General features: G+C 39.8%; 1 protein-coding gene and 1 long non-coding RNA gene across 7 annotated transcripts; both read left to right on the top strand.

The window, feature by feature from the left end:
* Window positions 1-14,758: 14,758 nt before the first annotated feature.
* LOC122205590 lies at window positions 14,759-44,187 on the top strand. 5 transcript variants are annotated; one of them, XR_006196152.1, is made up of 8 exons: window positions 14,759-14,868; window positions 14,972-15,037; window positions 15,329-15,481; window positions 17,278-17,367; window positions 19,942-20,004; window positions 23,436-23,567; window positions 24,591-24,714; window positions 26,131-27,061. It is a non-coding gene; the product is annotated as an uncharacterized LOC122205590 (long non-coding RNA). The 5 variants fall into 5 exon arrangements; XR_006196156.1 differs by lacking the exons at window positions 24,591-24,714; window positions 26,131-27,061 and adding an exon at window positions 44,010-44,187; XR_006196162.1 differs by lacking the exon at window positions 19,942-20,004.
* Window positions 44,188-56,535: 12,348 nt separating this feature from the next.
* SEC61G (SEC61 translocon subunit gamma) lies at window positions 56,536-64,099 on the top strand. 2 transcript variants are annotated; one of them, XM_042914091.1, is made up of 4 exons: window positions 56,536-56,623; window positions 58,253-58,351; window positions 59,873-59,975; window positions 64,005-64,099. In XM_042914091.1, the coding sequence occupies exons 2-4, from the start codon at window positions 58,258-58,260 to the stop codon at window positions 64,012-64,014; spliced, it is 207 nt and encodes a 68-aa protein (XP_042770025.1). In that variant the 5' UTR covers window positions 56,536-56,623; window positions 58,253-58,257; the 3' UTR covers window positions 64,015-64,099. The 2 variants fall into 2 exon arrangements, with proteins under 2 accessions (XP_042770025.1, XP_042770032.1); XM_042914098.1 differs by lacking the exon at window positions 56,536-56,623 and adding an exon at window positions 56,678-56,910.
* Window positions 64,100-72,089: the final 7,990 nt, after the last annotated feature.

Raw genomic sequence — 72,089 nt, 5'->3', positions numbered from 1 at the left:
GCAGGGATGGGCTTGACACGGAGAGAAAATTTGGACACAAGAGCACACAAGAGTTGCCCCACTTAGCTCACACATTTTTCTGGTCAGACAGACCTCAATTTCAAAGCCAACACTCAGAGGAAAGTTGCAGCCAATACAAGTGAGTGAATAAAATGGATTTACAGACTTTATGATATCAAGAAGGACCCAGGGCCTGAAGACCCAGAAGGTGTAGAATAATTATCTGAACAAGAGAGGTGCACAGGTTAGACTGAGTGAAGGGCATAGAAGCACCGAGTTATAATCCAGAGCCAATTGCAAGAAAAATTAGGTTAATTATTTAGGTCATTTTATTTCCGGTAGAAATCTTTACATACTGAGTAAGGTCTGATACGATGGTTCAAGTTTATTCTGGGGGTGGGGGTGGGGGAGGGGAAGGAGTTTTGTTTAGGTAGCAAGGAAAGATGTGGTAAGGGACTGAAGCAGAAAAGAACCAACCCAGGTGTAAAAGAGATGGTCACAAAAGCCTTTGCCTCGGCACATCCTCCTGTGTTGGAGAATAATTCAACAAATTATTGTGGAGCACCTGTTTTTGTGACACTCTACCAGATGCTAGAGTTACGTAAATCAAAGAAACACATTTATTCTTCACAAAGGATTTAGACACTGCATCGGGAGACACTTAAAAGGATTATTACAATATGATCTGTATTATTACAGTACAGCTTAGTGAGTGCAATGATAAGGTGTGCACACAATGACAGAGTACAAGGCACATTTACATAATATGCATTGTTTTCACATACAGGAAGGGTATCTTAGGCAACTGTAAAGTAGTCTAGTAGCCAGGTAATTAGACATGGAGAAAATTAATTATTTAGCTACTATAGATGTATAGATTTAGAAGGAAAATAATAAGAGGAGGGGCTTTAAGAAATTTATATGCCTATAAGTGAAATCATATGCAATCTGTCTTTCTCTGACTGACTTATTTCACTTAGCATAATACCCTCCAGTTCCATCCACACTGTTGCAAATGGCAAGATATATGTGGAATTCGAAAAACTTAACAGAAGACCATAGGGGGAGGAAAGGAAAAAAGGATACAAACAGGGAGGGAGGCAAACCATAAGAGAATCTTAAATACAGAGAACAAACTGAGGGTTGATGGGGGTGGGGGGTCTGGAGGTGGGGAAACTGGGTGATGGGCATTGAGGAGGGCACTTGTTGGGATGAGCACAGGTTATTGTATGTAAGTGATGAATCATGGGAATCTACTCCTGAAGCCAAGACTTCACTGTATGTTAAGTAACTTGACAAAAAAAAAAAAAAAAAAAAAAGAAATTTATATACAAAAAGCATCACTGGAATATAAAGGGGGACCTCCCACAGTCTGTAGGACTGGGGAGAATGTTCTGTGGGGAGGGATATTTTTGTTGAATCTTAAAGTAGGAGTTGGCCAGAGAAGTGAGAAGGGATAGTCAGAGTGGCAAGATTAAAAAAAAAAAAAAAAAAAAAGTGAAAAGTGGTTAGAAGTGGCCTGGCAAGTTGGGGACCACAAACAGTTCTGTTTTGCTGGATCATAAAATGCAGGGCAGAGGGGCTCATGACAGGCTGGAGAGGAGCAGCCTTGTGAGCCCTGGATGGTCTGGTGATGTTTGGATTTTCTTCTGCAGCAAGGCATTAGAGGTTTTAAGTCTGTGACATTTTCATTTTAAGGTGAATGCTCAGACACCAATGTGAAGGGCAGACTTCAAAAGGCAGACTTGAGATCCAGAATTATTTGGGAGGCTGTTGAATTGTCTAGGTAACATTTAATAAAGGTCTGGATCAGCATAGTGGGAGTAGATACGGAAAAGAGGAGCAGGTTGGAGAAATACTTATAAAGTAAAATTGTAAGACTTATTATAGTGAACTGATGTGGCTATAAAAAAAGATGGGAAAGATAGAGCTTCTTGGTTTTGAGCTCTGATAATTGGTGTTAGGTAGCACTGTCCACCCCCTCCCTGGGCTGCATAGGATACACAGGTGACATGGGTTAAAGAGGTAGAAGATGATTTCATTTTTGACACCAAATAAACAAGCAGTGATGATGTTCAGAACACACACACACAATTAGGTATTTATCACTGAAGCCTGGGGACAGGTCGAACTAGAGATGAAGAAGATGTGACAGTCTTCATAAATAGGTGGTATTGGATCCAAGAAGTGTTCATGACATCAGTTAGGTGTGCAGAGGTGAGCAGAGGGCCAAGAACTTAGGGTCTGAGACACAACAAGAACCCATCTTTAAATGAGAGAAGCAAGAGTAAAGAATATCCGGAAGAGAGAGTAAACCACAGGATGAGAAGTTGACTGGGAAAGAAGGTCCTACAGATAATATGGGGAGGGAAATAGCTAAGGGCAGGCTTTACTGATCTCAAAGACAATGTGAAAATATGCAGAGGTGTAGATCCAGTTAAAGTTAGAGCCAGGTATGCCAGATGTTGTCAATTTCCTTTAAGAAGTAGGATGCAAGGGGGGCACCTGGGTGGCTCAGTCAGTTAAGCATCTGACCCTTGATCTGGGCTCAGGTTATGATCTCACAGTTCATGAGTTTGAGCATGCCCCCGCCCCATTTGGAACATGCCTGGCTTTCTATCTCTCCCTCTTTCTCTGCCCCTCCCCATGCTTGCACGTGTGTGCACACACATTATCTCTCTCAAAATAAAATTAATAAGCTTCAAAAAATAAGTGGGATGCAAGGTAACCTGCTAAAAATGATGAGGGGTGTTGAGCAGAAGGCTTAAGGAGAATTTTTTAAAAACCTAACCAAAGACAAGAAGAATTAAATGAAATGTGAGGCCAGCTGGATTTTGAGATTATGGATTTTTAGTGGCATTGTTCTACAATGCTACGTAATTATTGTTTCCCACATCAGTACTCACCTACTCAGATTTGGAATAGAGTTGGCAGATTTGAGCATGGATATGTGATTGAATTCTATTGGACATGTGTGTCCAAGGAGTGACAGGAAACCAAGAATGCTGTTGGGTCCAGTGTGAAAAAGAAGAAAAAGAGACCAGGCCAGGCCTAATAGACTCTTGGAAAATAGAGATTTAAGGCACAAGACATCTCTATGATGTTGGATCCCTGGAAAGTGAAAAGATAACAACTAGTATTTTAGAGGTTGAGTAGTTCTGGGTGATAAATTCAAGTATATGGCCACGAAAGTAAAGAAAAAAGGAGACAATGGTTACTGGAGTTGAGAACTGTTTAGAAGAAAATGCTTATTTTCTTCATCCTTTTGCTCACTTAAAACGAGAGGACTTTTGCTTTACTCCCCAGTAGGGAACACAATTAAGAGGAACATTCTGGTCACTTTCCTCTTTTTCCTTACTTGCTCTTCTCTTTGGGAGGAGGAGGGTCTTATTTGATCTCTGAGATCAATGGAAGCCAAGTTCATTGGTCGTTTCCAGTAGTAGCCTTGCTGCCTTGAAATGTGGGCAACACTGGTTCATATTCTCTGCTCTCTCATGGTACCTGCTCTCTGGCATCACACATGACAGCGTCTGTGTTTGGGTGACTATGTCAGGATCATGCTATTCCAAGATCTTCACTTGTGTTGGAAATCAGAAACCAAAGTATAACTTTAGTCTACTAAAGTAATGGAGTCAAGATAGTTTAGATCCTTATTGTTTAGAAACCATGCAGAGAAGGGATGAATGCTTTGTCTTCTTGGAGTGTCAATAGGGAGTTCAAGGCACTCTGAGGCTAGGATTCAGATGGTGATCCATCTGAGGAGTGATGGATCTTGTCACCCAGAATGATGGAAGGAAAAAAAAAAAAAAGACTTTGAGCCAGATACCAAATTTTCTATAAATGCAACCGAATTACAAGGAATTTGATAAGTGATAAAAAATGAGAAGCAAATGATTTGCTTATGATGGTCAACATCCTCAAAGGAGCAGAAGTGTCCATGAGAATGGGCAATAAGTGACCTTATGGTGACATTGGGTATAACAGAGAATGCTGACCTCACCTTTTGGCTCTGAGTGTGGGAGAATGAGTAGCCTCTACTGAAATTGGCTGCCAGGGACTCGTCACCTTCAGGACAGAGGCAGGTTTGAATTAAAGCCAGAGGGTGTCAGTTCCACAAAGAGTTTCTTGATGCAGAGGAGTTTGTTGACCACAATTGTGGTTCCAGAAGGCACACTGAAAATTTCTAATTGCCTGTTTAACAAACTTTCTCTCCATCTTTATACTCTTAAGAGTAGAGGGCCTGAATTTTTATTTTATCCTAGTGCTGAAAAAATACCAGACACATAGTAGGCACTGAATGAGTATCTGCAGGATGAATGAATGAATCTATGAACAAAAAGCACTAAGGAGAGTACAGGATAGAAGAGGTGAACACAGGCTTACATTAATAAGGAGACCAGAAATGTGAAGTGTGGACCCAATATTTTAAACAGAATTGATTTAGAACCGCTTTGGTGTGAAAAGTGGGGAGGCCCATGGAAGGAGACTTTCTCTACAAGTGATGAGGCACAAGCAGGAACTCTTCGAGGCTGAAGGTCCTTACGCTTCCTTGAAAGCAAGAATCCCAGGGCTCCAGATTCAACTATTCAACACTCGGGGTGGAAAAGGGCTAGCCAGTAAATAGCCAGACAACGGAAGGCTGAGGATCTATAAACACAATGTAGAGCATCAAGTCCAAACAAAAATTCCTGAAAAAGGAATTTTAAGCAAAGAAAAGCAAAATTGGAATCAGTGATTTGGGGGTCCAGGAGAGTTTCTCTTGACCAGTACCCCTTTTAGAGAGGCCTATGGCCATGCCCACAGATAAGGAGGGAGTTACTGGGCAAGTTCAGACACAGGTCAAGAGGAACTGGGGCTGTTCGTATCAGACCATTCTTTTCCAGTAGATTGGGTTCTAGATCTGGTGTGACCTCATCAGAGGCCACAATCTCCAGAATACAATACTCTACTCTCCATTCAATGCCACTACAGTAAAAATGTATTGCAAGAAAAGAGGAAGCCTACTAGAATTAGACAAGCCCCTGAAACTTGTGATTCTCATTGCCTTGAAGAATCCCTGGAAATTAACGTCCAGCTTTGAACATGAGCAGGCATTACATCAATTGCTCAAGAAGAGCCAGATGGCATATCTGAGAACCCGAGACCAGTCAGCACGATGCCTGTTTTGCTCCTTTCCCAAGAGGAACCTACACGGGAAGCCATGCTAGGAAGCCCTAGAACTTAGGGCTTCTGTTTGAATAGGAGAGCTGTGGCCAGAGCTGGCAAGGAATGAAGTGTTCTGGGTAGGGGAGTCAGAGCGTTGCATTTAAACTAGGATGTGGCAAGATAGATGGAGAAATGGCAACACAGGTACTCTTTAGGGGCCCAAGTGATAAACTCCACTGGAATTAGGGCAGAGAGACAATAAGTGACCGTCGCCCAAGAAAAAAAATGAGGGTACTGATTAGGAAACAGGTGTCCAGGGGAAGAAGTTCTTATCAGTAACCAGTTCAGAAAAGACTGAAGAAGTAGATAAGAAGTAGGTAAAATGGTTCAGCCAAGCGCTCACCTTGGTAAAGAATTCCTCCACTACTATCAGAAAAGGGTCATGGTCGTACAAGGTGAGCAGACTGAAGGTTAGAGTAGTTATTTCACAGGAAAGTACAGAAAACAGCAAAATCCAGGGCACAAACCAGTACTTTGAAATGGGCTAATGGGGTTCTAAATAGAAACTTTCCCTTTGGATAATGGAAAAGAATGTATGGAAACAAAATTATTTTAAAAAGCAGTGCAAACACCGAAAATGGTTTGGAGGTTAAGATCTGCCTTATATCTTCAGTTACTTCAGAGTATTTGGTTGGCAGTGTTTATGTATTAGGCGGAAGGAGGCAGACACGTGATAGGGTGTGGAAGGATTAGAATCAAGAGGCTCTTGCCTTATTCCTTTCAATGGTATTCTTTTTAATGGGCTGAGTTTACTGGAAATGTTTCCTTCATTCATATTTGACTTCAAGACTCAACCTATGCACTTTTCCCACAGTTGATTCATAGCTGAAAAAGTTGCTAATAGTTATTTCATTACTTTTATCTATGATTATTTTTCTTTTATCTGGGTTATCTCCCAAACATCAAGTTGCCTGATACATAAAAACAATTCCATTCTATCTTACCCACCAAAAATGTTCTGAAGAAGTGATGAAGTGTTCTACCTGACAGAACATAATTTATCCTATATTATTGTAATCTAATTCAAGCCATTTCATGTTGTACCGGCTATGATTACACAAAACGTAACAGTCTACTTGGCTTAACTCCTCCTATGAAAGAAATTGAAGACACTGTCCTTGAGGTCAGCAATTCCTCTTGTGTCTCATTCCTAAATCAAAGTCTGAGGAAAGTTCAGAAGAGAAGTCACGAGGGAAGAGGGCAAAGCAAGTTCAAAGCTCAAAGAGTGACTGAGAAAACATTCTGGTTTCTAGAGACTTCAGATTCCAGACATAAATGAACAGTTTTTCAAAAGGGAGGGAGAAAAGAGAGAGCAAGGGGGGCAAACCGAGAAACAGACTCTTAAGTCTAGAGAATGAACTCATGGTCACCAGAGGGGAGGTCCCGGGGCCGGGGGGTGGGGGGTGGGGGGGGGGAGTGGGGGAAACAGGTGATGGGGATTAAGGAGAACACTTGTTATGATGAGCACCGGCTGTTGTGTGGAACTGTTGAATTACTATATGGTACACCTGAAACTAACATTACACTGTGTAACTGGAATTTAAATAAAACTTAAAAGATGAAGTTTTCACCATCAAATGGACAAACAAAATGAATAGCTTTTCAGACTCCGTTCTATGGTGCGGGTCTCTGCCCTGGCATGTGAGAAGAGGCACGGGCCTGGCAAATGTTCTCCCCCGAATATACCCCCTCGACTCCTCACACTAATTCAGGAATCCACGAAAGGGTGGCCGCTTTCTCAATGTGAGTATCTTGTCAGTGAGTTTAAACCTGCCGGTTATTTCTACTTCAGTGTGAATGAATCAGTTAGAAATGTCAGCTTTCTTTCTTCCTAGCAAGTGGTTGATCCATGAGCTCTGAGAGGATGTGATACCGGGTAGAAAAGTAGCCTTTTCTCGGTGACACACCAAGGGGCCGGACTTGGCTGAGGTGGGGCTGAGGTCCTGGAAAGGAACCATCCCTTCCGTGGGGGCAGGGAGGTGACGGAGAAGTGGGAGAAGGGTGCAGAGAGCAGGTGGGGGTAAATTCTATAATTTGCAACGCTGCCTTCAGGGCCCGGTTGGCACACGTCATAAAGCATGTGTAACTTAATGTGGGACTGTATCATTTTTCTGTCAGCATAGGCCCACGATCTGTTGGTTTTTAAAAGTGATCTTGGACCTAGGAGAGAACAAAACTGAATTGTCAGAAGCTAAAATGGCATTGAGCTTGTTAGTGCCCAATGGCCTCAGTGGCCTGCCCAGCTTGTGAAGTGTTCCCAAACTCTCTGCCATGAGTCCCTAACTTCACACGGGACAAAGAACTCTGCACATCAGGCTTCATCCTACTGGCAACAAGACTGGGCAAAAATGTAAAATACTGTGTCACTGCCCTTAATGCTTCTATATTCCTAATACTTTCTTCCCTTCCCACTTGGGCAACCTTACCGAGCTTTTGGCTTAGTACTTGTGTCTTGACTCAGATTTCAGTGGTTAGTATCACCCTGGAGCAGGTCGTGCCTTGCTGCCATGATGTGCAGCCAGGGCTGGCTGTTTTTTCTGTTAGCAGCCTTTAGATTGGCTTTCCCCAAAGTATGGTGCTCGCCCTGGCCACCTTGGCAGAGACACACAAACCTAGATGAGGTGAATTATCTAGATCCTGTCCTGGAAAATATCTCATTCATTCATTCATTCATTCATTCATTTTGAAAACATTAACTGAATGCCAGCCTTGTGCCAAGCACCATGCAAGGCCTGAGGGATGAGAAGATACACAGGCAATGGTCCTGCTTTGGAAGCCATCAGTCTTTTAGGAAGCAAAGATAGTAGTGACAATTGATCCCTATCTGCATTTGAGAATGCAGTCTGGTAATTCCGGAGGAGGGAGGAGGGAGCTGATATCTTTACTAATGCTCCAGCACAGATGCTTGGTGGGTGGGGGCGAGGGGTGTAAGTGCAGTGACCGAGGCAAGGAAGTTTGTAAGTAGAAAAGGGGGAAGTCTAACATAGTCCAACGCTGTTGTAAACTCTACTTCCTCGGCGCTCAAGATACTGAGTAGAAATGGTAAGAGGCAGGCATCTGCTCTGTTGGGGTATAGGGAGTTCAATAGCAGCTTTTTTTTTTTTTTTTTTTTTTTTTTTAATATAATACAGTGATGAAAAATGGGAAAATAAAGGTTTTGGAATGCCCCTGACTCTGGCTTGCATAATTCTGGAAAAAAAAAAAACAACTTTCTTAAACAGTGTTCTGGCATGTTTCCTTAATAACACAACCTTGTTTATGAAGACTATTTGAGGTATGGCTTTACACCCTTGAGCAAATGAATGTAATTTATTTGCAAGTCTACTAAAATTATTTGGTATGATGCCATTGGCCAAATAAATACCTTAATATTACAGCACTTCTTTGGTAGGAAAATTTACTTCAAACGCAAGACTTTTCCAGAGACATAAATGTAAGGTGTCACACTCAGGCTCAGTGTAGCCTCGTAGAGACGGAACCCTGCAGAGGACACAGCTTCCTCAGTTCTGCCCTCTCTGGACACTGGGGAGCACCTCACCCACACAACACTGACAATGAAACAGACACTGTGCTCAGCACATGTCTAACATGGGGCACACTGAGAATCTGGAGTTCCTTGAAATGAGTATTGTCTTTGTCCAGTGCTCTTCTAGGGGAGGAGGCTAAGTGCTACTTGGGGAAGAATGGGCACGGGTTGAACCCCATCCCCTCCCTGCCTCCCCCGGGGGACCAAACCTGCCTCTCCAGAGGCAGATTAGTGACCTCCTGGTACTCGAGCATGTCCCTCATTAAGATTCCGAGTCCTTCCAAACACATGAGAACTATCCTAAAAGGTTTCTGATAATCACACTAAACAAACATTTTGCCTGCTTTCCAATGATGTGTTATTTCTCACTAATGGTTTAGTGTCCCAAAGGGATGGCACCATAAGCTACTTAATCCAATACTGGTATGAAAAGTAATTTTCTGCTTGGAGACAGAGCTGAAAATACACCCTCTGCTTTCTCAGTGCCCTGGGGAGCTTTGAGTTACACCAGTAAGTAACCTCCCATCTCTGGTAAAGAGCTCCACAGAAGTAGCCCTGGGCATTATTTTTAACCTTGTCTTTCCCAAGATCATCCAAGCATTGACCTTAAACAGTGGATTTTTACATCGCAACTTTTTCACTATTCTCAAACATTTTTCAATATTTTGTTATTTCAAAAACATGAAGCCTTGTATATAGCAGAATCTCCAAACACATTTGCAGATCGATTAATAAAACCAACTTACATTTTCAAAAGAAACATCCAAGAATTAGGTGTGCTACTGCTTTAAAGATATAAATCAATGTTTCCACGAATGTGGAAAATGATAATTACAGTATTAGAAAGTACACTATAACGTTTGTGAAGGGCATGTGCAGGGGACATGTCCTTCACAGTAAAAATCTCAGAAATATGAATGCAAGGTGGAGTTGGGTTGGCTAAACGAGTCTGAAGAATAGGCATAGAGGCCAGAGTCAGTCACACCCTGACCTCTTGTGTGCACTGCTGTTGGGAAACATGATTTACCCCTATGACAGAGTGTTGACAAGATGATTATTGTTGCTACTCTAGTCTTTATCCACAAAACACACACAAGAGTCCATTGACAAATGGACAAATACGTTTCTCAGAGAAATCCTAATCAATATTCCTCAGCGTTTAGAGAAAACTGAAGCAGAACAAGTGGCTTCAAATACAACAGAAAATGTTTCATTTAATAAAAGCATCTGAAGAAATATAGGAGCCTTGCCTTCTTGGCTTAGAATATCTTCAAGACGAAAATGCACATGTTCCTGCCATGGTTTGGAGAAGGGGAGAGTCGGCCTGAGGAGGAAAAGAAGCCAGAGGAGTTAATCTCTTGGGTTCCTCTGGTATTAAAGTGCCCTTAATCCTTTTTTAATTGGGTTTTTATTAATGTAGCTTTCAGTGGTAACAAACACCTTCCCAAGTTGTGAAGAAGCTACTCACAGAGTAAAGCATCTTCATCAGCAAAGCACCAACTCTGGTTCCTTGAATGCAGAGGCGAGGCATCACTAGGTGCCCAACAGGTGGCCTGTGAATACAAACATAGGTGCTTAAGATGGGGTCTTTTCAAAGGTCTTGAAATCCAGACGTAGTTTACAAAATGTAGCGTCTTCGTACGTGCGGGGGCGGGGGGAGGATCAGTCTCAAAGAGGACTCTGAAGCCACTGCCTCTGGGAATTTTGTTGACAGTGCTCTAAGTGTTGGATTCCCTCCCGCCAACATCATTACCTCTTAAATCTATATCTTCTTTGCTGAGGTTGGAAGGATCTCCCACAACCGTGAGTGCGACTTTTCCCAGGAAACGCACCCCAGGGCCACCAGACACACGAAGAGCTCTCCTTCCTCTCTGCTCACAGAGCACTTCTGTGCCCCTGCAGGTGTCATGGCATTTAAATGCCTTGTGGTGGGATGTCTGTGTGCTGGGCTCCAGAAGGAGTCCCTAAGCTCCCCGGCAGGCCTAGCCTCTTAACTTCTCAACTGTGTCCCGGAATTCCGCATCATTTCTGTAATTGTGGCCAGATAATACTTATAAAACTGAATTAATCCAGCACCTCTCCTCTGCCCTCACTTCTTCCCTACACAATGTGTGATTTGACTTGTCACATTCAGGACAAATTCTAGAATTTCCTGTCTCTTCCAGTTCCTTACCACAGGAACCTTTTCTCAGGCTCCCTAATCTACCATTTAGGGTGATTCAAGAAAATACAGGAATGGTGCTGGATTAAAATGGCCAATGATCCCATTTTAACACAAAGGCCAGCATTGTGTTTACAGTCTGCTCCTCTCTCTTGATTATTTTGGCAACAGACTGCACAAATAAAGGATTTTGGAGTGTGGGATGATGTAATAATGTTTTAACATAAAACCGGAGAGTAACACTGTAATGCATTCATGTTAACGGGATGTAAGTCAGAAGATAGCGACTGCCAGCATTTGATACTTTATTAGTATGTAGAACCTAATTAAACTTATCGTACTATAAGCATGGCCTCTTATGTCTATGGACTTCACTCTGCCAGACGGTGTCAAATGTGAAGTCTGATCTAAACTGGGGGCTTGCAATGACATTTACTTTCCCGACCTGCACAGCCAAATTAAAGTTTATATAGTTCTCCCGTAAAGCCAAAAGAAATATAAGTTTGAGTCAAAATTGCTTTTACGACTCTCATACAAGGAGCCCAGGCAGGGTTCATAGAGTTGAGGCATGTCCCGAGGGCGCTGCTCTTAAATATGGAAATGGAAAACCATTTCCTTATCCAGAGCCCAATGTCGGCCACAATGAGATTATACTGGGCATCAGAAAATGAAGACTGGGCACCGGCATCTTCAAATGAGAACATTCATCCCCAGGACTTTCGGGTCTTTTTTTTTTTTTTTTTTTTTTAGTGCTTGGATGTTTATTTCTATAAACATAATAGAGAAAGAGAGAGGGAGGCAATAAACTAAGACAAGTTTAAGAATGTTAGTTAGGGAGGGGCTCCTGGGTGGCTCAGTTGGTTGAGCATCTGACTCGTGATTTCAGCTCAGGTCATGATCTCAGGGTGGTGAGATCGAATCCTTTATCGGGCTCTGGGCTGGGCATGCAGCCTGCTCAAGTTTCTCTCTCTCCCCCTCTCTCTTTCTCTCTATACCTCCATCCCCACTGCTCATGCACTCTCTAAAATAAAAAAATTTAAATATATGCATTAAAAAAAAGAATATCAATTAGGAAAAATACCACATAACTTGGGTCTCTGAAAATGAAGAAAGATTCAGGCATAAAATTAAGGCCCTGAGCAACTTAGTCTCTAAAAAGAACTGGGAATCTTTGTCAGGAGTTATAACCACTGGGCCCCAGGCCAAGAGTCAACTTGGCACCAAAGTCAACTTGAAGAAGTGACTCACTTGGCCATGAGAGCACTGCTGTGTGAGACCTTTGGCCTCCTAAGTGAAAGTACCTGGGTTCTCTTATCACTTAATAAAAAGCACTGAAGGCCACCCAAGGGTGCTGCTTCAGATGAAAGCCATAGGAAGAGGTTTGAACCAAGGTTGAAAGGGCACAGACAATGCACTGAAGAGCAAAACAGGTAAGCACCAGAGAAAAGCAATGTCTGCCTTCTCACAGGTAAGATAGTAACCCATGGGATAGTGGATGTTCTTGTTTAAGGGTTTTAAAACATCAATTTAAAAAAAAAAATTAACTTCAATCACTTTCAAGGCTATCTTGTAACATTTGGGATATAGAATATACAGGTTATTGGACTCCATTTCAAGATTGTTTCAGAAAGTGTCTGGTCAGAAGATTTCTTGATTAACTAGTTTTGGAATAAATTTCATGTGAGGTATAGTTAAGGATTTATCAGGGATGGGATACTTTGAGACTAGATTGTCAGGTGGCCACTCTCCTTGCTCCTTGATGGTAAGAGCTAGGGGAGGTCTACAATAAAATGGGTGGGAATACTCAGCATTCTCTCAAACCCTGGAACCCATCCCAATGCTAACTTTACCCTTTGCTCCTAGGTCTATTTCTCTTGGTCCTACACAACAAGATTACCCACTCTTCCCTATGACTGCCTTTGGCATTACTGAGGATGCTTGTCAGCGTCTCTGAGTTCTCTCTTGTTCAGTGAAAATATCCTCAGTACCCTCAGTGTTTCCTCAAAGGACTTTGAATCCTTCAATTGTCTTCACTGCTTTTTCCCTGAATGTGCTAGTTTATCAAGAAATATTGGGCTCAGGATTTAACACATTCATTCCTTGATAAACAATGATGGAAAGCATCAAATAGCAGGGCTGAATTCTGTAGAGAAGAGCAGAACCTCTGTGTGCAGGCATGTCTACTGGTAGTCTATGATGGGCTAGCACTTACAGAGCTGTATTAACAGCCATGTGATTGATCCTCACGCGTTTTTTATTAACCAAAAATAAACCTAATTCTTAACGGTCCCAAATTGGAAGGAACCAAGATGCCCTTCAGTAGGTAAATGGATAAACAAATGGTAGTACTTTCAATACAATGGAAATTTATTCAGTAATAATAATAATAATAATAATAATAATAAAAGAGCTATCAAGCTACAAAAAAATATGGAGAAATCTTAAGTGCACATTATTATATAAAAGAAGCCAATTTGGGTGGTTACCAGAAGCAGGGGCTGGGGAATAGGCAAAAATGGGTGAATGTAGCCAAAAAGAACAGTAGTCCTGGGGATGTCATGTACAGCATGCTGACTATATAGTTAACAACACTGTGTTGTATACTTGAAAGTTGCTGAGAGATATTAAAGTTCTCATCACAAGAAAAAAAAAAGTGTAACTATAAGTGATGATGGATGTTAACTAAACTTATTTTGGTGATCATTTCACATATATCAAATAACTGTATTGTACATATAAAACAAATACAAGGTTATATGTCACTTATGTCTCAATTAAGAGGAAAAGCCACCGATTTGAAAAGACTCCATACTATATGATTCTAACTACATGCCATTTTGGAAAAAACTATAGAAACAGTAAAAAGATCAGTGGTTGCCAGGAGCTGGGGGGAGGGAGGAGGGTAGAATAGGTGAAGCACAGGGAGTTTTCAGGGCAGTGAAACTATTCTGTATGATACTATGATGGTGGGCACATGCATTGTGCGTTGTCAAAACCGAAAAAAACTGTGCAACACAGAGTGAACCCTAATGTAAAGTACAGATGTCAATTAATAATAATGTATTGGGGCACCTGGGTGGCTTAGTCGGTTAAGCAGCTGACTTTTGATCTCAACTTAGGTCATGATCTCACAGTTCATGGGTTCGAACCACCCATCGGGCTCTGTGCTCACAGCATGGAACCTGCTTGGGATCACCTGTCTCCCCCTCTCTCTTCCCCTCCTCCACTAGTACTATCTCTCTTTCTCTCTTTCAAAATAAACAAAGATTAAAAATAAAAAAATAATAATGTATCAACACTGTGTTCATTGATTTTTAACAAATGTACCACACCAAAGCTGGATGTTAACAAACACAAAATAGGAACAGCGACAACAGCAACCTTCAAACAAATCCTATTTTTCATAATCCCTTCTATCATGTCATTTCACCTTATAATCTTGATTTCCCCCTACTTTTTGCACCCAAAGGCAGGCTTTTTATTCAATCCTTATTAAACTGCACTGCTTATTAGTCTGATAGCTGCTGACCTTGATTCTATCACCCAACATATGCCCGTTCTCTTGTAGGTACGTGGATACGTGGTGTCCAGAAATCTAGTGGCTAGGTACTTTATTCATGTAAATGCCACACATAAAAGTGGATGAAACAATTTATTCAACAGCAATGTGTTAAGTGGTATGTACCAGACATTGCTTTGGGTACCAGCCAATGAAATGGGTGTTAGCCTCTGCTCAGTGGAGCTATTATATTCTAGATTAGGGAGAGAGACAATTAGCAATGATGTCATAAATGAGTTCTAAAATAGGTGAGAAGACGCTAAGTACCTGGGGAAAACCAAAACGGGGTGGGGGTGGGGGTGGGGGGTTGGTCTTTAATTATTCAAATGCCCTGAATCTGAGGCTGGAAGGAATAGGGCAGATTTGAGGTAGTGTGAAAAGGCCGTCTGTGATGGACATGTGTGCAGAGCCAGGAACGTGAGAGATGGGGCTGCAGGGACGGTGAGGGGCCAGATCATGCTGGGATGTGTAGGCCGTGGAAGGATTTTTAACTTTATGCCATCTTTTCCCTCTCAAATAGAAAGCCATTCCGTTATTTTAAACAGCAGATAAAATGAGCTTTTTGAAGAGAACGGACAGGAGGAAGGTAAGAGGAGAGATGGAGAGTCCAGATGGCCATGATGGCAGCAGCGGGGCCCCTGGGAGGAAGAACTGAGGTCCAGGATCCTAACATTTGGGTGGATGGTGGAACATTCACTGAGAGAGCAGACCCTGGACCAGAAGGAGAAGTCCGGGGCACGTCTATAAAGTTTGAGGTGCCTATATGACACTCACAGGCTGGTGGGGGTGGTAGGTAGGTAGATTCATGGGTTTGGACATCAGGCACGAGGAACTGGAACCAGCAGACATTCATTCAACAAGATCTAAATTTCCACAGCTACAGGCTGCACAGATCTGGGCTGGGATCCCGCTTCCACCACTGGTAACATTCTCTTGAGTTTGTTTAACTTCTCTGAGCTGTAGCTCCCTCTTCTGCAAGTTCAGGTCATTGCTTCTGTGAAGGATTTCTGCCAAGCTTGAAAAAGAAAATGTAAGAACTCTAGCAGATTGGTTTCTTTGGGGGGGGGGGGGGGGGATAAGAATCCTCAAGTCTCTCTCTCTCTCTTTCTGTCTCTGCCCCAGTCTTTCTCCCTCCCCCTCTCTCTTTTTCCTTCTGTAGTTTCCTGTTTCCCATGTTAACTAATTTTACTTTCAAAAAGCAAATTTGTTCTTACATGCCCTGTTCCCAAGGCCTGCAATTTCCTAGTTGGTGACTGACATGCCTCTGATAATTGGATCTAGAATTTTTAACACTGACTAAAAGAAAGTTGTAGATGTGAGAATGCATCATATTTTCTTTGTCAAAGCTTCACCTACATCTGCCAACTCCAATCTGCTATCACCCCTACACAAATCCCAAACACTCAACACCAATTTGTCATGTCAATCAGCAGTCACTTGATTTCAACCTAGCTGCAGCAGGCAGCAGAGGAGGAGAAACTGAGGACAGACTGGTTCCACTAGAGTTGAGTTGGCAGCACGGGCGTTAGTGGAAAGACAAGCGAGTAAGAAAAACGAAAAGTTGATGGTACTATTATAAAATGACCAATCATTTTGCGCAGCCAAGATGACTGAGAAACTAGGATAAGTACTCCCAATGATACAAAGATCAGTGCTACTTGGAATAAAAAAAGAGGGTAAAGAGAAAGAATGGGATTTGCGTTTATTTCAGTGGTGGGATAATCACAGTGCTGGTCTTGTTTAGGGTGTGATGAAAAGAAATTGCCTAAGTGGCATGGGAGTGAATATTTCACAAAAAAATATAACGAGAAATAAGCACCTATGCCAGATATCAAAACATACTATAACATTTCATGTTTAACGCAAGGAAATATGGATGAGAAAAGGAAAACTTAGGAGTGGAAAAGTATAGAAAGCCTAGAAATTTAGCTGGGTTAGTGTGGGATTAAAACCATGTTGGATAATGAGTGGGAAATAGCAAAAAACTCAGTAATATTAGGTTAAAATTAGACAGTGTTTTGGAAGAAAAACCCTAAAATATAACCATGTTTAAATAATCTCTGGATACATCAAAGAACAAAATATTAGGGAACACATAGATGAGTTACCAAAGAGGCAGAACTTGTTAGAGCTTGAAGTGATGATATATATGAAGCATTGAGAGAAAAAAGTAACAGATTCAATTAAATAAAAATGTAAGATTTTTTAAAGCAAAAGTAAGATTAAAATAGACATGCAATAGAAGATTTGGTAACATATACAAGTAGAATGCATACGTATAATAAAGCAAATGGTATAAATTGGCACCTAGTGGAAAGTTAAGTGGCTGTGAGCACATTCATATAATTTAGACCAGTATTCTAGTGTCTAGAAATTTATCCTTAGGAAATCGTAGAAAGGAGAAAAATCTAGGTCCATGTAAGTATTAATTGCAAGACTATCCGCTACTGTAAAATAATGAAAACAAACCAAATATCCAACAATAGGGAGATGGTTAAGGAAATTGGGGCATAGTAGCACAATGTCATACTTAGTTATTAAAATGATAATTTGCAAGACAATGTAATACCATGAAAAATATTTGAGATAATATTGGAAGCCTATGGCTACAATTGTTTATATGATTGCGGACAAATACTAAAAAATCTTAGTGTCTGTCCATAAAAAGTTAAGGACCCTGAAAAGTTAACACAGTTCTTTTAGTGAGCTAAGATTACAGGTGACTTTTCTTTTCTTTTTTCTTTTCTTTTCTTTTCTTTTCTTTTCTTTTCTTTTCTTTTCTTTTCTTTTCTTTTCTTTTCTTTTCTTTTTTAAATTTCATTTAAGAGTTAAAATATTGTATGGAAAATTCAAACAGAAGACAGGTACAAGAAAGAGACCGTGAGCAAGGATCCAGGTGTTGCTGAAACTAGAATGGTAAGTCACCCAAGCGAAGGGCACAGACTGCAAAAGTTGTAGGTTGGGTCTGAGGCTCTAAGACCATTTCCTTATCACCTTAATTCCCGACCCAACACTAGTTAATTTGTGTTACTCACAGGAAGTACGTTTGCTTGGATGACTTACTTAATGACACCAGCTGTGCCTCCTCCCTTATCCATTGCCCCTCCTAGTAACTACACACCACCGACATTTTCTAGGCAATAATAATTCAGGACACTCAACTTGAAGCTTCTTCAATGCATAAAAACAGACATTTTAGAAGTTTTGACTTTTAAGAAAGCTTCCTGAATCTTCTCAAAGCAACAGGGACCCATAAGGACCGACTCTGTTGGTATGTCCCTTTCTGTGAAACCAGACAGAGCATGATTTCTGTGCATGTGTGTGTTCTTCATTGTAATACAGTGCCTCTATCACACAACTTGTGAATCTTTTTTGATGATGAATGGCCAAAAAAAGGGAGAAATGAGGAGAAAGTAGACCTGAGACAAAGGGGGAACTAAGAGGGGGGAGGGGCACTACAAAATAAGGCCATGGAATGAGAAGAGAAAGTAGGGGGTTTGAGGGGCTTCAGGGGCTGGTGGAGTTTGTCACAGGAGAGCAGCTCTAGGGCACAAAGACATTGGGGATTGGATGAAGGGACTTTAGAGAAGTAGTGGTCTGAGTTTTGAGCCTATCATTTAATCTCCTTTGCAAGATGCATTGGAATGCCTTTTCAATCAGTTTGGTGGCAAACCGTGCTTTTTATACACAAGCTGTTAATATCAGAAAAGGAGCCACACAGGAACTAAGAATTTATAAGCCTCTTCCTCCTCTTTCATTGGATAAATACCAAGACATTCTAGATCTTTTTTTAAAATTATTTTTTATGTTTGTTTTTATATTAGAGAGAGAGAGAGAGAGAGAGAGAGAGAACACACAGGCAAGGGAGGGACAGAGAGAGAGAGAGAGAGAGAGAGAGAGAGACCAAGACAGAACCCGAAGCAGGCTCCAAGATGTCAGCACAGAACCCGACTAGAGGCTCGAACCCAGAGCCATGAGATCATGACCTGAGCCGAAGTCTGATGCTTAACCAACTAAGCCACCCAGCCACCCACTCCTGGGACATTGTAATGCCACTCTGGAGAAGAGGTCTTGGGCTCTTCAGTGCTTCTCATCCTGAGAGGATGAAGTTCCTAAAGAGAAAGCCCTGTTGAATGGCTAAGGGGAATTTGCATTGACAGTTCTCTCTGTTGGGTGTTTCGGCCAAGGAGGGAAAGAGAAAGCAGAATCTTCAGTATCAGACCTAAATGATAAAAGATACCAAAACAGTATTTCCATAGAGAGAGAGATAGTGCCTCATGGAAATTCTTCTCTGGAGTAAAACAGTGAAACATAGATCTGTACTTATGCCACATTTTCACTATTAGTTCTTTTAAGGGCTAATATTTAAAAAATTTATCCACTGCCTAGGGTATAGATACAAATCATTAAAACCAAATAGACATTCGGGTGCCTGGGTGGCTCAGTGAGTTGAGTGTCTGATTCTTGATTTTGGCTCGTCATGATCCTTGAGTCTTGAGATTGAGCCCCGCGGTGGGCTCTGGGCTGAGTTTGGAGCCTGCTTAAGATTCTCTCTCCCTCTCTCCCTCTGCCCCCTTCTTTTTCCCCTACTCACACACACACTCTCTCTCTCTAAAAATACAAAACAAAAAAAAAAACCACACACACACACACACACAAAACAAAGAAAACCCTAAACAGACATTAACTTTCTTTTGCTGGAAAGAGGAGGTGGTGGGATTGACGGGGGCGTTGTGAAGGGGCTGGGCTTGAAGCAGTGACCGTTTGCCAACCAGTTGGAAATATTTCAACATTTTAAGAAAAAGTATGACCATGTTGGTACTGATTATCAGCCTTGGTCCTTCCTCTACTCTCTTCCCCTTGGTAGCTGTAGCCTTTTTTGTCCTTTCCTTGCCTTCGCTAACGTGGGGTGATCCCCCCTCACTCTGTAAGGTACTCCTTGTGCTTCATGTCCTGAGTGAATCTGTGTGTGAGTGACCAGGATCGTAAAGGTAGACTTACTCATGGGATGAGAAGGAAGCTACGTGGCATCCCTGTGATACCTCCATCGCCATGGGAGCCAAGGTGGGTTATTGGCAGGAAGACAGAGAGTGCCCATGGTGGAAGAACAGTGTTCATGTGGAGAAGCGATTCTACGACAGATGCATGAGTTCAGGTGATCAGTAGGAACACCCTTGTAACCACCATGAACTTGGATCGTCAGCACTCGGTCTTCATCAATTCCAGCCCAGCAGCGCTGACAAAGGAAGCCCATTGCTTACATTTCTCAACATGGTACATGCCAGGCAGGCAGCCCAAGTGTCAGCCCAAACCTATCTCTGATTTCACACCCGGCCTGGCATGGTTGGTAATGATCCAGACGTGGGCTCTGAGCACAAGGTCTGGGACAGTGTATTGCGTCTTCCACTGACTGCCTGAGTGCTTCTTGCTTACGTCACCACTCTAAACCATCAATCTAAAATGGGGACATTAACTGTTGTTAATTCACAGGGCTGTTGTGGAAATTAAAGGAGTTAGTGTTTGCGAAGAAGCCAGCATGGTGCCTGGTGCATAGTAAGTGCTCAGTTTTTAAAAGTACTGTTGTTGTCATTTTCCTTCCTTTCCTCTATGCAGCTGCTGAGACTAGCTTGACTCCCTAACACCAATCCTATTTCTCATTTATACTCATATCCAAATTTTGAAAATAGCTTAGTTTGTGCTAAGACACTGCTTCTCAACTCTTTTTTTTTTTAATTCATGAACTTTTGATAAACATAAAAATATTATGCCCAACTCTCCAAGGAGATTTTTAGTGGGACTTGCCTCTACTACCCTAACTCCCTATTATTCCTCTTGATGATAATCAGTGAACTATAGCATAGTTTTTTAACGACACAATTGTTACTTATCCAATTTGACTGTGTCCAGTAAATTCCCAAGCAGTTAAACAATCTGTCCAATGTAGGCTGTTACTCCCCCGGAGGCAAAGCATTAGGAAACGCCTCAGCAAATGTGTGGGGATTCACAGAGCTGGACTGAGAAGAAGGAATGCGTGGTGAAGGCTATGATGGTGAATTTGGACTCCAAATTCAGAGGACTGAACAGAGTTGAAAGTTAAGAAGGAGGTCAAGTTTAACAAACCAAAGAGAGACAATGGAGTACTGAGCCAAAACGATGGGAAGCCTGGGACTTCAGATACAGATTTACTCTAGTAATAAAGGTTGGATTCTAGAATCAAAAGAGGAAGAGAAGGAAAAACAAACAAGCAAACCAACAAACAGAAGATCAGAGATAAGCAGGGAGTGACTACCTGGACTACTAGGTACTGTGTCCAGTGACTGGCTTTCATACGACAGCCAGGGAGTGATCTATAGTGGGCAAAGCATCCAACACCACCTAAGGGTTTAATGGCTTGAGGAGAATTAACTCCTTGACTTGCTCAAGTCCCACTGCAGATTGCGTACCCATATGGCACTTGTAAAGTTAAAAACAAAAATGACCCTTTGACAAATACACGGTGGTAATTGCTTTAGGCCAAAGTCATCAGTAAGGGCTAAAATCGGGGGGGGGGGGGGGAGGTGAATGTGATGAGAAAGAGGATATTTGCAGGGGTCAGTTTATCTCCCCAGAAGATACTTAATAATTGCAGAGGGAAAATAGTGACTTTATATGGAGACATTTGGGAGACTACCTTAGCCAAAAGATCAAAGTTAAATATAGATTATCATATGTCTTCTGATGCCGTGCATTTAGAAAGCACAAAAGTGACGTTGGAGGAGACTGAGGGAACATGACAACCAAATGCATTGTGCAGTCTGGGCTGGATCCTGAACCAAGAGGAACCTCAGTGGGAATCTGACATTTGAATATGGTGTATAGAGATATTAATAGTATTCTGCCAATTTGAGTTCTTGATTTGAATCATTATACTATGGTTATGCGTGACATCGACATTTTAGGAAGCTGGGAGAAAAGAATATGCGAACTCTTTGTAATATTTTTACCAACTTTTTTGAAGTCTAAAATTACTTAAACATTAAAAGCTAAAAAATAATTTTTTAAAAGATCAAAACCTATAATAGCATTCGGAAAAATAGTAGGCAACTGCTAAGCCCACAATAGTTACTTAATGAAGGTGGTAGTGATAGAAATTTCCATAGTGCCATAGAGCAAGGCTGAGAAGTCCAATAAGAAGCACACAGAAACTGCTCCAAAATCCAAGAACTTGACTGACCTGGGGAGAAACAGGAAGAAGCATTGGCCCTTGTGGAAGGGACTGTCAGTTGCTCCGCTCACAGTTACACAAGAAAGCGGACGTGACGGCTCTAGCTTCGGTAGCCACAGTATGGAAACCACATGTTGGAAGGGGCGCTTCAGAAGCAAAGGAGGTAGATGACATCGCAGAGCTGCCACACCAGCCCTAGACCACCCCTAAGCAGACTACTGCCACAGGAGAGGAAAATACACTTCTATTGTGCTTCACCTATTGTTACTTGCAATCTATTTCCATTAGCTGAAGCTAGTCCTACCTAGGTTTCCAACTTGCTCTAGCTCTAAGGTACAGGACATGACTCAGTCGCAAGCTATGTCCCTCCACTCAATGACTTCTGAGTGGCCAGGTACATACCCCGTCCTCTGACCTCACCTGCACTATTCCTTTTATATTGTTTCCACAAATCCCAAAGATTAGGCCAGGCTTATGGGGATAAGTGGTGTCACACTGCTCTTCCAGAGGTGCAATTGTCACAGGCAAAGTCCTGGGGCAAAGACGGGAAGAGCCACCGCATGGCTTTCAAGGTCCTTCAAACGACTCCTCTATATTCTCACACCTCCCCCTTCACTGGTCCTACCCTTGTTCATTTGTGCCCCAGACCCAGTGTTCACCTGTGCTTCCCTGTGTTCTGTGATGCTTCAGAATCTTTCCACATACAATTTCCTCTTCCAAGAGCATCCTCTGTTCTACTTTTCACCTGTACAACCTCTTTTATTCTTTAGATTTGTGCTTAAATATCACATCGTCCAAAAACCCTTCATGACCGTGGAAGATGGGGGTAGGCCACTCTGGTGTGTCAACAGCTGAACTTCATCTTACCCCTATCACATTGCATTATAATTACTTGTTCACTTGTCTCTATAGACATAATGGTACTGATTATCACCCTTCGTCCTTTCTCCTGTCTTTTCCCTTCCACTAGGTAGCTGCAGCCTTTTGTGTTCTTTCTTTGCCCTCTCTCAAAAGGTGTGATTCCATCAAAGCACATCTCCAGAACCAAACAGAATATCTGGCATATAGTATGGCTTCAATAAATAATGGATGGATGAATGGGAGACTTTTTTAAAGGTTTATGTTGGTCATGACTTATGCCGGTGTGTAATATTGGATGGCACAGAACATCTCTAACCTTCTCAAAGTCCAGATACGGTTAGCTTTTATGAGACCATCCAGACCCCCCACAGAGCCCAGCTGCAGCACTGTTTCATAGCAACTCATTCCCCAAACAAGTCCCCTGGAAGAATTCCCACAGGAGGGGTTGGGGTGGAGATGGGCAGGACTTTCCTGTGGGCTACATTGATTTCATTAATCTCGTTCTCACTACTCAGCCAGTAGAACAAGTAAGTCAAGTTATATGTACTGCTGCCTCCAATTCGGGCTGGAAAGAAAAAAAAGAAGCCAGTGTTCCACATCATAAAGAGAAGCAAAGGAAAAATAATGAGGCTTTAAAAGAGGTTGATGATTTTAACACCTCTAGATCTACACTCATTTGCTCAATACAGCAAACCTTAGTTAGCAAAGTAAGACAAAAAAAATGTCCCATTAAAGAAGCACACAGAACATTTGCATTTGAATGAGTGAGATTCCAAAACCTCAATACTGTAAAGCAGCAGCTGTGGGGCGGTGGAAAAAGAGTTTTGGACTAGGATCTGGGCTCCAGGCCTGGCTCTGCCACTCCATAGCTGCGTGACTGTCCAACTCAGCCGGTCTCAGCTTGGGTTTTTTTCTCCAGTAAATGGAACACTGCGCTAAATGATCCCAACAACCGCAAACCAAGTGAAAACCTCTCTTGTCGTTGTGTGTAGCAGACACTAATGGCCGTTTCCAATCATCTTCACCCTCTGGTCACCTAGCCCACAGCTGGGTAAGTCTGTTGGTCCAAGAAAGGCATCTGGAGAGAAGGTTTATTCTTCTATAGTTCCCCCAATGCCTCTGTTAAATAATTGATAGCGGCTGGAAAATGCTTTCAAATTTGGACGTTGCTAGGCAGAGGTGAGAAGTGAGTCTAGCCTGATTTTATTTAAAGACCATAAAAATCTATAAGCATTTTCTTGCTCTGTGCAGCAAAATCTTTTTTCAGAAGCTAAGGAGTCAAACAACATTTTGTGTGCGATCCTGCTCTGTCTAAGGTAAGGGTTACCTGCCTATTATCTCTGTCCATTCTAGATATCCTGGGGCCTTCAAGAATGGCTGCCAGAGGGGCGCCTGGGTGGCTCAGTCAGTTGAAACTCGGTCAGTTGAACCTCTGACTTTTGATTTGGGCTCAGGTCATGATCTCATGGTTAGTGGGTTTGAGCCCTGGTTTGGGTGCTGTACTGAAAGCATGGAGCCTGCTTGGGATTCTCTCTCTCCCTGTCTCTCTGCCCCTCCTCCACTTATGCGCACATATATCCTCTCTCAATGTGAATAAATAAACTTTTTAAAAAAAGAATGGCTGTCAGCACTATTCTTTGGCAGCTACTGTGTGTTTCTTTATGAAGCCAGTGTTTTTTATAATGTTTGTTTATTTATTTTTGAGAGAGAGAGAGAAAGAGAGGAGAGAGAAAGAGAGAGATCATGAACAGGGGAGGCCACACAGAGAGAGGGAGACAGAGAAGCCCAAGCAGGCTCTACATGGTCAGCACATAGCCTAATGTGGGGAGACTCTGACCTGAGCAGAAATCAAGAGCCGGATGCTTAACCGACTGAGCCGGTGCCCCAATAATATTTCTATTGTTATCTCCTTAAACTGTTAAAGTATGTAAGTCCTACACTCCTAAGTATTAACAGTATTTGATTTGGTAAGAATGTACCGTGTGTAAATTTCCAAATGGAAACTTCACATAAAACATTATTTAACTGTCAAAAAGCCCCTTTGAATGAGAAATGAGATATCTCCATTTTACAGGTAAGGAAACCGAAGCTAAAATCATATAAGTATCTTGCCCACAGTTAAACCAAGGGTGGAGTTGAAATCTGAACCCAGGGCACTTCAACTTTGCTTTTCTACTCATTCCCCTGTCCTTCTGAAGGTGAGGTGCATATCTTTCACTTCTGTAGTTTTTATTTCCAAAGACTCACACATTCTTTATATATAAGAAATAATTTACTAGCATCATTTGAGTGCATCCCACATACTCCCTATAATTTCAGTATAATCAATTTAGAGCCTTATTAATAGTGAAGAGGTCACATTTCGTACAAGACGCTCAGGGTGGCCTTGAGGTAAATCCTAAAGAGGCCTGATGGTTCAGGACTGCTTCTTCCCAGGCTGCTGTGAATGTGGGGTGACTGATAAGCTTCAGAGAGGCCACCCATGAAGTTATAGTTATTCTGCTCTGAATGAAGATGCAGAGAAATGAAAAGATAGGGAAGACTTTAGGGAAAGACGTAGTACTAGACTCAGTGACTGAATATGGAAAGCAGTGGAAATGAATGGACTCCTCTGCTCACAGATTGGAAGGTGGATGATGTTCATCCTAACACTGGGATCAGGAAAACACAAAGTGCTTGGTGGTGGGGACAGAATGGATTGTGAGGAATGTGTAGGGCAATTAAATGGACACGTCCAACTTTACATGTGGCCGCAACGTTTATTCAAAGTTTGGATTGAAGCCTACAGTTAAGTGAAAGCTGAAGCTATGTGACTAGACAAGGTGGAAACAAACCGTGAAGCATGAGAAGTGGAGGGATTGACAGGAGTTGCACTGATGGTTAGGAGGTGATCAAAGGGAGGAAAAAACATCACTAAATGGCCCAAGAAGAAACAGGGAGAAAGTAGAACGAAAAAGGGGGAAAATGTTGAAGGACATTTTTAGGAAAAAGTAACCACAGGTATAAAATTTCAGAGAGCTTAAGATTGTCTTAAACTAATCATGAAAGAAATTGCCTTAAAATTATTGCAACAGATGACTTGACTTGTAGAAATTCAGAGTGAACTAATTTGTGTAATTTCTCCATTATGTGTCATTCTTCAGTCCCTAAGAGCCTTGAAAAACAGATATTACACTGGTAGAGAAAAATGATTCCAGGATGGGTCATGGAAGAGAGTGCTAAAAAAATTTTGTTTTGCCTACTTTATAGTTTTGATTGAGATTACAGAAATAAATCTTATTAATTTTACAAGTCAATAATATCCACCCCAAGGATTTATATTTATGAAATAAGTAAAACTCAAATACTGACTTAAATCCCAGGGTGGGGGGGGGGTGGTTCTTATAATGAGAAATCCTCAAGAGATGAATTTGATTGAGTGCCTGCTGAGAATTTTACATTGTAGTATTAGTCAGACTTCTCAGGATTTAGCTCATCATATACTTTTCCTTTATTAAATTTTTTTTTCTTACTTTGGTAAGCATTCCAAAAATCGATTGGGATGCAGTTAGCATTACTAATGTTGACCTTATTATAGTGGAAATGACCTCATTATCACTCTTGATGCCAAACAGAATCCAGGACAGATTGTGATCTTGGTCTGAGATGAACAAAACAATATGAGAATGAAAAAAAGAAAGACACTTGGAACCAGTCTCCCACAGAATCCTAATCTGATACTCTTAAAAAAAAATCATGAAATTTTGGTTCCGATGCCAGGGTACACCACCGATTTAAGAGACAGCACGTGTCATGTTGATAGAACTCCTTAAATGAAGTTGTCACGGGTATGTATGTAAAACAATGGAAAAACCCCTATCTGGACTCATTTGACCAGCGGCTTCTACTGTCCCTTATGCTGCAATAAATTTAGACACCTGTCTACCCAGCAGTACCCCGTCCACCACCAAGACACAACTTCAAGTATGGCCTTTCCTGCTATATTTCAGTTCCCTTTCATCATTTACTCCATTGCTATTCATGCCATTTTTCTTTCATTTGCTCCACAAATATTGGGACCACCTTTCTATGTTTCTGGTACTATTTTAGTGGCAAACAAGACAGACAACCACCTCCATGATGGTTGTATTTTAATGAGGAGATGGGAGCCAACGGCCCTGGATGCTCATGTCCTCCCCACTTTTGGCAGCACAGCAGAGAGCTTGGAAAGGAGATCTGAGTTAGTTGAACAGGCTAATTACTAGTTTATCAGGCTAATGACAAGTCGCCATGTTCTGGAGTATCCCTTCCAAGGACACCTCCCCGACCAGGGAACTTGTGTCGTCTCATGGATGCTTTCCGACCTTGCCCCTCTTCTCAAAAGGCACACCACAAATACACAGAACATCCCCAGCGAATGTCCTCCTTTATTGGAACCTTGGCCATGGGACATGCAGACCACCTGCACCTGGTATAAGACCTAACAAGTAACAAGAGTTAGAGACAATGCATATGTTCTATTACTTCTCTGAATGTTTTTCTCCAATAAACTCTGTATCTGAATTGGATGGTGTTGCAATAGATAAACAGATAAAATCCATTTCTTTTTAAGACCAATTTTTTTAAGTTTATTTATTTATTTATTTATTTATTTATTTATTTAGAGCATAAGTGGGGAAGGGGCAGGGAGAGAGACAGAGAGAGAGGATCCCAAGCAGGCTGTGTTAAGCCAGATATGGGGCTCACACTCAAGAACTGTGAGATCATGACCTGAGTCGAAGTCGGAGGCTTAACAGACTGAGCCACCCAGGTGCCCATTTTTAAGACGAGTTTTGACAGTGATAAGTGCTATGAAGGAAACAAAACCGTGCAATGGGACAGGGGGGTCTGATTCTAGGTAAGGCCTACTATAGTTAGGACGGCCAGGAAGGCCTTTTTAAGGAGACAGTAATAGAAGCAAAGCAGTAATAATAAAAGGCAGGTAGCCAAGCAAAGAAAGAAAGTTCAAGCACAGGAAACAACAATCACAGCAGATTGGATGAGCATCAGTTTGAAACGTTTGTGGGACAGAAAGCCAGGACCACAGTGACTGAAGTGATGAGTATTAAAAGTGATATCAGAAAGGGGTGCCTGGGTGGTTCAGTTGGTTAAGTGTCCGAGTTTGGCTCAGGTCATGATCTCATGGTTCACAAGTTTGAGCCCCGTGTCGGGCCCTGTGCTGACAGCTCGGAGCCTGGAGCCTGCTTCGGATTCTGTGTGTGTCTCTCTCTGCCCCTTCCCCATTCGTACTCTGTCTCTCTCTCAAAAATAAGTAAAACATTTAAAAAAATTTTTAACGTTTATGTATTTTTGAGACAGAGAGAGACAGCATGAATGGGGGAGGGTCAGAGAGAGAGAGGGAGACACAGAATCTGAAACAGGCTGAGGGTTCTGAGCTGTCAGCACAGAGCCCGACACGGGGCTTGAACTCACGAACCGTGAGATCATGACCTGAGCCGAAGTCGGACGCTTAACCGACTGAGCCACCCAGGCGCCCCTAAAAAAAATTTTAAAGTGACATCAGACAAGTAATCAGAGGACCTGTAAGGAGATTAGATTTTTTTCCCTCTAACTACAATAAGAAGCCATAGGAGAATTTAAAGAGAAAGATTATAATATAAATTGATAAATGTATTTAAAGGTTTAACTCCTGGGTTTGAAGGAGAATGGCGTAGAGGGCACATGAACGGAAGCCAGGAAACCAGGTAGAAGGCTAGCGCATGATCCAGGTGAGAGGTAAGGGCAAATGAGCACATTCCAGTTAGTCTGCAGGACCCACACATGAGCACTGACTGGATGGTGGACGTAGGAAAGAAGAACCATAGAAGACTGACGCCATGGCAGTGAGAGACGGTAGGCCTTTCCATAACTGGTGCACATGGTCACTCAAAATCATGTACATGTAACCACTGAGAAAAAAAATAGGAGGCGGTGGGAAATGAGGATTAATAAAGACTAGAGATCTAGTGTAAATAGCAGGTCAGAAAGGCCAATGTTTGAGATTGAGCCAGTGGTGCTGAAATATGCTCGGGAAGTTGACCGCTCAGTTTGTCAGGGGGCAGCGGCCACCTGGGGCTTCTTTTGGGGAGCCTAGCAAGCCAGTGCTCACTGCAAAAATGTGACAGCTTATTCTTCAAACCTGGATTTCAAAAGGGGGACAGATGCCAAAGGCTTGTGAGAAGTGAGCTCACGGTCTTTTATGAAAGTTCAGGACCAGAGTCTCAAGCTGATTTGGAGGTCTGCCAGTAGAGTTTACCTCAGAAATTGAGAATCGGTCACAAGAACTCACGTAAACCAGAAAAAGAGGTGGGAAGAAAATTAATCGCTTCTTCAACTCCTACGTGCTAGGAACTTCACACAGGTTTCCTCTGTTCGTCCTCAAAAATAACCTTGTGAGAAAGGCAGAGTTTCCTTCATTACCTGGAGGAACTGAAGCTACGAGAGGTTTATGCATAAGCTCAAGGCATTACAGACAGTGGTCAGGATTCGGATCACGGTGGCCCAGGCCACTCGTCTACCCACGGCACAGAGAGCCACCGTCAAGTAGTAGGGAAACACGGGGATGCACTAGTGTTCAGCCTTAGCCACCCGAAGTTGCCTCATGTGAGCATGGTTGAGGGGTGGGCTAGCAGGTGGACTTTCTCTGGGTCTCTTTTTCTTGCCACCTCCTTTTCATGTTCCAGTTACTCTGGTACTTCTGTCTTGTGCTTCCTCTAGCCAGTAAAATGAGATCTACTATCTGAGCGTCCACCAAAAACACGGCACGAACTGGGGGTCTGTCGTTGGTATAAAAGTCAAAAAAGTTGAAATTTGCTAGGTGCCTTCTTTTCTCCTGAGTGTCTTTTCCCCTCCAGAAGCTGCCTGATTTCTTTTCCTTCGTGTGGCTTCCTGTAGTTCTGAGTCCAGAGATTATAGTTCTCCTCAGGAGGGTTCATTAATAGGAACGACTTTACTACCGAGAAATAATGTTTTAAACAAAAGAATTCTGAATCAAATAGATGGTTTCTAGAAATGTATTCACTTTCTTTACACTCTACTTTTCATAGAATGAATGTTTACTGGTGCTTATTAATTATCTGGTTATAGTCTCCTTTTGTAGATCTACTTGGTTGCTACACTCAAAACAATTCTCCCAGACCAACCTCCAAAGACTTCCCTCAGCTTTCCACCCCCCCCCCCCCCCCCCCCCCCCGCATCATTCATGAATGATCTTAATTATGCTTCTGGATTGCCCTCTAATGGCTGAATGTCTGAACTACAAATGGGAAGTACTGTTAGGAAATGTACTCTGTAGAGGTAAGGCAAATAAATTTCTCAGTTCACTAGGTGAGTAACAAATTGTAGTGGACATAGGTCTCCCCAGTAACAAAATACCTTACTCGCTGTGAACTATGTACCACCTTGACTATTATTAACTGCAGTAGAAAAACAACAACAAAAGAAGATTCTTAAAAAGCTCTTCAGATGTTTAAAAAAGATCTGTGGCATGGTTATTGAATGAAGACAATAATTAAGTATATAATTAATTAATAATAAGTATATTAGATAAGTACTGGATAAGAAAGTACTGAGGACAATAACTCGTTCTGAGGACTAAAGAAAGACCTGTCAGGTGAACCGGGCTTGATTTGGAGACTGCACACACAGACTTTCTTGAAGTAACACCGCCACCTTGTGTCTTTCTGAGATACTTGTGATAAAAATATGTAAACCTTTCTTTCAAAAATGTCCTCTAATAAAAGAAACTTGAAAATCTGCTTCAAGGTGCAAATAGGAGAACAGGAATTTATTTCATTTTATCTCAATTCCAGTATAGCTAACATACAATTTTATATTCCTTTCAGGTGTACAGTATAGTGATTTAAGAATTCCATGTATTAGTCATTGCTTATCAAGATAAGTGTACTCTTCACAAAAATAAATTCAAAGTGGCTGAAAGACCTAAATGTGAGACAGGAAACCATCAAAATCCTTACAGGAGAACACAGGTAGCAACCTCTTTGACCTTGGCCGCAGCAACTTCTTACTTGACACGTCTCTGGAGGCAAGGGAAATAAAAGCAAACTTGAACTGTTAGGACCTCATCAAGATAAAAACCTTCACAGCCAAGGAAACAATCAACAAAACTAAAAGGAAACGGATGGAATGGGAGAAGATATTTGCGAATGACATATCTGCTAAAGGGTTGGTATCCAAAACCTATAAAGAACTTATCAAACTCAACACCCAAAAAACAAATAATCAAGTGGAAAAATGGGCAGAAGACATGGATAGACACTTTTCCAAAGAAAACATGCAGATGGCTAACAGGTGTATGACAGATGCTCAACATCACTCAGCATCAGGGAAATACAAATCAAAACCATAATGAGATATCACCTCACACCTGTCAGAATGGCTAAAATTAACAACTCAGGAAATAACAGATGGTGGTGAGGATGCAGAGAAAGGGGAACCCTTTTGCACTGTTTGGTGGGAATGCAAATTTGTGCAGCCACTCTGGAGAACAGTAGGGAGGTTCCTCAAAAAAATAAAAATAGAGCTACCGTATGACCCAGCAATTGCACTACTAGCTATTTATCCAAAGGATACAAAAATGCTGATTCGAAGGGGCACATGCACCCCAATGTTTATAGTAGCACTGTCAATAATAGCCAAATTATGGAAAGAGCACAAATGTCCGTTGACTGATGAAGGGATACAGAAGATGTGTGTACATATAAACACACACACACACACACACACACACACACACATATACACACACTGGAATATTACTTGGCGATCAAAAATAATTAAATCTTGCCATTTGCAGAAATGTGGATGGAACTAGAACATATTATGCTAAGAGAAATAAGTCAGTCAGAGAAAGACATACGATTTCACTCATGTGGAATTTGAGAAACTCAACAGATGAACATAGGGGAAGGGAAGGAAAAATTAGATAAAAACAGAGAGGGAAGCAAACCATAACAGACTCAAGTACAGAGAACAAACTGAGGGTTGCTGGAGGCAGGGTGCCTGTGGGGATGGACTAAATGGGCAACGGGCATTAAGAAGGGCACTTTTTGGGATGAATCACCGGGTTCTACTACTGAAGCCAAGACTACATTGTATGTTAACTAACTTGAATCAAAAACAAACAAACAAAAAAGGTAAGTATACTCTTAATCCCCATCACCTATTTCACCTATCCTCCCAGCAACCTCCCTTCTGGCAACCATCTGTTCTATATAGGTAAGAGTGGTTTTTTGTTTGTTTGTTTGGTTTGTCTCTTTTTTTTCCCTTTTGATTGTTTTGTTTCTTAAATTATAACATGAATGAAGTCATATAGTATTTGTCTCTCTGATTGGCTTATTTGCTTGAGATTTCATTCTTTTTGTGGATGAATAATATTCTGGTGTGTGTGTGTGTGTGTGTGTGTGTGTGTGTGTACACACACACACTACATCTCCTTTATCCACTCATCTATTGATGGACATTTGGGCTGCTTCCATGTCTTGGCTATTGTAGATAATGCTATAATAAACACAGAGGTGTATATACCCTTCAAATTAGTGTTTTCATATTTTTTCGGTAAACACCCAGTAGTGCAATTATTGGGTCATATGATCTATTTTTAATTTTTTGAGGAATCTCTGTAGTGTTTTTCACACTGGCTGCACCAGTTTGCATTCCCATCAACAGTGCAAGAGGGTTCCTTTTTCTCTACATCCTTGCCAACACTTGTTGTTTCTTGCGTTTTTGATTTTAGCCATTCTAAAAGTTGTGAGGTGACAGGTCATTATGGTTTTGATTTGCATTTCCCCTGATGGTGAGTGATGTTGAACATCTTTTCATGTGTCTGTTGGTGATATTTTGGATATTAAGCCTTTATTGGACATGCCATTTTTAAATATAGGAGAACAGGAAGTTTTTAAAAAACAACCATACTGAGGGAGGCTTACACTTACTTAATAAAATGCACCCTTTTAAAGTGTATCAGGGGCGCCTGGGTGGCTCAGTCGGTTGAGCGTCCGACTTCAGTTCAGGTCACGATCTTGCAGTCCGTGAGTTAGAGCCCCGTGTCAGGCTCTGAGCCTGGAGCCTGCTTCCGATTCTGTGTCTCCCTCTCTCTCTGCCCCTGCCCCGTTCATGCTCTGTCTCTGTCTCAAAAATAAATAAATGTTAAAAAAAAAAATTAAAAAAAAATAAAATAAAGTGTATCAGCTCAATGAGCTTTGACAATGTATACACCCAGGCAGCCACCAGCACCATCAAGAAATTTTCATTACTGCTGAAAAGTACACTTGTGTCTATTTACAGATAATCCTTTACCTCAGGCAACCATTGTTCTATTCTCTATCAGTATAGGCCAGTTTTGACTTTTTAGAATTTCATATAAACAGAATTATACAGTATGTACTCTTTCATGCCTGTATTTAAGTATTTTTTTTGTTCAAATATACCCTTTTTGACATCTATTCATGTTATTTCATGTTATCAGAAGCTCATTTATTTTTGCTCCTGAGTACTATTCCTTTGTATAAATACACCCAAATTTATGTACACATTTTCTTATTGATGGACATTTGGGTTGTTCCCAGTCTTTAAACTTATGAATAAGACTGCTATGAATATACATGTATATAAGTGTTTATAGGTGTTCTCATCTCTCATAGTAAATACTTTGAGGTAGACAGTTGAGTTTAGTTTTATAAAAACAGCTAAATATTTTCTAAAATTTTAGAATCCTAGAGCAATCAATGAGAGTTCCAGCTGGGCCATATCTTTGTTAATATTTGGTGCTGCCACTTAAAAAAAAATCTATTCTGGTGGGTGTGCAGTTAATAATGATGAATATAGGAGCGCCTGGGTGGCTCAGTTGGTTAAGCACCCAACTTTGGCTCCAGTCATGATCTCACGGCTTGTGAGTTTGAGCCCCAGGTCAGGCTCTGACATCTCAGAGCCTGGAGCCTGTTTCAGATTCTGTGTCTCCCTCTCTCTCTGCCCCATCCCTGCTCTCTCTCTCTCTCAAAAATAAACATTAAAAAAAATAAAAAAAATGATGAGTATATTTTCATGTGCTTATTGGTCATTCATATGTGTTATTTTTTTTTTTTTAATTTTTTTTTCAACGTTTTTTATTTATTTTTGGGACAGAGAGAGACAGAGCATGAACGGGGGAGGGGCAGAGAGAGAGAGGGAGACACAGAATCGGAAACAGGCTCCAGGCTCCGAACCATCAGCCCAGAGCCTGACGCGGGGCTCGAACTCACGGACCGCAAGATCGTGACCTGGCTGAAGTCGGACGCTTAACCGACTGCGCCACCCAGGCGCCCCTCATATGTGTTATTTTGTTAAACATTTAGTTTCCCTTGCTATATAAAATTGGGTTATCTTCTTTTTAAAAATTTTTTTTTCTAAATTAAAAAAACTTATTACTTTTGAAAGAGAGAGAGACAGAGTGTGAGCGGGGGAAGCGCAGAGAAAGAGGGAGACACAGAATCTGAAGTAGGCTGCAGGCTCTGAGCTTGTCAGCACAGAGCCCAATGCGGAGCTCAAACCCAAGAACTGTGAGATCATGACCTGAGCCAAAGTTGAACGCTTAACTGACTGAGTCACCCAGGTGCCCTGGGTTATCTTTTACTTATTGAATTGTAAGTTTCTTTATATATGCTCTATACCAGTCTTATGCAAGATACATGTATTGTTAGTATATTTTCCTAGTCTTTGACTTGCCATTTTATATTCTGAAGTGTTCTTTGAAGAGCAAACATTTTTAATTTTGACAAAGCTTAATTCATCAATATTTTACGGTTACAGCTTTCTGTTACCTGTTTAAAATTTTTGCCTATACTGAGATCACAAAAATTTTCTCCTGTTTTCTAGAAGTTTTATAGTTTTGATTTTTACTGAGGTTTTTTTTTTTTCCCCCATATAGATATTTCGCTGTACCAGCACCATTTGTTACCATTGAATTACTTTGGTATCTTTTCTGAAAATCAACTGACCATATTTGTGTGGGTCTATTTCTGGAGTCCCTATTTTGTTCCATTTCTGTATTTATCAAAATGAGAACAACATGACATTTTCTTGCTTGTTGTTGCTCTATATTAAGTCTTGAAGTCCTTGACATTTGTCCTTGCTTTTAAATTATTTTGGCTACTCTAGGCCCTCCTGCATTTCCTTATAAATTTTAAGACCAGCTTAAGTTGTACAAAACACAGGGACTGTCCAAACAGTCCAAAGCTGGGACTTTGGGAAGACAGTGCATCTACTAAATTGGGAAGAATTAACATCTTAACAATATTGAGTTTCCCAATCCATGAACACATTTGTCTTTGTTTTGTGTTTTTTTTTTTGTAGTTTTCAGTATATAGGTTTTGAATATATTTTGTCAAATTTATCTTAAATATTTCATGATTTTGATGCTAATATATTTTAAAATTTTCATTTTCTAATTTTTGATTGCTAATATATAGAAATACAAGTGATTTTGCATATTAATTTTGCATCATGTGGCCTTTTAAATTCACTCATTTATTCTAACATAATTTTTGAAGATTCCTTAGGAATTTCTATAAACATAGAATGCCAGGGGCACCTGGGTGTCTCAGTCAATTAAGCCTCCAACTTTGGCTCAGGTCATGATCTCACAGTTCATGGGTTTGAGCCTGGCATCAGGTTCTGTGCTGACAGCATGGAGCCTGGAGCCCACTTCCAGTTCTGTGTCTCCCTCTCTCTGCCCCTTCCCTGCTCACTCTGTCTCTCTCCCTCTCAAAAATAAACGTTAAAAAATTAAAAAAAAAAAAAAAAAAAAACAACAACGTAGTAATGCCATCTGCAAATAAAATTAACATTTAAAAAAATTTATTTAAGTTAGTAACATATAGTGTAGTATTAGTTTCAGAAGTAGAACGCAGTAATTTATCACTTAATATGTAACACCCAGTGCTCATCCCAACAAGTGCCCTCCTTAATGCCCATCACCCATTTAGTCAATCCCCCCACCCATCTCCCCTCCAGCAACCCTCAGCTTGTTTCTGTATTTAAAAGTCTCTTATGGTTTGCCTCCCTCCTTTTTATCTTAACATCTTTGCTCCCAACACATAAAGTGCCTTTCACTTCTGTCTTGCTGTTTTCTACTAGCCCAAATGGCAATGACTTTATTCAATGTTGAATAAAGGTGATGGGAATGGAGCCTTGTTCCTGACTTTAGGGAAAGTGAATTCAGTCTTTTGCCATAAAGTATGATGTTAGTTGTGAATTTTTAAAATGTCCTTTAACAGTTCCCTTTTACTCCTATTTCAATAAGTTCTTTTTTGTAATAAATATAAACTAAATTTTGTCAAATGTATCTTTTCTTCTTTTCCCGGAGCAAGAAAATATGTTTTCTTCCTCCTTTATTCTGTTAATGTTAAATTATATTTATTTTTCAAACGTTAAGCCAACCTGGCATTTTTAAGAAAAATTACACTTACACATAATATATTATGCTTATTATACATAGCTAGATTCACTTTTGTAATAGCTTGTTAATTTTTGCATCAATATCACGAGACATTGGTACGGGGTTTTGGTTGTCAGTGATATTAGCTTCAAAAATCGAGCTGCTAAGGGTTCTCTTTTCTCTATTTTTTGAGTTTGTGCTTATTACTACTACTATTATTATTCCTTAAAATGTTTGGTGAAATTCATCAGTGAAGACATTGACCTTGGAATTTTCCTTGTAGGAAGGTTTTTAAGTATGAGCTCAACTTCTTTACTATATTTATAGGGCTATTCAGATTTCCCATCAATAATTTTTGTCTTGCAAAGAATTTGTCCATTCCTTCCAAGTCATCAAACTGAATGGCGTAAATTTGTACTAGTTCTATCCTTTGAATGTCATGGGATTGAGAGTGAACTTGTATGCGTTCTAGATCTTGTGTCCCCCAGGAATTCCTCATCTTAGAGCATCTAATCGCTAGCCCAGTCTTGTGGCAGCTGACCTTACATTCATTAGCACAGCTTAACTTTCATTAACAGACTCCAGGGGAACTCTGCAGATTTCTAGACCTCTTTCTCCACCTACTCCCCACTCCATGCTAGTCTGCCCTAAGAATTCCAGCCATCTCCGATTCCTTGATCTCTAATAATTACCTCCTAAACTCAAGAGTACTATTCTCTACATGGGAACCTTTTTGCTGTCTTGTGGTTTGGCTTTGGAAAGTGTCCTTCAGGCAGAGTGTTGGTGTGACTTTAAGACTCACTTTATTTTAACCTCTCCTTATGGATCAGCCTTGTATCTCCTGTTTCCCAGCCTCTGAAAACAACTATTTCAACTATTAGGGAAAGTGAATTCAACTATTTCAACTATTGTGTCCAGTTTTGTCATTTTCTCACATTGGGAGAGCAAGTCTTTTCCCAGTTTTTCCATCATGGCTGGAAGTGGGAGTCCTCAAACACTCTTGACCAGACCACTGATCTTCCCTCATCTAGGATATCCCAACCCTGTTGTCAAGTGTGCTTACAGCACTATCAGTCTTAGGTGGGATGCAATATGAACAATAGAAAGGGAGGGCATATTAAAATCCACTTAATCAACTATCACTGCAGGCACTAGATGTTGCAGATAGATGGTCCTCTTGCATAGTGAATACATTCTATCTTTCCAAAGTACTTGATCCTTAGGCTACAATGAACTAAACTGAGAGCTAGGTATTAAATTTCCCATTTATTAAAAGAGCTGGAAAGTAGCCATCTGGGGAGTTACTATGGGATGGTAGGGAAACATAGAGATAAAATGGAAAAAAAACAATTCTGCTTTGGGAGTTGGGATGCGTGGTTCGAATGCCAGGACTTTACACTTATTTTCCTCACTTGCTTCCATTTCTGTCTGTAAAAATAGGCAACTGAACTAATTGCTCTGTGACAACAATTCTGGTTTGGCCATTAGTACTACTGTTCTGTTTTCTACTATTTTTAGCATTATCCCATGTTAATTGGTATAATATCAGTAAACTAGAACAATTATCTTCTTAAGGGTTAAGTTACTCCTGTGGCATCAATTAGCAGAGGGTAGGTGCTAAAAGCAGTTCAAAGAAAGTGAGTGGAAGATAAAAACAGGACTATCAAAGAGCTTCTTGTATAATGTAGAGATCTCAATTTCCAATTAAAGAGTTCTGGGTTAAAAGGATCATAAGATAACAGGGCCTATTTTAATCTCCCATCTTCTTATTAAAATAGCAATGTCAAGCAAAACAGGAGCCCAGAATTCACCTCCTCCAACATCTAATAGAGTAATTATTAGCATCAGCAAAAATTCCAAGAACAAGAACCAAATAAGGAAAAGCACACAACTTCATGCCATAACTTCAATGAGCTGTGAAAAAAGAAAAAAAAAAAAAAACAACAATTCTGATGTGGCTTGTCATACCTCCCCAACCTTTACCCTAAGCTCCAGAAAGAGAGTGAATGAAATGTTGAGAATTTCCGTAAATATTTCTTCCTTTGGAGAAAAGCCATCAGAGGGGTTTAATAGGATAGTCAGGCAAAATTCAAAAAGAAATCTTTTAATTTTTTTTTAATGTTTTATTATTTATTTTTGAGACAGAGAGAGACAGAGCATGAACAGGGGAGGGGCAGAGAGAGAGGGAGACACAGAATCTGAAACAGGCTCCAGGCTCTGAGCTGTCAGCACAGAGCCCGACGCGGGGCTCAAACTCACGGACCGTGAGATCATGACCTGAGCGGAAGTCGGACGCTTAACCGACCGAGCCACCCAGGTGCCCCCAAAAAGAAATCTTTTAAGAGTAGAAGCCTCTGCAGAAAGACAGTGAGCAGAAGCAGGAGAGGTATCAGACCTGTCTGGGACCACAGATTTCCCCCCATAATAACAGGGTACACTCTAAATCAAGTGAATCTTAGGATAGGATACTGGGTCACATTTCAGAGGAGAAAACAGAACCTACATCCTTAAATGAAGGAAACACAGATGGAATTAGGCCTATACCATTTTCCTACATCCTCAGGCTACGGAGAAGGAAACAGAAGCAAAACACAGCTTTCAAGCCATGGTTCTCAGGAGATAAACAGGATTCTGCAAAGTATGAGGACACTGCACTACTGAGAGCAAAGTGAAACTTAAGAGTAGCCCACGTTCTTTCTACACAAGATGAAAAAGGAGTGACACCTTGGTCTTGTTCTCTATCTTTGTGCATTGTGTGTTTTAAATTTTTATAAAAGATGTTTTTAAAAAGGACTGTTTAAAATTATACATTTCTGCGGTGTTGGTTGTGATCTCTCTTCCTTCATTTGTGGTTTTATTTATTTGGGTCCTTTCCTTTTTCTTGTTGGTAACTCTGGCTAGGGTTTATCAATTTTGTTAATTCTTTAAAAGAAACAGCTGCTGGTTTTGTTGATCGGTTCTAGTGTTTTTTGAGTTCAGTATCATTGATTTCTGTTCTAATCTTTATTATTTCCATTCTTCTGCTGGTTGTGAGTTTTATTTAATGTTCTTTATCCAGCTCCTTTAAGGTGTAAGGTTAGGTTATGTATTTGAGACATTTCTTCCTTCTTAGGAAGGCCTGGATTGCTATATACTTCCCTCTTAGGACCACATTTGCTGCATCCCAAAGGTTTTTGACTGCTGTGTTTTCACTTTCATTGGCTTCCATGTAACTTTTTATTTCCTCTTTAATTTCTTGGTTAACCCATTCATTCTTTAGTAGGATGCTCTTTAACCTACAAGTATTTGTGGTCTTTCCAATTTTTTCCCTGTGATTGATTCCAAGTTTCAAGGTATTATAGCATGAAAATATGCATGGTATGGTCTCAATCTTTTTGTACTTGTTGAGAGCTAATTTGTGACCCAGTATGTGATCTATTCTGCAGAATGTTCCATGTGCACTGGAGAAGAATGTGTATTCTGCTGCTTTAGGATGAAAAGTTCTGAGTATATTCGTTAAGTCCATCTGGTCCAGTGTGTCATTCAAAGCCATTTCCTTGTTGATTTTCTGCTTAGATGATCTGTCTGTTGTTGTAAGTGGGGTGTTAAAGTCCCCTACTATTATTATATTATTATCAATGAGTTTCCTTGTGCTTGTGATTAATTGATTTATATATTTGGATGCTTCCAAGTTGGGAGATATTTACAATTGTTAGATCTTCTTGGTGGATAAATCCCTTAATTATGATATAATGCCCTTCTTCATCTCTTGTCCTTGCTTTGAGATCTAGTTTTTCTGATATGAGTATGGCTACTATGGCTTTGTTTTGATGTATATTAGCATGATAGACAGTTCTCCATCCCCTCACTTTCAGTCTGCAGGTGTCTTTAGGTCTAAAATGAGTCTCCTGTATGGGACCAGAAAGGACCCTGAATAGCCAAAGTCATGTTGAAAAGAAAACGAAAGGCAGAGGTACCACAAGTCCAGACTTCAAGCTGTACTACAAAGATGCAACCATCAAGAAGGTATGGTACTGACATAAAAACAGACACATAGATCAATGAAATTACAGAGAACCCAGAAATGGACCCACAAAGTATGGCTAACTAATCTTTGACAAAATGGAAAGAATACCCAATGGGAAAAAGACTGGTCTCTTCAGCAAATGGTGTTGGGAAAACTGAACAGTGACATTGAGATGAATGAGCTTGGAACACTTCCTTACACCATACACAAAAATAAATTCAAAATGGATGAAAGACCTAACTGCAAGATAGGAAACTATAAAAATCCTACAGAGAAAACAGGCAGCAACCTCTTTGACCTCTGCTGGAGCAACTTCTTCCTTGACATGTCTCCGGAGGCAAGGGAAGCAAAAGCAAACATGAACTATTGGGACCTTATCAAGAAAAACACTTTCTGTACAGTGAAGGAAACAATCAACCAAACTAAAAGGCAACTGACAGAAGAAGATATTTGCAAATGACATTATCAGTTAAAAGGCGAGTATCTAAAATCTATAAAGAACCTATCAAACTCAACAACCAACAAACAAATAATCCAGTGAAAGTAATGGGCAGAAGACATGAATAGACACTTTTTCAAAGAAGACATCCAGATGGCTAACAGACACATGAAAAGACGCTCAACATCACTATTATCCGGGACATACATATCAAAACCATGATCAGATACCACCTCACACCTGTCAGAATGGCTAAAATTAACAATTCAGGAAACAACAGATGTTGGCAAGGATACAGAGAAAGGGGAACCCACTTACCCTGTTGGTGGGAATTCAAGCTGGTGCAGCCACTCTGAACAGTGTGGAGGTTCCTCAAAAAAACAAACAAACAAAAAAAACAGAGCTAACCTATGACCCAGCAATTGCGCTACTAGACTGCTAGTTATTTATCCAAAGGTACAAAAATGCTGATTCCAAGGAGCACACTCACCTCAATGTTTATAGCAGCACTATCAACAATAGCCAAATTATGGAAAGGGCCCAAATGTCCATTGACTGATGAATGCATAAAGAAAATGTGGTATATATACAATGGAATATTACTCAGTGATCAAAAAGAATGAAATCTTGCCATTTGCAACAACGTTGTAGAACTAGAATGTATTGTGCTATGTGAAATAAGTCAGTCAGAGAAGGACAAATATCATATGGTCACTTGTATGTGGAATTTGAGAAACTCAACAGAGGAACACAGGGGAAGGGAAGAAAAATAAGATAAACAGAGAGGGAACAAAGCATAAGAGACTCTGAAATACAGAGAACAAACTGAGGGTTGCTGGAGGGGAGGTGAGCGGGAGGATGTGTTAAATGGGTGATGGGCATTAAGGGGGGCACTTGTTGGGATGAGCACTGAATGTTACACGTACGTGCACTGAAACCATTATTTACACTATACATTAACTAACCTGGATTTAAATAAGAACATAAAATAAAATTATACAAACATACTACTAAAAAATATAGTTGCAGAGAGATGACAACAGCAGACAGAAGGCAGATAAAGAACCTAAGAGTAGAAATCTAAAAGAAATAGAAGAAAACTCTCCACAAGTACTTTCTGTGACAAAAAAAAAAAAAAAAAAAAAAAATTAATAAGGACATGAACTCCAGAAGATGATTTCTCATCAGCCAATAACATAAAAATTGAATGAAATTTAAAAAAAAACTCTACTGCTAAAAAAATTTGAGAATGAAAATAATATCAGAAAATGAATTAGAAACAGCAAGAAATAGGAGAGTTAAAAATGGAATTAAAAAAGTATAAAAAGGCTTGAGCCAATCACAGTGAATAGAGAAATAAGATAAAACAATTAAGAAAATATAATATTTAAAGAACAAAGAACAAATAATAAAAGGGCAGTCTCCTTAAACAGATAAACCAACATATGAAACAGAACACTTTTTACAAGATGTAAGATCACAAACTTCCCTGAGAATTAGCCTACATAAAAAACTATATAAAGGGGCACCTGGGTGGCTTAGTCGGTTAAGCTTCCGACTTTGGCTCAGGTCATGATCTCGAGGTTCGTGGGTTCCAGTCCTGCATCAGGCTCTGTGCTGACAGCTCAGAGCCTGGAGCCTGCTTTGGATTCTGTGTCTCCCTCTCTCTCTGCCCCTCCCTGACTTGGGCTCGCTCTCTCTCTCTCAAAAATAAATAAATGCTAAAAAAAAAAAAATTTAAAGCTACATACAATATGGTTTTTATCAAGGCAGCTCTTGTTTCCATTGATTTCAGGATTCCCATTGTTTCCCAAAGAATTCTTTAATCACATAGAAGATGCAAAGTAAGAAGGACACATTTCAAGCTAATGTCAAATTTCTCCTTTCTATCGCTTAGTGCTAGCAGATAATAGAATAATTAATTTCAGTCCAATTTCCAAGAAAAGTTAAATGACACCCAATTTTATACCCACCCCCCCAAGCCACTAAACATAAAGACAGGTATATTTAAACATGCACGAACACAGGAAATATAGTGTTCATAAGAAATTTTTTTTAAAAAGCTACTTGACAATAAAATTAACTGACACAATTTTAAAAACAATGTTTAAAAACTGTGACACCCCCCACTTTAACTTCACTAATCGTGGATTAGCATTTCATAATGTATAACTGTTGAATCACTATGTTGTGCATCTGAAACTAACATATTGTATGTCAACTATACTTCAATTAAAAAAATATATATCTGATTCTTTTCTCAGGTATACATTTTCACAAAGCCCTACATGTCTTCATTGCAACACTGGAAAACAACAGTTCATGATTTTTATATTCCTATGAGATTACTGTGTATCCAAAAATTTGCTCACTTGAACTTTTATTTCTTTTTGGAAACAGGAAGGAAAAATAGGCAATAAAACCTTGCTCTCTGTACTAGTTTGCTAGGGCTGCCATAAACAAGTACCACAGACTGGGTGACTTAAGCAGAGATTTATTTTCTCAATTCTGGAGGCTAGAAGCCGGAGATCAAGATATCAGCAAAGTTGGTTTTTTCTGACTTCTTTCTGTAACTTGTAGATGTCAGTCTTCTTCCTGTATCTTTCACATCATCTTCCTTCTGCACTCGTCTGTGTCCAAATTTCCTTTCCTTAATTACTTTTTTCTTTTTTTTTTTAAGTAAGCTTCATGCCCAGCCAGACTCCAATACGGTGCCTGAACTCACAACCCTGAGATCAAGACCTCAGCTGAGATCAACAGTCAGATGTTTTAACTGACTGAGCCACTCAGAGCACACCTAAATTTCCTTTTCTTATAAGAACACCAGTCTTATTGGAATAGGGCCCATCCTAATGACCTCCTTTTAATGTAATTAATTCTTTAGAGACCTTATCTCCAGGGGCATCTGGGTGGCTCAGTTAAGCCTCGGACTCTTGTTTTGGCTTGGGTCATGATCTTACCATTTGTGAGTTCAAGCCCTGCATTGGGCTCTGTGCTGACAGTGCAGGGCCTGCTTGGGATTCTCTTTCTCTCTCTCTCTTTACCTCTCTCTCACACACAAGATAATAAATAAACATTAAAAAATAAAGATCTTATCTCCAAATACAATCACATTTTGAGGAATTGGGGTTAGGATTTCAACATGTGAATTTGGGGGGCACGCAATACAGCCAGTAACATTTTCCGTGTCTCTCTATAAAGGAAGTGTGACTGAATGTCATTCTGTTCCATTATTATGTTCCATTATTTAATAAAGGAGTGAGAACTCTTTGCCTTCTTTATTTCTTAAAAAAATTTTTTTTTAAATATTTATTTATTTTTGAGAGAGAGAGAGAGAGAGAGAGACAGAGCATGAGTGGGGGAGGGGCAGAGAGAGAGGGAGACACAGAATCCGAAGCAGGCTCCAGGCTCTGAGCTGTCAGCACAGAGCCCAATGCGGGGCTCGAACTGAGAGACGACAAGATTATGACCTGAGCTGAAGTCAGACGCTCAATAGACTGAGCCACCCAGGCACCCCAATTCCTTGCCTTCTTTAAAAGACTCAGTTGGCTATAACTAGGTATGTGGTAAACTCATCTCTATCTGCTTTGTCTTACAGAGATGCTGAACTTCTCAGAACCTTGAAAACAAAACAACAACAACAACAACAACAACAACAGCAACAAAAACAAAGACTGACTGATAGACGGAAAGAGTGGAAGAGTCTCAATGCTGCTTCACTTGGTTTTAGATACAGCGTAAAGAAAACAATGGAATGAATCTAGTTTCTTTTCATCTCTTGGAGTCTTAAAATTTTTTTTAAGTTTATTTATTTACTTTGAGAAAGACAGAGACAGCACAATTGGGGAAAGGGCAGATAGTGTGGGAGAGAATCCCAAGCAGGCTCTGCACTACCAGCACAGAGCCCGATGTAGGGCTTGAACCCACACAGCCATGAGATCATGACCTGAGCTGAAACCAAGAGTCAGACGCTTAAACAACTGAGCCACCCAGGTTCTCCATCCATCTCCTGGAATCCTATAATTCATTTTTAATTTTTACTAATCGACAAATTTTGAGTAGTTTTAAGTTTATGGAAAAACTGAAAGTACAGAAAACTACAGCGTGATTGCTGAATGGTATTGCAAGATTATGTTTAGCTTCATAAGTAACTGCCCTGCTGTCTTCCAAAGTGATTGTACCATTTTGCATTCCTGCTAGAAATGAATGAAAGTCTGTTGCTGCACTACCTGTTATCAACACAGGTAGTAGTAGTATCTCATTGTTTTAATTTGCAACTCCCCGATGCCGTGATATTGAGCACCTTTCCACATGCTTATTTGCCATCTATATATCTTCTTTACTGAGGCATCTGTTCAGATCGCTTGCCTATTTTTTAGTTATGTCAACTTGAATAAAAATAAAAAAAAACACAATTTTTATTTAAATTTTAGTTAGTTGGGGCACCTCAATTTTAGTTAGTTGGGTGGCTCAATCGGTTAAGCACCCAAGTCTTGATTTTGGCTCAGGTCATGATCTCAAGGTTCATGAGATGGAACCCTGAGTTGGGATCCATACTAATGGCATGGAACCTGCTTGGGATTCTCCCTATCCCTCTCTCTATGCCCCTCCCTCACTTGTGCCTGCATGTGCATGCACATGCACTCTCTCTCTCTCAAAATAAATAAACTTAAAAAATTTAGTTAATATACAGTGTAATACTGGTTTTAGGAGAATTCAATGATTCATCATTTACATACAACACCCAGTGCTTATCACAAGTGCTCTCTTCTTATAATGTTTATTTATTTTTGAGAGAGAAAAAGAGGGAGCATGAGTCAGGGAGGGGCACAGAGAGAGGGAGACAGAGGATCCAAGGCAGGCTCTGCACTGACAGCAGAGAGTCCAATGCGGGGCTTGAACTCATGAACTGTAAGATCATGACCTGAGCTGAAGTTGGACTTTTAACTGACTAAGCCACCCAGGTGCCCCACAAGTGCCCGATTTAATGCCTATCACCCATCAAACCCATCCCCTACCCACCTGCCTCCATCAACCCTCAGTGTGTTCTCTATCATTACAGAGTCTCTTGTGGTTTCCTTTCATATGTTCATCTGTTTTGTTTCTTAAATTCCACATGAGTGAAATCATTTGGTATTTGTCTTTCTCTGACTTACTTATTTCACTTAGTATAATACATTCCAGCTTCATCTATGTTGTTGCAAATTCGCCCATTTTTTTTAATTGCTGAGTTTTCAAAGTTCTTTGTATATTTTAAGTAACAGTCCTTTATCAGATATATTTTGCAAATATGTTCTCCCAGTCTGTGGCTTGTCTTTTCATTCTCTTAACAGTGTCGTTTGTAGAGCAGAAGTTTTGATCTTAATGAAATCACACTTATTAAATTTTTCTTTCATGGGTCATGCTTTTGGTGTTGTATCTAAAAACTCAATACCAAACCCAAAGTCACCTGGGTTTTCTCTTATTCTATCTTCTAGATTTTTATAGTTTTGCATTTTACACTTCGGTCTATGATCCATTTTGAGTTAATTTTTGTTAATGATGTAAGGTCTGTGTCTAGATTCATTTTTCGCATGCGGATTTCCAGTTTTTCTGGTACATCTGTTGAAAAGACTAGCTGTGCTCCACTGAATTGCCTTTGCTCCTTTGGCAAATTTCAGTTGACTGTATTTGTGTGGGTCTATCTCTGTGTTCTCTGTTCTGTTCAATTGATCTAGTAAAACCTTTGTTTTCAAGCGTAATTTGTTCCGGAAACATGTTTACAATTCAAAGCACTTGTATATAAAAGTGAATTTACCCATAAGAAATAATGAAAACTCAGATGGTTCGTTCTACAACCCAAATATATTCATAAAAATGATTACAATACTGTAATATAATACAAAATAATAAAGAAAATATAAAATATAAAGAAAAATAAATTAACCTGCACTTACCTTTGAAAACCTTCATGGCTGGTGTGAGGGAGACAAAAGAAGGGAGGGTTATTGTGTAGGATAATTTTTCACTATCACTAACAGAATCACTGCTATCTATAGGCTCAATGGAATCTTTTTTAGATTACAGTATTAATAAACTCTTGTCATATACTGTATTTAATGTAACTGGAAATACGGCAGCAGAGGAAAGGGTCTATATCTGCAGGCAGCCTGACCTAGAATGAAGTAAAGCATTCCTAAGCTCACTCTTGTAAGGAAAGGCAAAGGAGTATCCATAGGTGCTTTGAAAGGACAAAAAATACACTAGTGACAGTTGTGGGCACTTTCCAACATTCTGAAAAATATCACTGATTTCTGCCAAACACCGCGGCCTGAGACTGAGCATCCAAGCATGGGAGATGATCACTCACAATCCCACAGAGAGAGAGGAAGAGACAGAGAAAATCATTGACTCAGTTGCGATCCTGTGACATTCGGTGCCATGTACGACTCATGTTGCAAGACATCGCCCATTTATCACATTAAAATTTATTAGAAATGATTGCTTGTCTTGCTGAACACTCACAAAACAAGTTACAACCCAAGGTTTTGCTGTATTTGTTTATTCTTTCACCAATACCACACTATCTTAATTACTTTAGATTTACAGTAAGTCTTAAAGCCTAGTACTGCCAATTTTCCATCTTTCTTCAATATTGTGTTGTCTAGTCTTTTGTTTTTCCATAAGCTTCAGAATCAGTTTGTTGACATCCAAAATAATTTGCTGGGATTTTAATGGGAATTGTGTTGAATCCCAAGTTGGGAAGAACTGACATCTTGAAATATTGACTCTTCCTATCCATGAACACAGAATCTCTCTCCATTTATTTAAATCTTCTCCGATTTCTTTCATTAGTTTTATAGCTTGCCTAATATAGATCTTCTACATATTTTAAATTTATACCTCAGTCAACTTGCCTCCCTTCTTTCCTCCCTCTCTTTTTGGTGCTAATAAAAATGATGTATTTTTTTATTTCCAATTTTTCATTGCTGGTATTTAGCAAAGTAATAGACTTTCATAAGTTAACTTTGTATCCTGTAATCTTGCTGTAACTGCTTCTTAGTTCCAGACTCTTTTTTTTTTTAATTCTTTGGGGTTTTCCAGAGTCAATCATGTCACCTGTGAAGAAAGACAATTCTCTCTTTCCTAAATCTATATGCCTTCCTCCCACTCTTTTCTTGTTTTATGCCATTAGCTAGGATATGATGGTGTAAGGAGTGTGGGGAGTCTTAGAATTTTTCACTTTATTGTTTTAAAAGAATTACACTTTGCCTCACCAAAAGAATCATCCCTCATTTAGGGAATATTCCAAAACACTAACAGAAATTGGGAGGGGAGTAAGGAAGAAGGGTGTTAATTTTCTCATCACAGCAAGGCACCAATTTTACAGCCTAAAATTAAAACGTTTTAAGACTATATATCTTACGATAACTCCAACCTTGATGTTTTTCACAATGTTTTCTTTTTTTAAGTTTATTTATTTATTTGAGAGAGAGAGAATGCGAGTGGGATAGGGGAGAGGGAGAGTGAGAGAGAGAATCCCAAGCAGGCTCCAAGTGTCAGTGCAGAGCCCAATGTGGGGCTCGAACTCACAAACTGTGAGATCATGACCTGAGCTGAGATCAAGAGTCTGGTGCTTAACCAACTGAGCCACCCAGGCACTCTTCTACTCTCTCAAAGTAAATAAACAAACTTTAAAAAGGAAAAAAAAAAAAAAAGAAAATAGGATAGAGAGACCATAATCTGGGGGCTAGGAACTCATTGCCACTCTGTTGAACATTGTTTCTAGGCCTTTCTAGAGATCAGAACCAGGAAATTTTATTTATTTGCTTTCAGATAAAATACTCCATAAATTCATGGCATTCCCAATTCAAACTAAAGATGACAGGTTTGTAATTTAACAATACCAGTTTATCCTTTCAGCAACTCTGAAAATTCTAGTTTCCAATGATGCCAACATAGTTACTTTATCCCATAATCACACATAACAGTCTCAAAAACAATACCAACAGTCCTACCAAAAATATTACTAAAAATTCCTTAAATCCTTATGCTTTTCATTTTATCCTTATACCACACAGATGGCTGTTCTAAACTCATTTAGAACAGTTACTCTGTATTGCAAAAGTTTGCTCTTAAAAGATTAAGAGTTTAAAAGTAATCAAATAAAATACTCACAGCTCCAAAATTAAATCTACTCAATAAGGTATATACAAATAGTTTTCACTTCTATCCGTATTCTCTCCACATTATAGGTAGTCATATAATCTTAAAAGTTCATCCTTTCATTAATATATATGTGTGTGTGTGTGTGCGATATTATTAAAATTTCTTAGATAAGTTGTAACATACTGTAGACATTTTTTTTTCATTTAACAAGACCTTGTCAGAAATATAAACTTGTCAATAATCTACTCATAGTAGTCAAAACCTCAAGAATCACCTGAAGAGTCTAAAATGTAAGAATAGTTTGAGAATGGAACACTTAGGAACACTAATATCTAAGAAAATGGTAAAGATCGGCTAATTGTTCGGTTGTATTGATGTCTCCTTCACCCTCTGGCACACAATGAAACTATGCTTCCTATGACTTCTACAGTTCAGTGACACCTTACAGGTGAGTTGTGGTCAAAGGGAGTTAGGGGAAAGTGATGAATGCTGTTTTCAGGACTCTAAAGTCTCACACAATCCTCTACATTCTTTCTTTCCTTCATCTTCTGGCTGGATGCAGAGGAGGCACCAGAAGACTCCAAGGCCCTAGAAATTGGCAGAACTATACAATGGAAGGAGCCTGAGATGCTAAATGACTACGTAAAACAGACCCCACCGCTACCTCAAGTCCACTTTAGACTGGTTCTGGGCAAGAAATAAACACGGTGTTAGAGCAGATGTTGGGTTGTGTGTTAGAACAGTTAGCCTACCCTGAACATACAGGACCAGTGCAGGAAACAAAGTCTCATAAGGAGACTCAGAAATGGTCAGAAAAGTGCTTTTTTGTTGTTTTTGTTTTTTATTTTTTTTTGTTTTTAAAAGTAAAGGTAGCAGAGTTTCAAGAGCAAGTAGTTGATGGCATCAAATGCTGCAGAGAACTAACAAGAATTGTTTATTTGAAGTGACAGTGTAGGGTCGCTGGTAAAATTAAGTATGTGCCATCTAAATCTCTCAAGTCATTTTCATTGCCCTATTCTAGTTCTTGTGTTTATGGAGAAATAAAACAGAATAATTTCTTTAAAGTACTTAAAAAAAGTGTATTTGGCCTAGGAGTGCTGGGTGACTCGGTTGGTTGAGCGTCCGACTCATGATTTCAGCTCAGGTTATGATCCCAGGGTTGTGGGACTGAAACCTGCATTGGGCTAAGCATGGAGCTTAAGATTCTCTCTCCCTCTCCCTCTTCCTCTATCCTACTTGTGCTCTCTCTCTCTCTCTCTTTCAAGAAAAAAACAAAAATAAAACCAACCATATTTGACCTGATCATATTTATCTCCAAAATATTTTTGCCCCAACGACTTTTTGTTTCTATGTCCAATCTTTAATTTTTTTCTGGTGCTCTACTCACACTTTCATGATTCTGTATCACTCCCAAGGGTACATCTATTATACTTTCTGACCATCAGCTTCTTTTATTTTTTATTTTTATTTTTTATTTATTTTTGGGACAGAGAGAGACAGAGCACGAACGGGGGAGGGGCAGAGAGAGAGGGAGACACAGAATCGGAAACAGGCTCCAGGCTCCGAGCCATCAGCCCAGAGCCTGACGCGGGGCTCGAACTCACAGACCGCGAGATCGTGACCTGGCTGAAGTCGGACGCTTAACCGACTGCGCCACCCAGGCGCCCCATAGCTTCTTTTAAAAAAATGCAGTTCTTCCCAGTTTCTGATACTTAGACAAGCTAAAACACAACAAAAAGATGGGTGCTATGGGGTCCTCAGTTCTTCACAGATCCTGCTCCCGATCTTCCAGCCATTTTAGTTGTGTGGTGCTGACTGTATAAAACTATTTGTCTTAGAGAAGAAATAAAACATAAATTCCCACAAAGAGGGATTTGAAGGAAGTCTAGTAAAAGGAAATGGAGAGTTGGGAGAATAAGGTGGGGCAGGATGTTACAGAGGAATTACAGGTAAGGGAACAAAAATACATAACCCTAGTTGAAGCAAGGGGACAAGGAAGAGAACGCCAGAGCCGCCACAAGTCAAGGATGGCTGCTGTGACACCAGCACTAGATGGTGAGCTCTGACTACACTTGTTTCTGTGGGCGGGGCCAAACCAGCAGGGGTTTCTTCCCGCTACTTGTAAAGTGAAGCATAGCCTCCCAGAGAATTGCTGGTAGGTGGGAAGGTCCCTAAAACCCAGGATACAGTAGAATTTTACTATCCCTTTATGAAATATCTTAGTACCTTAAAAAAACAAAACTTAAAAGTTTGATTATTTAAACTAGTAAGAACCGTCAACGGTAATACAATTTGAACATTAGCAAATCTATATTAGCTTTTTCCTAAACATAGACAGAGATAATTTATATATCGCATCACATAACACAATATTATTTTGTAACAAAAAATAAAACTTCTTAAATTACTGCAAGGAGAACTCTAGTGATATGTTTTCAACACCCATTTTGAAAGTCTATAAAAGGAAGATGTAGAGATGTAATTTTAAACTCTCCTACAGGGGCGCTTGGGTGGCTCAGGTGGTTAAGCCTCTGACTTTGGTTCAGGTCGTGATCCTCCTGGGTTTGTTAGTTCGAGCCACCAAGTCAGGCTCTGTGCTGACAGCTCAGAGCCTGGAGCCTGTTTCAGATTCTGTGTCTCCCCCTCTCTCTGCCCCTCCCATGCTCATGCTCTGTCTCTCTCTGTCTCTCAATGATAAATAAACGAAAAATAAAAATAAAAATAATAAATGATAAATAAAAAATAAATGAAAAATAAAAAAAAATTTTTTTTTTTTTAACTCTCCTTCAAACAAAGAGATCTTGCTTGGGAGTAAAATACGTGTAAAAAAAAATCATACATCCCATTTTCAATTAAAGGTTATATTTTCCTACTTTAAGGAACAAAAGACTAAAACTCTGGGTAAAAAAAATTCGTTAACCTAACCAGAGGCTTTATTACTTAAGTTTGGTGTTTTAAAAAATCCTTTCTATAGGGTTTTTAACTTTTTCTTGCTTTAGGCAGAGAGTCAGGAATCTAAATGGAGCATTAATTCAGCTTATCTCAAATAACACCATTAATATTTCACTGGTATCTTTAAATTAAAGGACAATTTAAAATTTCTACCACATATACATTCAATTTATATTTATCATTATTTGTCAGAACAAAAATTCAAAAACTTTAGTGATCTGTGTATACTTTCCCCCATGTTACAAAAAATTTCCTGTGTAAAAATTGTTCAGTGAATACCCACACAACTACAACTAAGAGTCTACAATTAACACGTTACTGTATTTGCTTTATACCCTACCTATCCATTATTCCATCAAACTGTAAATGCACCATTTACCTAAGTTGCAGATAATTGTATACTTCACTCTTGTCAGTGGTTATATCATTTAACTAGGGTTTAATATTTGTTTATAGGGCCTTATTTGTTTGAGGCAAATTTTATATAAAGTAGAATGCACAGACCTTAAGAGTGCTATTTGATGAACTGTGAGAAGTGCATACACCTGTTACCTTGGCCTGAACGTTTGTGTTACCCCCAAACATACTACTATGTTGGAGGTGGGGCCTTTGGGAGGTAATAAGGTAATGAGGGTGGAGCCTAATGATGGAATTAGTATTCATATAAGGGGAAGGACTATCATTCTTCCGGCCAAATGAGGATAGAAAAAGCCCTCTGCAAACAAGGAAGAGGCCCTTTACCAAGAGCCTGACTGTGCTGGTGCCCTGATCTGGGGTTTCTATCCTCTAGAACTGTGAAAAATGATGTGTATTGTTTAAGCCATCCAGTCTGTGGTATTTTGTTATGCAGTCTGAACTAACACACCCGTGTAACTCTAACCCTTGGTCAAGTTTCATACTCTCACCTGAGTTTCCTCATCCTTCTCCCAGTTTTCACCATACACTAATTCTACCCCCTAGAACTTAACAATAGAATTGCAAAATATGCACTCTTTCTCACAGATTTCTTTCACTCACCATAATGTTCATAATATTCATCAATATTATTGCATATATATTTTTTTCTCTCTCAATTGTGTAGTAGTATTTAATTGTGGAATTACACCATTTTGTTTATCCACTCCTCCCCCTTTTTAAGTTTTTATTTTAATTCCAGTTAGTTAACATAGTGTTATATTAGTTTCAGGTGTACAATATAGTAATTCAACACTTCCATATATCCTATCTACTCTCCTTTTGATGGACCCATGAATCACTTTAGTTCTTCTGATTACAAATAAACCTGCTATATTCTTATACAAGTCTTTAGGTGAATATATTTTCATATATCTTCAGTAAATACCTAAAATTGGAATTATGAAATAAGAGGGTGGCATATGCTTAGTTGTATAACAAACTGCCAAAAGTTTTCCAAAAAGATTGTATCATTTTACGCTCCTACCAACAAAGATAAGAATTCTGATTGATTTGTTTATGCCCAAATTTGATGTTATCAACCTTTTTAACCATTCTTGTGGGTGTGTAGTAGCATCTTGAGATTTCATATACCACATTCTCATTAACATTCAGTTCAAGCTATGTTCAAATTTCCCTTGTGATTTCTTCTTTGACCCATGATTTATTTAGAAGAACGTGATTTCTCAGTACTTGGACTTATCTGGCTATCTGGTTGTTACAGACTTAATTCCACAGTGGTCAGAGAAAACCCATGTATGATTCCAATATTTTTTATATTTAAGACTTCTTTTACGGTCCCATATGTTCTATCTGGAAGTACCGTGTGCACTTGGAGAGAATGTACCTGCAGCTTTGGAGGGGGGGGTACTGCTCCATTCATAGTTAGGTCATGGTGGTTCATAATGTCAGATCTTCAATTTCTTCACTGATTGTTCTTTTTTGCCTAATTCCATGAAGTGCTGAAAGAAGATTGTGAAAATCTCTTGTTTGTAGATTTGTCTTTTTTTTACTTTTTGTTTCATGACATTTGAAGCTCAGTTATTAAGGGCACACAAATTTATGACGAATATAACTTCCTGATGAAATGACCTTTAATCATTACAAAATGTTACTTTTTATCTCCAGTAATTCCTGTTGTTAAAATCTACATTATCTAATATTATCTGCTCTCAATAAGCCCCAGTAACAAATTCCGATACTGTTTTATTGTTTTCAACTTCTATCTATTTACTCGCAACTTATGCCTTTATATTTAAAGTGCATCCATGCAATCAGCGTTAATAGCCAAATCTTTGGGTTTTAAACGCACTTTGACTTTTTTTTTAAGGGGAATTTTTAAACCTAGAAATTACATTTAGATGTAATACAATTATAAATGTGCTTATATTTAGTTCTTCTGTTTTGTTGTTTTTTTTGACTGTTTTGCTTTTTTGTTGTTCCCTGTTCACCTTTTTCTGCCTCCTTTTGGGCAAATTGTGTTCTTTTAATTTTTTAAATTTACATCCAAGTTAGTTAGCAGATAGTGCAATAATGATTTCAAGAGTAGATTCCAGTGATTCATCCCCTATGTATAACCTCCAATGCTTATGCCAGCAAGTGTCTTCCTTAATGCCCTTGACCCATTTAGCCCATGCTCCCACCCATAACCCCTCCAGCAATCCTGTTTATTCTCTATACTTAAGTCTCTTACGTTTTGTCCCCTTCCTGTTTTTATATTATTTTTGCTTCCTTCCCTTATGTTCATCTGTTTTGTATCTTAAATTCCACATGAGTCAAGTCACATGATATTTGTCTTTCTCTAATTTTCTCACTTTACAGTTATTTAAAGTGGTTGCAGTTTTTTGTTTGTTTTTGTGTGTTTTTTTTTTTTTTTTTTTTTTTTTTGAGAGAGAGAGGGCAGGGAAGGAGAAGAGAGAGAGGGAGAGATTCTTAGGCAGGCTCTGCCCAGCGCAGTGGAGGCAGGGTGTGACTCTGGGATGGATCTGACAACTGTGAGATTAAGACTTGAGCCAAAATCAAGAGCTGGCATTTTAATGGACTGAGCCACCCAGGCGCCCCTAGTGGTTTCATTCTTAACACAGTACTATACCACTTCATGAGAAATGTAAGAATATTGCAATAGTAGAGTTCTGTTTACCCTTTTCCATGGCTCTATTGTCACTGTATGACATTTGGCACTTCCAAAATCTATGTCCATAAGTTCTGTATTCAAGGAGAAACTCTAATTGCTTATGTGTGGCTATACAAATATAATACTCACGTAGATATCAAAAACCGAATGGTTCAATGTGGTGGTCCATAATGCTCAGTGGTCTGTTATATACATTTGTTCGGGTGATGGGCGGCACTTTCCTTCTAGCTAAGATCCTAGGTTTTCCAAATATGATGATAGATGATTATGATTTTTGTCCCATGTCAAAGCAAAATACTGGAGTCTGTTGATACTTGTTTCATAGTACATTTGACTACAGGATGTGTTGGAAGTGAAGCAGAGTAAGACAGTTTTCAGAGCCCCGAGGTCTGTGCCACCTCTTAGCTCTCTTATCCTAACAGTGGAGCAGGGTAAGGGTACCTTGGTGCCTGAGAAATAAATATAACTCAGGAGCAGCTGACAGAATATTGAATTCAGAGGGGTGCTAAAATTATCAGTGCTAGAAACTTCAATACCTAAAATCTCCTAATAATTTTTCTTTTAAATATAGATTAAAAAATTTTTTTAATGTTTATTTATTTTTGAGAAAGAGCATGAGTGGGGGCAGGGCAGAGAAAGAGGGAGACACAGAATCCGAAGAAGGCTCCAGGCTCTGAGCTGTCAGCACAGAGCCTGAGGGGTGGCTCGAACTCACGAACCTTGAGATCATGACCTGAGTGGAAGTCGGACACTTAACCAACCTAGTCACCCAATGCCCCTTAAATACAGATTTTTAATCCCTAAACCTCCAGATACTGATTCAAAGGTTACAGCTCATAAGCCTAAGTATTTAAAACCTTCTCCATACACTGCATTACAGGTGGTTCATACATGTGACAAAGTTCATATGGATACTTTGCCTTAGTCTAACAGTCATTTTTAAATTCTGAACACACCTGGGTGTGTCTGAATAATTCTTCATCCTTAAGATTTCAGCCCATGTATCATCTCCTTAGTATCCTTACAGTGGCCATCTAAGGGAATTCTGTCTTTATCTTACCATCTTTTCTCTCTGTTTTTCTCTTCACAACATCGCCCCGTCTTTATTTGTTCTATAGCATTTATACTAACTTATACCTTGTCTTTCTCCTTGCACTGTAAATTCCCTTAACTAGACCACAGTAATTACACAGTACTCAATAATTGTTTATAGGTGCTCAAATAACTGTCCAAATAATGATTCATTCTAAATACAAAATCACAAGTTGACAAGCTCACCTGTTACCACCAAATATGTGAGTTCATAATATTTTCAGAAAAGCCTAGTCAGATACCATACATACATTATAACCACTTCTCCAAACCAAATCAAACCTAGAGTACACCTAATGATGGATTCAATTCTAGATATAGTCCCAAGACTGATAACCAGAGGAAAGCCAGCTTTGGGGGTTGGAGACCATTTCGAGCTAGGTCGGTCATATGATTGTTTTGTTTATAAGCTTCATTTTGACCAATAAAATTAAATGCATCCAGAAAGTATGGACAGTCAGGAGATACACGACCAAGATGAACTGCATAAAACAGAAACTTCTATCAGAAATCATCCCCTCAAATGGAATCCATTTAGCAGAGATTTACCCAGTTCGTGTGTAATAGAACAGGTACCGCGCAAGGCCGAAGGGGCCTCTTGCTGTGAACGCGAATAGGGTGAGAGATCGGCCTGCTGGGGGAACAGGGGAGTTAGCCAGGGAAGAACCCGGCAGACACCACACTCAACTGCAGAAAAGAAAGCCAAACCCCCAAACCGCTCACGTCAGCTACCACCGCAGCGCACCTCTTCCGGGATGCGTGTCCAAACTGCCCGGCGAGCTGCGCCTGCGCACTGATGTTTCTGCGTAAAGGACCAATAAACGGGGGAGTGGGCGGGGCATAGGCCAGAGACTCGGTTTCCGGTTCCGGCCGTCCTAGGTCAGTCCGCTTTTGTGCTACGTGTCGCTGGCGTCTGAGAGTTTGCCGGGCAGGTGAGCATCTGTCTCTTGGTGGGCTTGGGGATGAGTCCTTTGTGACTAGCGGAGGCGACGGGCGTGGGCCAGCCGGCGGCCCTCTCCGGGAGGCTCTCCGTTCTGGGCGGTCTGGCGCCCCCGGCTGCCCACAAACCTCCTCGCACGGCCTCTGTGGAAGTAAAGGCCCGGGGCCGCGGCCTCCCGAGGTCCCGAAGGAGTGTGGCTTTGGACAGCCCTTGCTCCTTCAGCGCCTAAAGTCCTGGCCCAGGCTTCGGCTTTCTGGCTGCTCGTCCTGGGCCACCTCGGTGTGCAGGTTTTACTCTGTTAGGGGGCTGCCGGTGTCTTCTGTGCTCTGGTCAGAGATGATGGCCTGCCGCTGGAGTTCCCTTAGGCTTTGGGAGTTTGTAGTGTCCTGCCTTGGAAGAGTTCTGTTTAGCCCTGGCCCTGCCACCACGTCTATAGGGTAAAGTGAGAGGGTTGGTCTAGATTCTAGATCGAGAGATCATACCAAGTTGCTGGATCCCTTCCCCTGAAAGTGAACGCAGTGTTTTACGCATTGTGCCTTTTTTTTTTTTTTCATGGAGAAAAGTTTTTAGCTTTCATCACGACATCTATAAAGTTTAAGCCCGCTGGATTTGAAGAACAAAGTTAAGTGAAGTACTAAGGACACAGGCATTGCTGTGTTTTTGGAGGGACCCAATGTACTTGGCCTAGAATGTTTATAGAATTTTATTCCAGCTGCCCGCGCCGGGTGAGGAAATTGGAGCTTAGGAAGGTTAGATTTCCTAGACAGGGCTTTGAACCACCACCTGCTCTTCCAATGGTACTCATTCCTTGATGTAACAAAAATTTATTGAGTATCATGTGCCTGACCACTGTTCAAAGGGCTGGAGGTAGGGTAAAATGCAAGTAGTAAGCTCTCAAAGCTAAGATTGGGTGACATTTCTATTGGGCAGTAGATTCCTCAGAAGAATCTAGCTGATGAAGTATATAGCGCTGTTTTCTTAAAAGGTGTGTCCTACCTAAAGGTCTGGAGTTCAGGTAATAGCTTCTGAGAGTCTGGATCTTGGTTTAGTCAATCTTTGTGGTTTTGAAGATTTGATAGATCTGTTCCACACAAAAATACTCTTTTCCGAAAGTGTTATGTGGCTGTGGTTTACAACAATCAGATTGAAGTCCACGTTGCCCCTAGGCTAGATTCTTGCAGCCTCACAGTTGGCCTTCACTACACTTGACACTGGTTTCTGAGAGTTTAAAATAAAATATGGAAAATACTTGTTGGGTCCCCAAATTGTTGGTTCCCTAGCAGGAACAATGAGAAAACTGCAGAGTGGGAAAGGAATGGATGTGTTAAGTGCTTAACTTGTCATGTTAGGAGCATGTGTCCTGTGTCAGTGATAATCCTGGAGGTGAGACCTGTGCTTGTTTTATAGCCTTTGATCTGATGCCGGAGTTGACGAAAATATAATGTCTGTTTTGTCTTGGAGTCTGTATTGTTTTGTTTTGTTTTATGAGATGGAATTGACTCGTATCAGACATGAATTCATGACTAGTTTCCTTTATATTTTGATATAACTGATGAAGTGCTGATTTGATGATAATCAATACCAGTGAGCATCTTCTTACTTTTTTGTTTTTTTTAAATAGGCATCATGGATCAGGTAATGCAGTTCGTTGAGCCGAGTCGGCAGTTTGTGAAGGACTCAATTCGGCTGGTCAAAAGGTGCACTAAACCTGATAGAAAAGGTAATAGCTTTAAAATGGAAGAAAAGATTAAATCTTTACATTTGCTAAATCTTTTCTTTGATTGGTATCTTTCTGCTTAATAGCTGTTGCATTATTTTGTCAACATTTTTAGCGATTCATTTTGCTTTATTGTATTTTAATACTGCCATTTTCTAAATTTTGTACGCTTTTTTACAGATACTTTACAGATTTTTCCGTTTTATGTATTTTCAAATGGTGAAAGATAATTTATCACAGCCTTGTGTTTCATGTTAGGTTTGCCTTAGTGGTATTTAATGACTTTAGAGTTTTAGGTGTCAGTGTCTTCCACATTTCCACTCCGAAAGATCTTTTGGAGTCCTCCCTTCTCTGTTGCTGCCCCCATTTCCTCCCCCCAAAACAAAACCTTAACATGAAATCAACAGTATAGTTGTTATCGATCTACTAAGCTAAACTTCGTTTTTCATGATTCATCTGTAAAAAGGTGCACCAGAAATGGTGTACCTTTATTCATTTGAGTGTTTCCCGAGTTAGCACCTGGGAATATAACAGAATATAATATATATGTAGTGTAGTAAATATATACACATATGTAATAGAGACCTGTCCATGTTTTTGTGTAGTGTAGAATCTTTCAGGGAATATAGTCATGAACCAGTAATGGCAATTATAACTCTAATTACTTCTGCGGTAATTACCGTGAAAGACAAATAGAAGTATGGACAGCACATAATAGTAGGACTAACCAAGTCAGGAGGGCACGGGGGGCTTCCCTGAGGAAATAACATTAAACGGAACATTACCATGGTCTGAAACCTGTTTTCAGATTGTGCCCAGCCCAGCTTGATTTCTCAAGCCTTATTCCTGGCTTCATTATGAAATCAAAAACAACAGCTCTATTGTTCATTAAAAATCATGTTTTATGTTTTTATAATTAATACTTTTTTTAAATTAGAGAGAGAGCGCGTGCGCAGGGGAGGGGCAGAGAGAGAGGGGGAGACACAGAATCTGAAGCAGACTCCAGGCTCTGAGCTGTCAAGCACAGAGCCTGATGCAGGGCTCGAAACCATGAACTGTGAGATCGTGACCTGAGCTGAAGGTGGAGGCTTAATCGACCGAGCCACCCAGGCACCCCTATAATTAATCCTTTTAACAGTGTAACAAATTTTGAGATGGATGCTGTATATTTCTGTTATCCGTGTTTCTTTTTTCTTTTTCTTTCTTTCTTTCTTTTTTTTTTTTTTTTTTGATATTCTGGTCATTTGATAAGAAGTTAGACTATTTTGCTGCTTGTTGATGGAATCACTAGCATGGGCATACACTTTATTTCTATGTGTCCTTAAATATCAAAGAAGAAAATTAAAAAAATTTGTCAAGCAAATATTTATTAATAATGTCATGTTTTGTTTAACTTAAAAGGATATGTTCACTCTCAGGAGAAATGTACACCAGTAAGTTTATTTATATTGCTGCTAATTTTTTTCTCCTATATTTGCAATGTCAATGTAAAAAATTATCTAAATTTTGTGTTTTTAAATCCAGAATTCCAGAAGATTGCCATGGCAACAGCAATAGGATTTGCTATAATGGGATTCATTGGCTTTTTTGTGAAATTGATCCATATCCCTATTAATAACATCATTGTGTAAGTAAACTTTTTGAAATAGACAGTATCTAGTATAGAATAAAAACTGAAATCATTTGAGTTGACAGCCTGCGATGTTATTAATACACAGATATGTGCTTTGACTTTTTAATGCTGCTAGAGTCTGCTGCTATTTATTGAGTACCTGATAATTCAGAGTGATTTTATATGTTATACAGTCTTTATTAGCAACTCTGAGATAGGTACAATTTTCTTTTATAAATACAATTTTAAAGGGTCACGAAAGTGAGTTAAAAACAGTTTGACCAAGCAAGTGACAGAACCAGTATTCAAATTTAAGTCTTCTTTATGCTGTATATTAAGTTATTGGTTTTTAAAGTGCAGAGGAAATGCTCCCCCTGTGAAAGTCACTACAGTGATAGAATTCAGACTCTAGACTCGATCTCTTAGGTTCAAATCCTCTCTTTTGTTACTTAATAGCTGTCATGACCTTGGGCAGTTTACTCAGCTTCTCTGTGCCCATTTTATTCCATAAGGCTAATAGCTTTTATTTGGGTTATGGTAAAGATTAATGGCTTAAGTCATGTAAAGCCCTAAAAAACAGTTGGGGTAAGACAATGAAATGGAAGTTGTGACTGCCATGAGTCACTGGTACTAATGGAGGGTTTCTTAACCCTTTAGTGTCTTAGAGAGGAGAAGAAAGCACTGACAAACTGGGATTACTTTATTCTTTCCTAAATGCTTTTCTTTTCAGATTGATTATAAGTTGTGGAGAAACCTAATGGCAGTGAGCAATGAGAGTAGTCAGTTTTAGGCGTTTTAGTTTGGTGTAAAGACTTAGTATGAGTTGCAGTACTCATTTGCTCTTTGATGCTTTTGCATTTATTTAATCTCTGAACTTCAGCGCCATTTAGAAGTAGTAATACCTATTGGGCTTATTTTATGGGATGGGGAGGTTTGAAGCAATTATTTAGACATGTTTTGTAAACTATACATCTTTTAAATACTAGATACTGTTGATGTAGATGCTGGTGGAAGTTGTCTTCTAAATGATAAGTGACTGAATATATTGTGAGATGGAGTTCTTAAGTAGGTTATTATAGTTATTAAGCAGAAGTGCCACGAAGAGATACCGTGAGATCAGAGAAAGTTAGGCCTGAAAAGGATCAAGTCTCTCGAATCTCCTCCATCACTTGAGAAATCTCTATTCTACTACTAGTAAGCAATACCAGCTCTGGAATTGTGGAATCCTGGAGAGAATGGTCAAGTAGAATTAGGAAACCTGAGACTCTGTGTCTCTGGGCTGCACTTGAGCTCATCAGTAAACAGAAGGGGTAGGATGGAGTTTCTGGGAAGTCACTTCATTTCCATACATACAGCTCAGGGCCTCTTGCTTCCCATTCCAGATAGGTTTAATTGATACAGTTAATTTTTTCAGTTGATAGGGAATTTGTTTCCTGTAAACACCCCTCATTGTTCTTAGTTTTACCCTTTGGGACAACATATAACTTTCTCTCTTTCAGTATATTGTTATATGAGTGCCTCTCACATTTTTTCTCCAGTCTTCACTTAATATATTTTTAACTCTCTTGCCAGGCGTTACTGTCTGCCTTAAGTGATTGATAGGGCCTTTCACATTCAATTATGAGTTCTGAGGCATTCCTGGTATAGATACTTACATCTATCTATGCACACACGTAATGTTAATCTATGTAAGTACGTATACATATATTATGGGGTGTGTGTGAGCACTGCAGAACCTAGTTCACTGTACTCTTGTTGCCATGAAAAGCACTGAATAAGTGTCTGTTGAATTAAGTCAACAACTCAAGGTTTATCTTTTTCTAAGGGTCATGATGGTATGAACAATCTCTAACACTTACTGGGCACTTCCTGTGTGCCAGGGACTCTTCCTGCTTTAGTTAACTCCTTTAATCCTCATGACACTTCTGTGAGGTTAGTACTGTTCTTTTCATTTTATGGATGAAGAGACTGTGGCACGGAGAGTAGGTACTTCCTCAGGCTGCTTGGCCGGTAACCGGTAGAGCAGTGTACCATACGCAGGCCGACTGGCTCAGGAGCCTCTATTTCTAATTGTTGAGAGCCCTCTCTCATGCTGGCTCTGTTGAATGTTCCCTATTTTGAGTCCTGTTCCTCACTTTATGCTCCAGTTTGCATTTCATCCATTCTCTTAAAATCCAGCGTTTAGAATCAAATGCCTCTACATATGTCTTCTTGCTGACGGCTAAAATCCTCAGACAGGCTTCTCACAATTAACTGCTACAATAAATTTCCTTTATCCTGGGTTTAAACAGTTGGGGTGGTTTATTTTTAGCCTAAAAATGGAACATTTTCCTTGTTAAATTCCTTTTTCCTGGATGCCCTTAGGGAAGACTTTTGAATCTTTAATCTGTCCAACATTGTTATTTATCCTAGTTTTTTTTTTTTTTTTTTAATTTTTTTTAACGTTTATTTATTTTTGAGACAGAGAGAGACAGAGCATGAACGGGGGAGGGTCAGAGAGAGGGAGACACAGAATCTGAAACAGGCTCCGGGCTCTGAGCTGTCAGCACAGGGGCCCGATGCGGGGCTCGAACTCACGGACCGCGAGATCGTGACCTGAGCCCAAGTCGGCGCTCAACCGACTGAGCCACCCAGGCGCCCCTATTTATCCTAGTTTTGTATTACGACAGCTTTTATTTCCTTGTCTAAGTTGTAGCCTAAGGACAGGGCACTCTGTTTAGGACAGGGCAGCCTTAGTGCACCCTTTTTGGATTGAGTTTAGTCAGGTTGTTCTAACAGGGTTTTGAAACAAGTATTAAAAATTTGCTTTCACTTAATTCTTTCCGTGGCAAACACACAGTATCTTTTATCAATCTTACCAATCAGAGATGGTTCAGCAGCTGGTTACTTAGAAAACTTGTCATCTGGTGACAAAATTGTTTCAAAGTTAAAGGAGTTAGAAATCTACCTTTAGAGAGTTTTTACATTAAAATGAAGGCCAAATAAAGCATTCTGTGAGAAATGCTATCAAAACTTATTCTTCTCATGACATTCTTCGACATCTGTAAAACCCTAAGATCTTTTTTTCCTGCTTGAAAAGAACATAAGTCACTGTTTTAATTATTTTGGGGTGATGGCAAGTGAAATACAACCACAAGCTCCTCTTTCATTAGGCTAAATTATCACTTGTTTTCCCTTATGATAAATGTATGTCCTCTTCTATAAAATTATAGCAGTCACAAGTAATAGCCATAGTATTATAATTTAAAGGAGTTATGTAGTCATGGATAGTTTAGTTACAGCAATACAGTTTAATAACAAACACTAAAAATACTTGGCATTAAAGTAATATTGAAGAGTATTTCTTTCAGGCATATTACTTTCATCGAGTAGTGCAATTATTTTTCCTTTTTTAACATTACTGAACAATAATAGGGACGCCTGACTGGCTTATCAGTAGAGCATGCCACTCATGATCTCAGGGTCATGAATTCATGCCCCACATAGAGTGTGGAGCCTACTTAAAAAAACAAAAAAAAATTAGTAAACAATACTAAAGTGTGCATCTTAGCATGCGGTTTTAATGTTTATGCTTTTGAAACTTAGAAGTTCTGTAGAAAAGGTGATTTTTGTTTTCATTATGATTAAACCCCTGTTTTTTAGTGATTGTGTGAAGATACAGTAGTTGGAAACTGTTGAACTAGTTCGCATTCTTTATTTTCAACTGATTGTGTATCAACTTGAAAAACTTACCAACTAACCATCCTGTTATGTAATTCGTATTTTTCATCTTGTTCAGAAAGACTTTATGCCAGACTGTTAAACACGTGTCCCCAAAAGAGGATTCTGAGTTTTTAATACAAACCTGTTCAAACGCCACATCATCTCTAAGGACCTTTTTTAGTTACAAGATTTTAAAGTACAGTTTCTTCTCCTTTGTGCTATCTTTGGGTTCTCAGATAACTGGTTTTAGTTCCATAAAATTGTAGCACATTGCATTTCAAATAATTATTGTTATTAAAATGTTCTATACACTTAAATGGACCATTTTTCTTTCTTTTACAGTGGTGGCTGAATACCTTTTTAGAAGAGTTTTTCATCTTGGGGATTGGTGAATAAGTGAGGATTTGAGAAGCTCATGGAGTAAAAATCTGTCTATATGTTTTGTGTTTTTCTTTCCTTTTTTGCCTTCCAAGATGTTTTGTATTTGTAAATTAAAATAATTTCAAAATAAAAACAGGCTTATCTTTTTTCCATCATAGATATTTATCAAATTTGATAGGAGATAATGGGTTCTTTTTTTTTTTTTTTTTCCCTAAAGTTTATTTATTTTTAGGAGAAAGCACAAACAGTGGAGGGGCAGAGAGGTAGGGAGAGAAAGAATCCCAATCAGGCTCCATATTGTCCTCCCAGAGCCTGAGGCGAGGGTTGATCCCACAACTCTGGGATCATGACTTGAGCTGATATCAAGAGCCGGACGCTCAACTGACTGAGCCACCCAGGCGCCCCGGAAATAATGGATTCTTTTCCCTCCCTCCCTTCTTACTTTCCTTCCTTCCATCCTTCATGTTTTGACTTATAGGAGAAATTAAAGTGATGTACCATAATTTCTGAGTGCACCTCTCTCAGATAAACATTTTCCTACCATGGAAGAAGAAACAAAATAAAGGATGGTAAAGGTAGTGAAAATTCGAGGATAGGGTAGGAGTTTTGTCCTTAAGCACTCAAAATATAAGCAGGTAGAGCAATAGAAGTGTAGGTGCTACTTGGAATGTTTTCCTGAAAATAATGGTGGAAACTTCAGTGTGAGAGGCCCTCTTCAGACAAACTGGTCACACTGTCATAAACATTGGAGTTCTGAGTTTTGTGAAGAATTCACTGATAATTGAATGTAAGATAAAAAGTGGCCCTATTTTCTTTCCCCTTTAAAACACAATAGTAATAAGCTAGTGAGATAGTTTATTCCCCTTTTCAAAAAGGTTTGTTTGTATGTTTATTTGCTTTTTAAGATTATTTTGAGAGAGAGGGGAGAGAAGAATCCCAAGTCGGTTCGGTGCTGTCAGCATGGAGCCTGAAGTGGGGCCCGCTTTAAAAATAGTTTTATTAATCTGTTCATTCAGTGTTTAGTTACTGAATTTTATTTCCCAAGTTCTATATTTTCTTAATAAATTGGTTAGTAGCACTGAGAAATGTATAGAATTGTTGAATCATTATATCGTATATCTGAAACATAACTGTGTTAATTATACTTGAACTAAAAATTTTTAATTGATTAGCAGCACATATTTGATAAATGTCCTCTGATTCTTCTTTTGTTTCTTTTTTTTTAAGTTTGTTTATTTCAAGAGATAGCATGAATGGGGGAAGGACAGAGAGAGAGAGAGAGAGAGAGAGAGAGAGAGAATCCCAAGCAGGCTCAGTGCTGTCAGCACAGAGCCTGAAGCAAGGCTTGAACTCATGAAACCATGAGATCATGACCCGAGCCCAAACCAAGAGTCAGGCGCCTAACCGACTGAGCCGCCCAAGCATCCCATGTCCTCTGATTCTTCTTGAATAAGGTAGGCAGGGGTCTAACTGGTAAGGTTGGGCAATATTCCTCATTTTTGGAGTCCATGGTGCAGAGAGTAAGGTTTTTCATAGTGACGGTAACATATTTTCTGCCTGTATTTGAAATGCCAATAAGTATTTCAGTTTTGAATGAATTGTCCTCAAGGAAATAAAAATACAGCCTTGGCCATCTATAATCTTAGGGAGTCCATATAGCCACATTTTACAGATACTTCACTCCTTAAAGACCAAAAGTCTGTGTGTCTGTGTACATGCACATGTGTACATGTATATGTGCACATGCATGTGTGTATACATGTATACATAAACCTGCATATATTTGTACACATACATGTACATGTGCGCATAATACATATGAAGTATGGACAAATTCTAAAATGTAGACTTTCTTTGCTTCTGGCGAATGTGTATATTTTCTTCTAGGATAAGATAATTCTGGACCTTAGTATTTTCATTCTTGATATAATTATGAATCCCTATTTATAGTGTGTATTTTGGCTGTTTATTTTTTCTTTTGCTGACTTGCTGGTTCTTGACACATGGATAGGTAATGTACTACATACATATGTTTATACATGTAAAATGAAAGCTGACCAATAATGTGAAAGAACAGAATAACCACACTCAACAATGAATCTTATATAGGAAAAATAAATAGATTTTTCTTATTCACCATGTAAGTATATCTAAGAGCTGGTGCATTTGTGTTTTGAAGGGTGGCTCAGTTGGTTAAGCATCCAACTTCTGCTCAGGTCATGATCTCATGGTTCGTGAGTTCTATCCCTGCATTTGGCTCTGTGCTGACAGCTCAGAGCCTGGAGCCTGTTTCGGGTTCTGTGGCTCCCTCTCTTTCTGCCCCTCCCCTGCTCACACTCTGTCTCTCTTTCAAAACTAAATAAACATTTAAAAAAAAAAATACAAAAATTATGTTCCCTTGGGGCCTCCCCTTAGAGATTGATTCAGTACGTCTGGCTCAGCCTGAGAATTTGCATTTCTGTCTCCCTGCTGATGGCTACTGGTACATGGACCACACTTTGAGTGTCAAGTTTTCTACAGTTCTTAGTGGTTTTGGGGCACCTGGGTGGCTCAGTCACTTGAGGATTCAACTTTGGCTCAGGTCGTTATCTCATGGTTTGTGAGTTTGAGCCCCTCATTGGGCTGTCTGCTGTCAGTGCAAAGCCCCCCTTCAGATCCTCTGTCTACCCCCCTTTGCACCTCCCCCACTTGCACTCTCTCTCTCAAAAATAAACATTTAAAAAAATAAGATTCTTAATATATTTTTTCTTTTTTTTAAAGATTTTATTTTTATTTATTTATTTTTAAGAGAGATAGAGATCGAGTGCAAGTGTGAGGGAGGGGCAGAGAGAGAGGGAGACACAGAATCCAAAGAAGGTTACAGGCTCTGAGCTGTCAGCACACAGCCCGATGCAGGGCTCGGCCTCACGAACCATGAGATCATGACCTGAGCCGAGGTCGGGCGCTCAACTGACTGACTGAGCCACCCAGGTGCCCCTAGAGATTTTATTTTTAAGTAATCTTTACACCAACGTGGGGCTTGAGCTTACGACTCTGAGATCGAGTCACATGCTCTACTGGCTCAGCCAGCCAGCCAGCCATCCCCCCAAATTTTTAATGGTTTTGTGTTGTTTAAATACTTACAACAAAATATAAGAATGTCCCTTTTGTAGTTGTTCTGCAATTCTCATGAACCCCTATGCCTTAAAGCAAGTGCTCAGCCACCTGGTCCACTAGACTAACCACAAAAAGTCAACAGAAAAATAAACATCAAGGAGACAGAAATAAATAGTCCAGACAGCATGGCAGAGCCTTGATGGAAGGGTAGCAAATAAAGCATGGTTCCTTTTCCAGTTGCTTTGTTACTGCTGGAAAGGAGTGTTTTACTGCAGAACCTGTCCTTCTTGGGCCATTTGTCTCATTTTGTTAGGAAGGTTCTACTTGGAAAGAGTGGTATTTGAATTAGCCTGAGTGCTGGAGGCATCACTGTACTTTGTGTTTGAAGGAGCGCCTTATGCCAGAAAGCATTAGAGCTGAATTCTACCTCTGATGGTACACTCTGGTCATAATTTTGTGTGCTAGAGACAGTCTCTTCTGGGTAGATTTCCTGATGCTTCCGATGCAGTTGTCCCATTTTCTGAGGCTCATTCTACCTCAACCCTTTCGCATTCCATAGCCATGCTTACAGTCATGTGTTCGCTTGTCTTCCACATGATCTTCTAGCCCCTAATCGACCTTGCTGTTTTTGTTTGTCTTAGTCAACATTGATTATAGCATTGTTTGTGGGCTTTTGAGAAGGTTCTGAGAATGTCTTGATACCGTGACTTAGTAAAGTTCATCGCCACAGGACATTGGTCGCTTTGCTAATTACAAATTAATAAAAATGTATTTGCATTCTCCTCCTACCAAACCCTTGTTGAATTTCTAAAGGAATAGTATCACAAATGTTGACTCACTAGTGGAGGTTGGAACATAGCTTTGTAGGATTGATGATACTTATATAAGGCTTTACAGTTTTCAAACTACTCCTTCTTAGTTGATCTTCATAATAGCCCTGTGGCAAGTAACGTAGATATTGTATTCTCCAAAAACATATCCACAGCTTACTCCTCACCCCTCCACTGCCACCACACCATCACACCTGGCTATTTTTCTTTACTGTCTGCCCCACTAAAATAGAAGTTCCAGGAAGGAGACATTTTGTCTGACTAGTTTATTACCAAATCCCAAGTACCTGCCTACAGTAGCCACTCTCCTCGTTACATGAAGGAAACGGAAGTGTTGTATACATTGCCGGTTTAATAATTTCTTGTTTGTAAGGGCAACATAGAACAGGATCATTTCCATCACTGGCCTGGTAGGGGACACAAGCAAATCCTCAACTTCTCTGGTCAGAGTAACCCAGTATCAAAATTAATACACACATATATGGATGTGCGTGTATTGGTTTTTGATTTTGGAATACACACACACATTAGTGTTCTTTATATGCCTGCATCGTGGTCTTGATCTGTGCACTTCTTAGCTTTTCAACTTGGAACAGTAGTCATTCTGGGCTTTTAACCTGCCATGCCTACTTTCCCCTCTCTGCCAATGGCCTATACAAAAAATCATTTCCTTCTCCATCAATGATTTAGGAATCTCTCTTGTATCTCCATATGGCAATGCAATTTAGGTTTTTTTCAGATGTGATTACATTTTGTCAGCATCAGTACAATTTATAAGGCACTTTCTGCTGCTTTAAAGGCCACAATAACACACTGGAGGCCACCTGCAGTCTTGACAGAGGACTACCCAGCCTTGAAAGAAAGCAAATGGGTGTAAAACTGACCAGGGTAGCACTCTCTTTTCTAGAATATTTTCGAGGCCTTGTGAACCAAACCAAACAAAAATCTAGATGGGAGGACCAGAAAAACCAGCCAGTTCTTTCAGCTCTTCTGGTATTCTAAGTGTAATGGCCAGAAAAGGCCCTGCCCCTCCCCATAGTAAGAAGACTGTTAACTCCTTATAGATGTGAAAGGGCTTTGAAAGTTAAACTGTATAGATGTGAAAGAGATTGTGTCATTTCTGTGTGTTTGGGGAAGGTCAGGAGGGTAGAACCAAGACACTTGTCACAATAAACTGAACCAGTAACAAAGCAAGATCATTGTCCCCTCAGGGAAGAAGAGTAGTTCATTGTACCAGCAGTATGTAGGGAGAGTTGTATGTAACATGTCACCCTAGGTAAAGTTTCCTTAACCCTTTTGAACTGCAGTCTCCTGATCTTAAAAATGGGGATGCTAATGCCCAGCTTTCAGTGTTGAGTTACTTTAAGGAAGAAAGTACTACATGTGAGTGAAGTGGGAACGGTGCCCAGAACATAGGTATTTTAACGTTAAATCTTGTTTTTTCTCTGATCCTTCCATCTCCCCAGAGGCAGGGTTCCCTGGGCTGTACTTAGCTGGCCTTCCTCCAGTTGGTACAGGCTGGAGTTCTGATCCTCTTCATATGGCCATGTCTCTTGTCCCAACAGCTTGCTCAGAGTCATGTTAAAAGAATGTCTCACATCCTCTGTTCCCTAACCCAAAGTACAAAGGCTTGGGGGGAACTTTAGTTGAATTCACTGAACTGATTCCCTACTGTATGCTAAGAACTTGGCTGGGTACTGATGAGAAAGTGTGCTTCCTTAAGTAAGAAGAAAGTGTTTAACCTCAAGTCTGGCTGTGTAAATAGGGTGCAAAAAGTCCTATTGGTAATGATTTGTTCTGACCCTTTCTCTAGGCACCCTAGAGTAGAAAAAGTACAAGCAGTGCTGATAGTAGACAATGGCATGGTCAGCCACTGTAGTCAGTTGTGAAGGAGCTATCGCCAGACATTTAAAAATGGTGCACTTTGGGGCGCCTGGCTGGCTCATTCAGCAGAGCATGAGACCCTTGATCTCAGGGTCGTGAGTTAGAGCTCCCTGTTGGGTGTAGACATTACTTAAAAATAATAATAAAATAAAAATTGTGCACTTTACCTGTTTAGTCTCTGAAGAAACTGGGGAAGATAATTTCTAAAGTGCTTTTCTGTGATCTGGTTTCCTCAGAGAGGACTCTGAGGTATCTAAAAATGTCCATACCCCACCAAAGCTGGCCTTCAGTTCAAGGGCACTCATTGGGTCTGCAGGGGTTTTTTTCTGATCACCAAGTATGTGTCATTTTTCGACACCAATTCTCCAATTCTATGACACTGAGTGTCCCAGCTCTGCATTTCAATTCTGACACTGTCTACCTGGGGTTAGGCTCAGATCCCACAAGTAAAGGACTCAGTCCCACAAGACTGCCCTCACTTCAGATGCAAGTTGCGAGTGAGGTCCCCAGAAAACCCACACTACTGCCCAGGTGACTACAAATGTGGGGGTTCTCATGATGTGTCCCCCTCAGATGTGATAATTCACCAGAATGACTCACAACTCTGGAGAGTGGTTTACCAACATCTTTATTATGAAAGATACAATGCAGAAACAGCCGTATGGAAGGGATGTATAAGGCAAGGTGTGAGTGGGGAGGCGGATGCAGACCCTCTGTGTCCTCTCTGGGTGTGCCACTCTTCTAACACATTGATGTGGTCACCCACAGGAATGCTCCCTGAACCCCATCATGCAGGGGTTTTTACTGAGACTTCATATGTAGGTATTGTTGATTAAATCATTAACTGTGGCGATTGGATTCAATTTCCAGCCTCTCTTCTGTCCCAGAGTAACCCTCTAATTCTGCTTGGGTTTTAGTCACCAGCCTCCATCTTGAAGCCACCTGGGGGCTTGCCAAGAGTCACCGCATTCGCATAAACTCAAGTGTGATCAAAAGAGCCTCCTTATGAATAAGAACGACACCCCTATCACAGGAAATTCCAAGAGTGTTAGGAGCTCTGTGCCAGGAACCAGGGACAAAGACTAAACATACATTTTTTTTTTTTTTTTTTTTTTTTTTTTTTATACCACAGGGACCTTAATGAAAAAAAAAGTGGGGGAGACTCAAGAGTATGTATATGAATGTGTAGTGTGTGAGTGTGTGTGTATATGTACAAGTGTATTTATAAACTGTATATTTAGAGAAATATATGTTGACTCTTCCTAGTATTTATTACACATTAGTCTTTGCCTACTATATTATTGTTCAGTAATGATGTAATAATGTGTTTAATATAAGAGTGTTTGGAGGCAAACCTGAGCACCTAAACTTGGGAAAACAATGTTAGAATTTGACGAAGCATGCAGGATCCTCAAATGTATTCTCCTTTTACAAATGAGGACCCTCTAGTTCTCTCATCATATTTGTGATCAGCTTTCAGAATTCTACTGTAGGCTTTCTTTCTCTACGTATATGTGTACATATGTAAGTTTTCACTTATTTAACTTACCAATCTATTATCACTATGCATCCACTGATTCAGTTTTCCACTGGTGTATCATTCATTTCTGTCAGACTTGTCCTTTTAAAATTATATTAAAGACAAAAGTAATTAATACCAAAAACTCATCACTTGCTAAGTATTTCTTTTTTAGCGTTCTATTCAGTTGTTTCCTTTACCTGACCTGGATTGTCCAAATTAGTTGCTGCACAAATAGGGCTATTAAGACTATGAAGCTCTGCTACCCATTCTAAATGCTGTCTGCCAGCATTATGGGTCTTAATGTTGACATGACCTGACCTAGACTAAGCCATTGTGAGAGTCAGCAGTTGTAAAACTATACTTGCAAACTAGACTGAATATCTGAATGTTCTATAGCGAAGATATTTAGAAAAAATGTCAGTCAGAGGTAATGTTTAGGGTTAAAAAAAATACACTGGAGTCCATGTACAGTATGCGTAAAACAAAAGTTTCAGGTAACAATACTTAGCCTTACTCACCCTGTGCATTTTTTATTTTCTATTAATTGTTTATTTTTTTAAAAAAGACTTGTACTTATGAGGCAGAGGGGACAGAGGGTTACTGCTTCCTGTCTCTAGAGGGCTGAGGGGTTAAAGAACACATCACTGACAACTAGCATGGACTGGAGACCTGAGGTTCTTTGAATGTTCAAGACTGTGTACACCCTCAGGGCCT

The sequence above is a fragment of the Panthera leo genome, chromosome A2 (assembly GCF_018350215.1).
Source record: "Panthera leo isolate Ple1 chromosome A2, P.leo_Ple1_pat1.1, whole genome shotgun sequence".
NCBI lineage: Eukaryota > Metazoa > Chordata > Mammalia > Carnivora > Felidae > Panthera > Panthera leo.
The sequence above is the reverse complement of the archived record's forward strand: the minus strand, read 5'-3'. Positions and strand labels throughout refer to the sequence as shown.

Coding starts and splice junctions, on each gene's coding strand:
- SEC61G (XM_042914091.1), top strand. CDS start 58,258: ATGGATCAGGTAATGCAGTTCGTTGAGCCGAGTCGGCAGTTTGTGAAG. Junction 58,352..59,872: donor CACTAAACCTGATAGAAAAG/GTAATAGCTTTA, acceptor TTTTAAATCCAG/AATTCCAGAAGATTGCCATG.